Source organism: Salvia miltiorrhiza, chromosome 1, assembly GCF_028751815.1.
Source record: "Salvia miltiorrhiza cultivar Shanhuang (shh) chromosome 1, IMPLAD_Smil_shh, whole genome shotgun sequence".
NCBI classification, from domain to species: Eukaryota; Viridiplantae; Streptophyta; class Magnoliopsida; order Lamiales; family Lamiaceae; genus Salvia; species Salvia miltiorrhiza.
Window position 1 is genome coordinate 25,878,655 of NC_080387.1, and position 72,089 is coordinate 25,950,743.

The 72,089-nt window shown below is 39.5% G+C and overlaps 3 protein-coding genes across 7 annotated transcripts; 2 read left to right on the forward strand and 1 right to left on the reverse strand.

The window, feature by feature from the left end:
- Window positions 1-25,960: 25,960 nt before the first annotated feature.
- LOC131016840 (hydroxymethylglutaryl-CoA lyase, mitochondrial) lies at window positions 25,961-31,714 on the forward strand. 4 transcript variants are annotated; one of them, XM_057945620.1, is made up of 9 exons: window positions 25,961-26,365; window positions 27,545-27,737; window positions 28,220-28,406; window positions 28,882-29,061; window positions 29,182-29,262; window positions 29,349-29,512; window positions 29,820-29,956; window positions 30,883-30,998; window positions 31,278-31,714. In XM_057945620.1, exons 2-9 carry the CDS (start codon window positions 27,571-27,573, stop codon window positions 31,521-31,523), a joined length of 1,278 nt encoding a protein of 425 aa, XP_057801603.1. In that variant the 5' UTR covers window positions 25,961-26,365; window positions 27,545-27,570; the 3' UTR covers window positions 31,524-31,714. The 4 variants fall into 4 exon arrangements, with proteins under 4 accessions (XP_057801603.1, XP_057801608.1, XP_057801614.1 ...); XM_057945625.1 differs by having other exon boundaries at window positions 25,961-26,301; XM_057945631.1 differs by having other exon boundaries at window positions 25,961-26,280.
- Window positions 31,715-46,065: 14,351 nt separating this feature from the next.
- Window positions 46,066-50,037, forward strand: LOC131016858 (uncharacterized). 2 transcript variants are annotated; one of them, XM_057945644.1, is made up of 6 exons: window positions 46,066-46,288; window positions 46,920-46,970; window positions 47,050-47,092; window positions 49,174-49,214; window positions 49,549-49,608; window positions 49,727-50,037. In XM_057945644.1, exons 1-6 carry the CDS (start codon window positions 46,223-46,225, stop codon window positions 49,808-49,810), a joined length of 345 nt encoding a protein of 114 aa, XP_057801627.1. In that variant the 5' UTR covers window positions 46,066-46,222; the 3' UTR covers window positions 49,811-50,037. The 2 variants fall into 2 exon arrangements, with proteins under 2 accessions (XP_057801627.1, XP_057801623.1); XM_057945640.1 differs by having other exon boundaries at window positions 49,549-50,037.
- Window positions 50,038-50,941: 904 nt separating this feature from the next.
- LOC131016869 (isoleucine--tRNA ligase, cytoplasmic) lies at window positions 50,942-54,911 on the reverse strand. The gene is made up of 2 exons (XM_057945652.1): window positions 54,240-54,911; window positions 50,942-54,142 (listed from the first exon to the last, which is right to left on the reverse strand). Exons 1-2 carry the CDS (start codon window positions 54,771-54,773, stop codon window positions 51,143-51,145), a joined length of 3,534 nt encoding a protein of 1,177 aa, XP_057801635.1. The 5' UTR covers window positions 54,774-54,911; the 3' UTR covers window positions 50,942-51,142.
- Between the last annotated feature and the right edge of the window lie 17,178 nt (window positions 54,912-72,089).

The window sequence follows — 72,089 nt, forward strand, 5'->3', positions numbered from 1 at the left end:
CATCTTCATCTTCTGGTGGTAGACACAATCTTCTTCTTCTTCTTTCCACTTTTTGGTATCATCAAAGCTAATATAGACGGAGAGTAGATTTTGATCTTCTACAGAGGTAATCTTTGCTTCAGAGTCAATTACTCGCTCGAGTAATCCTCTTACCATGCCTTCTAAGCCAGCGATCTGCTTTGTTGAGTCTTCGTTTTCTTTGGAAAGCTTCTTGAACTTGTGAGCTGCATAGGTTCTTGCCTTGTTTACTTCTGTTTCCAGCGTCTCAGTAGTGACCAGCTTGTGATCTTCATCAAATGTCTTCAGAAGGCTGTATACTTCTCTAGGATGGCTGCATTGCACTTTCCTTGAAAAAAAATGAGAGAGGTATAGTTGCTCATTTTCGTAAGTTTCTCATCCATTTGAACATGTATCACTTATTTGTGTAGGTTCATGGCATTCATTAACATATCCTTGTGTTTTTCAAGATCATCTCTAACATGTCCTGCTATTTCTTAGGTGCGAGTATCAACTTCTGTTTGGATCTGGAAGTTTTGTTCCTTAAGGAGTTCTTTGGGTTTATCCAATTGTCGGGTTGTTTCTTCTTTAAAACTGCCAAGCTCTGCTTGTGTACTAGCTTGATGAGTCTTTTCTTGAAGAATAACAATTGTAAGCTCATCCATCTTATTTAGTATTTGCTCGATTTCCATCTTATTTAGTACTCCCTCCGTCCACGAAATGAGTACTCATATTTCCTTTTTCGTCCGTCCATGAAATGAGTACCCATTTCCCTTTTTGGCAAGTGTACCCCACACATTTCTTTAATTAATACACTAAAAAAGTGGGACCCTTAAACTATTCACACTACACTCCATACATTTCTTAAAACCCGTGCCGTCCACAAATGGGTACTCATTTCGTGGACGGGGGGAGTATTTGAGTTTACTAATTTTAATTATAGTTGTTAAGTGCCAATTATAATTTATTCACTCTCATATAATATATTTAATATATTTGATTAATTATTTGGTCAATATATTTGGAAGATGACTATCTACATGAATGAATGAACGAATGAAATTGAGGCTATAAAAGAAAAAATAGCATCCCTTGAAAGCACAAGAATACAAACTAAGGGCACGAAATTCGAAAGAAGATCGTTAAACAAAAAAAACTTAATCAAATGACTCTAACAAAAGCAAGACATCATAAAACATGCAATGCAACATATCAAATAACAGGATAATCGTCCATTTCCTCCGACCAGCGTCCATGGACAATATTATTCATAGCACGCAAGCTAGCATTTATGCTATGATCAACAACGAAGTCCCTCGACTTATAACTCATTTCCCCCGCATTTCGGAGGCGACTTTTGATGCTATCTTCCGGAGCCTGTGAAACACGTGAACACTCCATACCTTTCGGAGGACGGCCCTCACGCTTAGTCGGCGCTTGATCAATGAGCATTTGCATCCCCTGACTAACTTGTTCCTCTAACCTACTAATGCGACTAGCAATATCCACCGAAGCAGGAGTGGACAAATCCTTGCTACCTTCCCTCTCCATGTTCGACCGAGATGACTATCTACATACAATTTATAAATTTGTCTAAAAAAAAAAGTTTAAAAGTATACACCATTTATATGGTTATATATATATATATATATATATATATATATATAGGGAATAGCTAAAATAAGAGCATTTCTTAAGATATAAAATAAGAATTATTTTCAGCCCTTAGATCATCAAGATCTACGGTTGATTCTTAATCCTTTTGGATGAATTTATGGTCCTGAGTTCGAATCCCAAAGGTAACAAAAATTTATTTTTCACAATTCATACCTTTATATAGCGAATTCATACGTGTTCTACACAAAATTCATATATTAAATATTGCTCTTATTTCTTATTTTAAGATGTGCTCTCACGGTAGCCCACCCCTATATATACATATATATACATGTATATATATTCTTGTAAAGAAATCATATACTCCCTCCGTCCACAATTTAAAGCCCCACTTTGGTGTGGACACGGAGACTAAGAAAGCTTAAAAAGGTGATGTGGATGAAATATAAGAGCATCCGCAGCGCTGGGTGCGATGGCCGGATCGAACCCGGCCTATCGCACCCAGCGTCGTTGCCGCACCCGGGAGCGAAGGGAGGGGGCGTTCGAACGCACTCGTGCATAGTGGGAGCGAAGTAGGGGCGTGTTTTACACGCGCCCCATTTCCGAAATTAAAAAAAAAAATTAAACGGTCATTTGACCGTTGAAGGCAACGGTCTTTCGGCCGAATTTTTTTTTTCTTTTTTTTTTCCTTTTTCACCTATATATATCCCCTTCCCTCAATCACAAACACTACATCCACCAATTCTCTTCAACTCTTAAAAAAAATGTCTTCATCCACCAATTCTTCCAACAATAATTCTTCCTCAAATTCTTCATCCGACGAAGAAGTTCATGTTGATCCCGCACAACTTCCTCCTCTTCCCGATCCTACTCAAGCTCCCGATTTATTTTTTATGAGATGTGCTGTGAATTTTATGACATTGGCAAGTTCATATCGTTTCGATCCACATCCACCACGCCCGACGAAAAAGCGGGCAGTGATTCGTCGTGACCGTGAAGGTGGGGCCGAGCGCCTCCATCGCGATTATTTCGCCGTCGAGCCTGTTTATGGGCCACAATTCTTTCGCCGTCAATTTCGCATGAGCCGGGAGTTGTTTCTACGCATTGTCAATGCGCTAGAAGTCGATCCTTACTTCCAACAATGTTCGGATGCTGTTGGCCGCTTAAGCTTCTCCCCGATCCAGAAGTGCACTGCTGCTGTTCGACAATTGGCATACGGAACTTCTGCTGATTGTTGTGACGAATATCTCCGTATAGGAGAGTCGACGGCGTTGGAATGCTTGAAGAAATTTTGCAAGACCGTCGTTCGTATCTTTGGCGGCACGTATTTGAGGCGGCCAACAACTGCCGATGTGCAACGCATCACTGCAATGCATGAAGCCCGCCATGGGTTCCCGGGAATATTGGGGAGCCTAGACTGCATGCATTGGGGATGGAAGAATTGCCCCGTGGCTTGGCACGGCGCCTACACTCGAGGGGATCAAGGCGAGCCAACAATTATATTAGAGGCCGTTGCTTTACAAGATTTGTGGATCTGGCATGCATTTTTTGGAGTCGCATCAACGTGCTCCACCAGTCCACGCTATTCAAAGATGTTTTAGCGGGCATGAAGTGGCTGTGCACTTCCTCGCCAACAATTCTCACCACACTCGAGGATACTACTTAACAGACGGCATCTATCCGGACTGGCCGGTGTTCGTGAAGAGCTTCCAGTTTCCGAACGATGAGAAGAAACGGAGGTTCAAGGTGATGCAAGAAGCTGCAAGGAAGGATGTGGAACGAGCTTTCGGTGTTCTTCAGGCTCGGTGGGGTATAATTAAAGGACCGTCGCGTTTGTGGAAGGCGGAGCAAATGAGTTCGATCATGTTTGCATGCATCATATTGCACAACATGATCATTGAGGAAGAAGGTGGAAATGCAAGTAATTTTGACGGTGACGACGGCGAGGGACCAAGTTCTATTCCTCAAACACAATTCAATTCCGGAGCACCACCGGAGTTCGCCGCCTATTTGGCACGGAATGCAAGCTTGAAGGATGCACGATTGCATGCTCGCATCCGCGACGATTTGGTTGAGCATATATGGGCACGCTTTGGTCCGGTTGACCCGTAGTTCGACGGCTTTAAATGCAAGTAAATATTTGTTGTTTTTTTAATTTTATTTGTAATGTTTGGATTTTTAGTTGAATGAATTTTATGTTGTTAAAATTGAAGTTGTTTAATTTAAATTGAAAAAAGAATAAAAGTAAAGAGAAAATGAAATTAAAATCTATTGCACCCGGGTGGGTGCAATACCATTGTTGGAGTGGGTGCAATAGAAGTGGGACCCATTCTATTGCACCCACTATGGGTGCAAGCATTGTGGATGCTCTAAGGGTAATTAACTAAAGTGATAAAGTAGTTGACTTAAGTGATAAAAGTGTTGTGAGTGGGTCCACTAGTGATAAAGTGTAGTAAATATATAATGAGGAGTGATTTTTGGCCACCTAGGTGTCTAGAACCGGCGGTTTTGAAGGAATATTAAGAGAAGCCGGTTTTTTATGATTTTGGTGTTTTACATAATTATCCTCCATTAATTACTTAATTAGACTAGGCTTAATTGTCGTTTTTGTTGCCTTTTCAATAGGGGCCGGTTCTTCTTTCAATTAATTTTCAAAATTAATGGAGTATTTTTTTAAGATTAATTTTTTTTTCCGAAAATTATGTTTTAATATTTAAGTTTTTTCTGTTTCCTTATTTATCGTTTTTTTGTTGTCTTATTTTTCGGTTTTTTATTTCCTAAAATTATATAAATCATATATTTCGAAGTCTATATGATTTTTTATTACTGATTTTATTTATTTATTTATTTGTTTCAAAATATTATTATTGATTTGTTACCAATAATTTTGTGTTTCTTGTTAAAATAATTCTAGATTTATTTCCGGCAATTATTTTTTTGAAATTAATAGATGAGCTTCATCACTCCATGATGATTTATAGATGGCCGACTGCTCTTATTAAGGAGCTCGATGCGTGCTGCCGTAATTTCCTTTGGACTGGCAACATCAAGCAGACGCCGTCTTGTTCTGTGAGTTGGAAGAGGGTCTGCTCGATTAAGGAGGAGGGCGGTCTCGGGGTAAGGTCATTCGAAATGATGAATAAGAGCTATCTCATGAAAATGGCATGGAAGGTGGTTGGTGGGTATGAATTCGGATATGATTTGATTAGAGATAGATATCTCGATCGCTTTGGGCGTTGTAAATCTCTGGTGGCTGCTTCTACTATCTGGATGAGCTTACGTGAGGAAATTGATGGCTTGGTGGCGGATTCGTACTCGTATATTGGTGACGGCACTTCTACTTCGTTCTGGTATGACGACTGGCTTGGGTATAATCTTATGAATAAATGCGGTATTCCGCTTTTCATGCTTCCGTTTCTTACTCAATCGATGGCTGATTATTTCTACGATGGGGTCTGGCATTTCACGCAAGCCTTTGTTAATGCTTTTCCTGAGATAGTGTGTGATGTTTTACTCACTCCTCTTGGTTATGAGGGAGATGTGCGTTTCTGGAAACCCTCGTTGCAAGGGAATGTCACTACTGCGTTGGCCTTCAACAAGCATTGTCATCATTATCCGAAGGTGTCTTGGGGTTCTTGGTTTTGGGAATCTTTTATTCCGATTCGACGTTCTTTGATCTGTTGGCGTCTTCTTCATTATAGAATGCCGACTTATGATCGCCTTATCCGCTACGGTATGATCATGCCTAACGTCTGTTTGCTTTGCTTAAAAGGAAGTGAGTCTCAGGATCACCTTTTCTGGAATTGTGAGCGTGTGAAGAATATTTGGGCTACGTTACTTGGGTGGTTTAATTTCACGCAAGGGTTGCAAGAGAATGATATTCATAGTTTTTTGGTTGCAGCTTGGCAGTATAAACTTAGTCCCCTCACCGGTAATTTCTGGAAAGTGGGTATCATCACGGTCATCTGGGCCATCTGGATGCAGAGAAACAATTGTATCTTTGATAATCAAAAGTTCGAAGCAAGTCGTGTCATTCACACTGTGAAAGTTGCTTTCAAAGAGATTGATGATAACTTTTCTAAATTAGGCTACATGTGGAATTCTTGGTCGGATTATCTGATTCTCCGGGCAGTGGGTGTTACTACCAGGAGTGCTCCTCCTCCGGAGTTTGTCGAGGTGCATTGGTGGCCACCTGTGGCGCCGTGGATCAAAGTGAATACTGATGGATCGGCGACGGGAGCTCCGGGCACTATTGCTGCAGGTGGGGTGTTTAGAGATAACTGGAATGTGGTGCGTAGTTGTTTTCACTTCAAAGGTGGCTCGGGTTTTGCCTTCGAAGCGGAACTCCTGGCTGTTATCTCAGCGATTCAAATTGCTCACAATCGTGGATGGCACAAGCTTTGGATTGAAGCAGATTCCACCTACGTGATATCCATTCTTAATTCTCGTTCTTTAAATGTGCCTTGGCGTTTTAAGGCGGCGTGGAATAGGATTTTAAAGATGTTAGATGCTTTCTCGCTGCAGGTTTCTCACATCTTTAGAGAAGGAAACAAGGCGGCAGATTTAATGGCTAACCAACAACGTTCGGAAGGGTGGTGGCCGCACGAGATTGAGGAGATTAGGGCTGCGGTTCGCCTTGACATGGCTTCGCATAGCCATCTGCGTCAGAAACGGTAGTTGGGGCTGGTGGGTTGTTGTTTGGTTCGGCTTTTTCTTGGTTTTGTCGCCATCTGTTTGGGGAGATCTTGGTTTGGGTTTTTCTTCGATCAATTGGCAGACGTTTGGATTTGGGGTTGGAGGTTGTGGAGTGCTCACGGAGATGGCATATACCCGGATGTTTTGCTCTGCTTTTTCTTTGTTTGGGTTTGTTCTTCTTACGGCGACGGCGTCTAACCGGCCGTTTAGTTTTTTTCTTGGGGTGAGAGCCGGGATAGTTTGGGGACGATGGTTAGGCCGGAGTTCCGGAAACTTTCCCTTCCGCTCTTTCCTTCTATCGTTTTGTGTTTAGACGAGTACTCTTTTTCCTTTTCACGGTTTTTCCCACTGGGTTTTCCGTGAAAAGGTTTTAATGAGGTTCGGCCCTTAGTCTGCTCCTTCTGTGCTTTCAAGGGTTTTTTTTTGGGTTTTTTCTTTTCTTTTTTATATATAAAATCGTCATTTAATATAATTTTTTTGAAATTAATATTTTTTTAGAAGATTAATTTTTTTTTTGAAATTTATGTTTTATTTATTTGTTTCCATATATTTAGGGACTCTTTTAAAAATAATCATAGCTTTGTTTCCAAATATTCTTTTTTTATTGTTTCCGAAATAATATATTTTTTTTTCTGAAATTTTGTTTATTTATATTCAAAAATTATTTTTTTTTTGAATAATTTTATTTTAATTTTTTTTTTCAAAAATTATGTTGTTTCCACTAATTTAGAGATTCTCCTAAAATAATCCTAGATTTGTTTCCACAAATTTAGCTAATTTAACTTAAATTAATTAATAACTCATAATTTTACAACATCAATAGTTATATAGGCTTCGTTACGTACACTATAGCAGTTCATTGTCTTATTGGCATATAGCGTTGCGTTTAATACTTACACTAATAAATTATTTTTCATTCAACAATATGGTAAATAACTCATAAATTATTTTTCATTCAACAATATGTTAATACTTTACAATAATAAATTACTTTACAATATGTTAGGTAGATTTCGTTACGTACACTATAGCAGTTCATTGCCTTATTGGCATATCGTGTTGCATTGCGCTTTATTCTATTTATTTATATATTATATTCACTAATTTAACTTAAATTAATTAATAACTCATAATTTTTCAACATCAATAGTTATATAGACTTCATTACGTACACTATATATAGCAGTTCATTGTCTTATTGGCATATCGCGTTTAATTATTTACAATAAAGCCTTGTATTTTGCTCATTTTATATATTAAATAGTTTTATATATTTTTTTTTCAAATTAATTTATTAATTTCAATTAATTTATTAACTTTAGGTTATTGAGTATAATTATTTCGATTTCGTTAATCACACAATAGTACTTCATTAAGTTAATATCATATCGATTACAAAACTTTATTATAATATATTTAAAGTAATAAATTCAACTTGACTATAATTATTTCTTATTATTATATCACTTTAAAAACTATATTCTAATTCATTGTCTTCAACTATATGTTATAAAGTTTCCGAGCAAAATTTGATTGATACTTTGTCACCTTATTCGGTAGTGGCAACCGCATAAATCCTTGGTTATAATTCAAAATAAAATGATTATGTGATAGGACATCGATTGAAAAATATAAATAACATGTACATTATTTCAACTCTTGCAATAAATTTTTAATTGATTGAAGTAAAATAGTGAATATAATAACAAAAAAAAAAAATGTTTCGTACGATTGGATTTCGCTCGCAAGACTATTTAACATATATATTTTTGAATGAAAAACAATTTATTATTGTAAATTATTAAACGCGACGCGATATGCCAAAAAGATAATGAAGTGCTATAGTGTATGTAACAAAGTCGATATAATTATTCGTTACAAAAAAAATTATTAATTGATTGAAGTAAATTAGTAAATATAATAACAAAAAAAAGTAAAATGATTCGTACGATTGGATTTCGCTCGCAGGACTATTTAACATATTGTTGAATGAAAAATAATTTATTATTGTAAAGTATTAAACGCAACGCGATATGCGAATAAGACAATGAAGTGCTATAGTGTATGTAACGAATTCGATATAATCATTCGTTACAAAAAAAAATTTATTAATTGATTTAAGTAAATTAGTGAATATAATAACAAAAAAACGATAAATAAGGAAACAGAAAAACTTAAATATTAAAACATAATTTTCGAAAAAAAAAATTAATCTTAAAAAAAAATACTCCATTAATTTCGAGAATTAATTGAAAGAAGAACCGGCCCCTATTGAAAAGGTAACAAAACCGACAATTAAGCCTAGTCTAATTATAAGTAATTAATGGAGGATAATTATGTAAAACACCAAAATCATAAAAAATCGGCTCCTCTTAATATCCATGTTGGGAACCTTGTGGAATATCCTAACCCTTGTTTTGATGATACCAAAATTCATAGGACTTAATTGTAATAGACTAGAATTGCTTTTCAACTCAAGTGTTTGAGTTCGGTTCTAGTTTAACTTGCGGTGTCGAAGACTGAAGACTGAAGACTGAAGACTGAAGACTGAAGAACGAAGGACTGAAGACTGAAGACTGAAGACTGCAGATACCAACTGAAGTATCAGTTGAAGAATCAGTTGAAGACTGATTACTTAATGCGCGCAATGGACTGATACTAAAGTCAAGTATCAGTTGAAAATTCCTCCTAGGACTGATCTTCCAACGTTCAGAGGAAGCCACGTACTCACAAAGTACAACCGCATTAAATGCAGAGATCTCAGGATATCTTTATCTCTGCAGAGGTCATTCCTATCTGGTGGTTACTTTTCAGAGACGTCACATCTCCTGTCCATCAAGACAGCCGTTTCCACCCGGACAAGGAACCTCAAAGATTGAAGCCTCAGCCCAAATTCGAATTGCTCTCCAACGGAAGAAATCTTGATGACGTTCTATGCCAACTGATCTATTCAAGAGTTCTCCTACAAATAGCGCTCGAGGATCACTTCAACCTTCACCGATTCAACGACATAAACTGAAGCTCTGCCGAAATTGCTACTCAGCCTAAAGCTTAATCTCCCCAAAGCTTGAATTGAAGAAGAGAATTCCAAAGCCAAAATCAGTCACTGCTGATTACACACATTCTCTTATACCTTATGCAAACCTCTGTTTACCCAGAAGCCAAAGGTCAAACTTGCTTCAAAGAACTTGTTCATTGTAGTGAAGTTGGCACTCGTTCAAACCTCCCCCCCCCAAAAGAGTGTTTGAGTGATTCGGAGTTCAGGAAGGTACTCTAACTCTGAGTGAGAAGTCTTAGCACGGGTTGTGCTGAGCAGAGAAATCCGACGCGAATGAAGCATGGGTCCTGAAGAAGGGTTTTCTTCAGTGGTACGGTTGTGTGCACCCGACAAGCACATGGTTTGGTTTGCAGTGCACCTGTTAAGCACTTGCGGAGTGGATTGTTGGTCTGATCAACCGACCGTGGATGTAGGAAAGGGTTTTTCCGAACCACGTAAAAATCTCTGTGTTGTTTACAGCTTTCAGTTTTACATTCTTACTTGTGTTATTTCAATTGATAAACTGAACACTGATTAACTGCAAAGAGTAACCTAACAACCAACAACGTGCTCCACCAAGGCTATTGCAAAACTAAGTTTAATTTCCGCTGCGTATGATATCAGTCTGACTGATCTATCTTTTGATAGTCAGGAAGAGTGTTATCATCTCTGTCTTAGCAAACACGACTGAAGCCCTTACGTGCATCAGTTAAGTTCCAACAACTTAATGATAACATTTTACTGAAGAGCTTTCAGTATCAGTCGTCAACCCTGTTTGGTCAAAACTGTTTTCAGTAAAACAGGAGTCTGTGTTTGCATGCAAAGTTTCGTTTTGATCTCTGACTGAGATCCCTCTGATTGAGGATTTGAAAAATAGCCCATAGGTGTATTCCCCCCCCCCCCATACACCTATTCGAGACCCTCTGGACCTAACAATTGGTATCAGAGCAGGTTGTTCACAAGAACTATCTGTATCTAATTAGGTTCTAATTGAACTAGATCCTAATGAGGGAATTCTGATTTTGATCAAAATCTTTTCTCAAGACTCCTCTTGAGATTGCTTGCTCCGTGATTCCTTTCCTGTTTCCTGTGCTGTTTTCTCTTCAATGTACAGGAACATGAAAGACTCCTCCAGCGACTATATTCATACATACTTTCGAGGAATCAACGGACTTGAGATTGGGATACTGGATTCTGACAACGAAGACAGACTCATTTTTCCAGAGGAAAATCAAAGTCCAACCCACTCACAGTCAGAAGGAACGAGCAGATATGATCAAACACGATTAGAGTATCAACACCTAAGAACGAGATTTGAAAATCTCCTTAGGGTGCACAAACAGATCATTAGAGAAATTGATCTTGTGCAAGATGCTCGAAGGATCATCATGCGCCACTTCATTTCAGATGAAGATGAAGCTGACAAAAGAGACGTTCAAGAGCGCAGACTGATCAACAGACTGAAACTACTTCAGTCTCAGAAACAAGAACTTCTGCCACGTCTCGAGGAAACAGAGACAGAATTCAAAAGGGCGTCAGAAGTTTTTGAAAGAGTGATTCATGAAGAATCACTTCAGTACAGAAGAAAGATGAAACATGAAAGGAACGTGCAGCAACAGCCGACAGACTCGAAATCGAAGGAGAACCAGTCATAAACTCCAGGGGGAACTTGCACTTTAGACAACGACTAATTTTGTTATAGTCACTGTGTAAGCTTCTCTCAACAATCTTACTTGTACATATGACTGCTTCTCTTTATCCTTTTCGGCTGTAATGTGATAAGTCCGACGTGTCATTATTTTAACATTCTCATTTCTTTTTAATTGACACGTATAAACTTTGTTCAAAACGGATGACACACGATCACACGATCCCGCCCTTTTTACTAACAAACGGAGTGATCCACGTGCCACGTTTTCATTTGCACAGATTTCAAAAGTTTATTGAAACCGCCTCGTGCACGATCTTTCACATTCTCTTCAAAAATGTTTCATCTTCGACTAAAGATTTACTCAATCTCAGAGAGATCCTTTTGAGAAAAATTCCTTGAGTGTGTTTTCCCTGCAAGACTAACCGTGAAAATCCACAGTTCAACATCTGTGAGAACCAACTTTCAGATTTTTGCAGAAATCCTCAACACTCAAAATTCCACATGGGAAAATCAGCATCTCAACAAGTTGTGTGTTACGAATCTTTTGTAACAATGGAGGCACTCCAGAATCATGCTGATCTCAACAAGATAAATGAAATCTTGGAACGACATGGATGGATGAAGTTCATTCAATGCTCACCAGAGTTTCTTCTCGACGAGTCGATCATCTGAGAATTCTACGACAACATCAAGACTGATGAGTCAACTGGTGATCTCAAAACTGAAATCTCTGTGTTCACAAATGAAGATTTCTCTGACTCCGCAAAGATACTTATCAACATCTCCCAAGCTACAAGAGAAATGTTCAATCTCCCAACTGACGGACCAGCCCCATTCTTTGCCGATGACGAAGCCACAGATCTCATGAGAGAAGCGCTGATGAGTGATGCACCTGCCGACCACAACATCACAAATGTTCTGAGCCTTTCAAGACTACATCCTCATCTCAGACCCATCGCCAAAATGATCAAGAAATGCTGGTTTGGCACTCTTGGATCCCCTGGTCATCTCTCAAGACCACACAAATTGGTGCTGATCGCCCTGCTTCAGAGAGGCCCATTCAACTGGGAGAAGGCCTATCTTCAGATCCTTGCTGAAGAAAAGAAGGAATCCCATTCCACCAAGCATCTACGTCAAGGAACCAGAGTTTCTGCACTTATTCTCTACAGTGCAAAGGAGCCTCAATGCTTCTGGAATAACACCACTCGAGTGTCTTCCACCATCCATCTGTTAGGAGGACAGAAAAGTTCAGCCAAAGGGAATGTCAGTGTGTCAACTGAAATCCCTCTCCTCACTACAGAGCCACGCTACAAGACTCGAGGCTCGATCAAAAGAAAGTTTGACAGCTTGTCATCTCCAGTCAAGATCTCACTTGACACACCTCAAAGGTCACTCAATAAGGAACATGAAGAAGTTGCACAGAAAGATTCAGAAGAAGTGCTAATTCCAAGCACTGAAACGACTCCGCAACAATCTTCCACTGTTCCTCCACAAGATGAAGGAAATCAACAGCCAGAAGAGACACAAGCAACTGACACTAGAGAAACTGATTCAGAATAACTTCCTCTTAGAGGATTCTTTCATTTCTGTCTGGAAGGGTTCGACAAGAAGGCCAAGTTTGATGAACCTGCTGACATCAATGCTGCATCATCATCCTCAGCCAATGTCAATCAAACTGACCTTCTCAAAAACTTTGTGACACAACTGTCTGAACACTGTGTCACAACCCTCTTTCCCTCAATCCTTGCGACCCTGAATCCTGAAGAGTTCCAGGATCTCGTCAGCTACTTCTTCTTCATCTTCGTCAAAACCCTGCCCAAGTCTCAATACAAGGAAATTGATAAAGTCCTCACTGAGGAAGAAATGGAAGTCTTGGAGAACAACATCTTTGAGAAATTCAAAGTCACTAATCTTTGGGATGCTATCCACGACTGGGCACCCAACTTCAAACTGTACCTGATTTCCAGAGGTCTTCTCAAAGAAGATGATGCTGAAGACACTGAAGACCATCATGAGTCTCCACCGCGTCAGACTGCTCCAGCCGACGAAAAGGATAAAGAAGCACCAGCTGAAGAGCAAAAACCTGCAAGACCTCTCACTGATGAAGGATTTCAAATTCTGGACGAGAGGCTGCTCATTCAAGAAGAAGCAACTTATGAGCTGAAAGTCAAAATAGCTTTTCTTGAATCAACAGTCACGCATCTTCAACAGCAACTGGAAATACAGAACAAGTACATCGGTGTTCCTGAGTCTGATGACAAAGACAAACGGGAAGAAGACAAGAAGGGAAAAGGAAAGATGATTGAAGAAACAAAAGGAAGTCCTCCAAGGAAATCAAGCAAACAGCTCCGCATCAACTAAGGACTAAGGAAGATCAAGGAATGTCATATAATCAGAAACTCTTTATTTTGTAAATGATATTCTTAGATTGCCATAGTTCATACTTCCTTGTTTTGGTCTTCTGCACTCTTATGGAATTTTGTCTTTTACTGATTTCAAGCTGATTTACGTTTACTCTGTCATTGTTCTCTTTGCCTAATTTACTTGAGTTAATTATGGATTATCCAATTTAGGGGGGAACTCTGCTTAAGCTTTATCAGTACTTGACTGTTTTCCTGACTGATTGTTGGGAACTTGTTCTTTATTCACTTTTATCTTTGTCTATTAAAGAAAATAGGGCTTATGTGTCATCATGATTAACTGGCGACCTTGCGTTTTGAATTGATCTTTCAACTTCTGAACACCTCATTTTGGGCATATCATTTCAAATCATAGCATGCACTATACGCCGCCTATTTTCAGCAAGAGATCGTGCCAAATATTCCATATCAGTTTAAATCTCTTATTTTAAGGTATTCTTTTCTGACGGGTATTTATTTCGGACGTCAAAATTCATTAAACCTGACTTGGCGTGCAAATTTCAAACCGCCCACGTCTTTTCGATTGCCCTAGGAAACTGTTCATCCTCCACGATCACACTTTCTCCATTACAGCCACTCCTCCATCTTCCATTACTTTTGCATTCTCTCTAACTTCCAAAATCCACAGCACACTACTGTGAGATCACTCTTTGCAAATTTTTCTCCACAGATTTCAGATTCGAAATGGCCAAAACTAACATGAAGAAGAACGACAACAAGAAGGAGGCTCCCATCGAGAAAGAAGTCAGATATGAACAGTTTGTGCACAAGGAATCTTTCAAGAAGAAGCCTGAATATGCAAAGGTCTCGACAATTCTCCACCGACACGGATGGACCAAATTCATCACCAGCGAACCAAAATATCTACTCGATGATGCTGTTCGAGAATTCTACAAGAACCTTCGTTTCAACAACTCTGAAGAGCTCATTTCAAAAGTCAGTGTCATCACCTCGACAGGTTGTGTTGTAGAGACTCTCAACGTCTCCCGGATTCTCAGAAAATTGTTCGAACTCCCGAACAGTGGAACTTCCTTCTCCAGACTGACTGATGAGAAAGCGAACACGATTCTCAAGTCTGCTCTAAAGGATGAATCGGAATCGACAGAAAGTCAGGTTACTCTTTCCCATCTTCATCCAGAGTATGCCTTGCTGGGCAAGATTATCCAGAAATGCTGGATAGGTGCCACCGGAACTCCGGACAAAGCCTCTCAACCTCAGAAGAATGTTATGGCTGCTCTTCTGAAGAATGAGTCCTACAACTAGGAAGAAGCTTATCTGAAGCTTCTCTACAACGAAGCTCACAACACGAGGCCGGCGACAATGGTTCGATAAGGGAACAGGGTCTCCCAGATTATCATCAAATGAACTAAGGAGCACACATATGTGCGATGGTCAAAGATGATTGACTTCACAGACAGTCTTCGACTCTTCAAACCGGCAAGAAGAGAACCCAAACCTTCTCCGAAGACGAAGGTAATTGATATCTCATCTCCACAATCATCTGACTCTGATGCCCCTGATTCACCTCCATCAAATCCTCCTGCTCGTACGAATGTGCCCCGACGATTCCATTCCATCCTGCCTCAAAAACCCTCCAAAAGACCAAATGAGATGCCTTGGAAATCTTCTCCAAAATCCAAAGGCAAAGCAGTCATGGAAGCTGTCCCAGAACCAGCTCCCATCTTTCTTTCAAAAAGTACTCAGGAAATAGTTGAACTTCACTCTGAAGCTCAACGAAATGCTACAAGTCACCTCCGTCGTTTACTTGGTGATTTCAATACGTCATTAGAAATCTACCGGAACCTTCATAGACTTCTCACGTACACCTTCTTGAAGACGGCACCCTGCCCACAAATCAACAGTCTTCACAGCTCTGAAGCCGAAGACTCATTTGAGTTGGAAGAGGCATCCCTGATCAGCCTATTTCAAATTGAAAAAGTTTGGGATGTAATTCATAGCTTTGACAGTTTCGCCATGAATTATCTGTGTTCTTCCAAACAATTCAAACATCTTATCTCACTCAACAACGATGCTGGAACTTCGAAGGCATCTGAAGAGCCCTTCATCTCCGAACAAGTAACTTTTGTACTCAGCTCTCCAGTATGCGACACTGCTCCACCGACGGAATCCGTAGCTGATCCTGCCGCCTCTGAACAACCAATGACTAATCCAATCAGTCAGTTGAACTTGCCATCAACTCCTCCAACAATCTCTGCTGAAGTTGATCAGGCTAGTGTCACTGAAATTGATGCACTTTCGCCAGAAGCAGAACAGAAATCAGCTGACAATGCTGATCTCCCAGCCTCTAAAGGATGAGTCGAGGACATCGCCAAGTCTCCTCAGCCTTCATCATCACCCCTCTTGAATACTGATGAGCCTACTCCTCCTGAAGGTGTCACCATCAGTCAAGAGCAGTCAATTTCTCAGCCTTCTGCTGAAGAAAGAGCGGAATGCTCTGCTCCACCGAGCACAGCAGAGGCATCCACCTCAAAAGCTCCATCTGACGATGCCGATCAAGAAATACCAATAGAACAAGTTGAGCTTCCTCGCCCAACGGGACCAGTTCTGTTCGATTCAGATGCAGAAATTAACGAGCTTCTTACCATCTGGAAACACAATCGGCCGCACAAGAATCTTTTACGGATTTCTGACGATGTAGAAGATCCGATGGCTGTACTGCTTGAGCATATCTCCGATCAAACAGCTTGAAATCGACTCACTCCATCATGAGCTCGAACGACAGAATATTTATGGAGAAAAGTTTGTGAAGAAACTCAATGAAGTCGAGAAACAGGCAACGACAGACATGATTTATCATTCCGAGTTGATCCATAGCTTCAACAACAGTTGGGGGCAAAAAAAGTTGCTCTTCTCAAATTCAAGACGGAAATGCTTGATCTTGACAAAGGTATTCCCAAAATCAAGAAGGATCACAATAACTTGTGCAATCTTTTTCTTGAATCAGAGATTCAAACGAAGACGCAACTTTTTGAGCTCTCAGAGAAGATCAGGAAAATGCATCGTGAATTCCTGAAGACGTTCATGCCTGAAACTGCAGTCAGACACCTCGTTGCAGAAACAATGAAACCTATCCTGGAACGACTTGCGAAAGTGGAACTGCAAATCCAACAACCTCAAGAGTCCCCTGACTCTACCCTCCTTCAGAAGATGTTTAGCGATCTTCAAGCCTCCACTCAAAGGAGAACATTATTGGAGAACCATCAGATGGCGTCAAGACTCGGAGATCAATGTGCAACCTCGTCTTCGACATTAATTAAAATTGCATCAACGAAGATAAGATTTTCAGCTGTTTCTTATCATCTACAGAGCCCAAGGACGTTGAAGAAGATCTGAAGTCCACTCAATGGGTCATCGCAATGCAAGAAGAACTCAATGAATTCAACCAAAATTCAGTTTGGGAGCTTGTGGATCGACCAGCCGATGCAAAAGTGATTGGCTTGAAATGGATTTTCAAGAACAAGAAAGACGAAGAAGGAAACATTGTGAGAAACAAAGCAAGGCTTGTAGCTAAAGGATACAGTCAAGAAGAAGGAATCGACTACGACGAGACGTTCGCACCAGTTGCCAGATTGGAAGCAGATCAGACTCTTCTTAGCCTTCGCAGCTCACAAAGGTTTCAAGGTACACCAAATGGATGTCAAGTGTGCATTTCTCAATGGAGTGCTCACAGATGAAGTCTATGTAGAACAACCTCCAGGGTTTGAGGTTGCTGGACCAGAAAAGGTGTACAAGCTGAAGAAAGCGCTCTATGGATTGAAGCAAGCACCAAGAGCGTGCGTGGTATGATACTCTCTCGGAGTATCTTGTTGAACAAGGTTTCAAGAAAGGATCTGTGGACAGAACTCTGTTCACTCTCAAAGAAGGAGAAGATCTCTTGCTTGTTCAGATTTATGTCGATGACATAATTTTTGGATCCAAATCCGAACGCATGTGCAAGAAGTTTGCTGACATCATGACCAACAAGTTCTAAATGTCCATGATGGGAGAAATGAATTTCTTTCTCGGATTGCAAGTCAAGCAGACTGACGAAGGAATACTGATCAGTCAGTCCAAGTATGCCAATGAACTGATAGCCAAGTTCAGTATTCAGCACATGAAATCAGTCAAGATCCCAATGAACACAAACTGGAAAGTTGATCCAGGTTCAGAAGGAAAATCTGTCTCTTCGACGAAGTACAGAGAAATCATTGGATCTTTACTGTATTTGACTGCGAGCAGACCAGACATCGCATTTGCAGTCGGGGTATGTGCAAGATATCAATCAGATCCAAAGGAAGCTCATTTGGATGCAGCAAAGCGGATTCTAAGATATCTTAAAGGCACACCCAATTTAGGATTGTGGTATCCAGCAGACGACGACATCAAGCTCACCGGATATTCAGACTCAGACTTCGGTGGATGCAAGCTTGATCGCAAATCAACCTCCGGAACATGTCAATTCCTAGGCAACAAGCTCATTTCTTGGTTTTCAAAGAGCAGACTTCAGTCGCCACCTCTACAACTGAAGCTGAATATGTTGCTGCCGGAAGCTGCTGCTCACAAATCCTGTGGTTAGTCCATCAGTTGAAGGACTATGGGATCGACGAAAAGGAAGTTCCTATCTATTGCGACAGCTCCAGTGCTATTGCAATCTCCCAGAATCCAGTTCATCACACCAGAGTTAAGCATATTACTATTCGACATCACTTCATCCGTGATCATGTCGAAAAGAAGAATATCTCTGTAGAATGGATTCCCACTGCTGTTCAGAGAGCGGACCTGCTGTCCAAGGCTCTTCCAGAAGAGAGGTTCAATGATCTGTGTGGAAAGATCGGCCTCATCAACCCTGAAGAGTGATGCTGTGTTTGAAGACCTTCTCAAACAGTCATGATGACTGGTGGTCAACCAACTGCTGATTCTACGAACTCCGACGTGGAAAGCAATGAAGTCAGAATGCTCATCTGAAGAAAAAGTCATCCTGATGATTCAACCAGGATCTAGTGGTATCAACTGACTACAATGTTCAGTTGATCAATAAGTATTTTAAAAGCTTACTTTTAAAATCAGTTATTTCAGTTCAGAGTTTTGAGTTTCAGTTCAAAATCTTTCTCTAACTGATCAGTTTCTTTCAAAAACTTTAACTGATTGTTGGAAAATGGAATATCCGAGAAGGACAAATATTTTAAAAGGGAAAATCTTTTGTGATTGAACTTGTCCTGATCTTTTACCAAAAATCTTTCCAACCTTTTTGCCTCTGTGATAAAATTTCTTGAGAAGCTCATTGACATGACATAATGCAATGATAACTCTCAACTTTTTGAAGTCTCAGTCCCTCGCAGTGACGGCGGACGTAATTTTTTTTTTCAAATACATTTTAGGCACAGGTTTCGAAAAACTTTTCATCTTCTTACATGGTTCACTTCTTGTCTATTTAAACCATGTTGTCTTCACATTTTTCTGCATCAACTAACAACTCTCCACAGCCTTCACTGTGAGAAAAATTTTCAATCTTTCCAAAGTTGCAGAGAAAAATTGTTCCGACTAAAGGAGAAATCTATGACTGCAAAGTCATGGAGTGGAAGAATGACGCTCACATACCTGGTCTTCACCGGACCCTTCCACTGGATCTCAACGTCTCTCCGACGTCAAAGTTTGCTCTACCCTCACTTGTATCCAGCGAAGCGAGTGTCTTCCATTCTCATGCCTGGCGCCAAGAAGCTTCACAGCTTCTGGAGGAGATCTTCCTTATCGCATATATTGCACTCCTCCCTGGCTCGCAACAAACAATGAGACCTCTCTCGTTGTTGGCCGGCATCTTCAGCCGCACCAGGTCTATTCTTCAAAGACCCAGTGCCGGCAAATCGACGGTGTTAGTCTTCTCAGCTGCCACCGGTTCGATTCTTCCTTCTCACGCCCATCTTTCCTTCTCTCTTTCTTTCCAATTCACCAACCTCTCTTTTTCCTCATAAGGCAGCCCTCTTCTCTTTCCAAGGCAGCCTTCTTCTATCTCTCGTCTTCTACGTTTTCTTGCCCTCTTCCACTTCTCCGTCTCTCTCATATCCTCACCTCATCACTGGCGTTCTCCTCTTCTGCATTTCTGGACTCACCCTGTTCTCGAATCTTCTCACGAGATTCTGAGACTAGGAGTTGGGTACCGTCTGATCATTGCCTCCATCGTCAGCTCTCTTTTTGATGTTGCCAAAAAGGGGGAAAGTCAAAAGTCAGAGAGAAACCTTCCCTAAGGTTGCTCCTGTCCTTTCTTTCTTGATTGTAGATGAGATAGCAAGGATCACCAGAAGTTGTAAGGATGACGTTCCAGTAAAGACCTCAAATCAACGGAAAACAAGTGAGAGTGGAACAAGCTTAAGAACATGAAGACACGAAGACAGAAGAAGAAGATCAAGAAGTTCAAGGCGCAGCCAAGCAGACTGTTGGAGTCCATGGGTTTTCCATGTTGTTTTTGTTTTTCTTTTTACTCCAATGTAAGTCTTGCTCTGTACCTCGACTGACGACTTATCAGTCTTTTATTAATGAAAAGAACTTCTTTTTGATCTCAACCTGAAGACAATGACTCTTTGTCCAGGCTCTGATTATGTTTTTCTGTCTTCTCCTTGTTCTGTTTTAGAACTGTTTCGTTCTTAACTCCAAGTACAAGCTTTTTAGGTTCTATTGTTAAGTGGGAACTGTTTTCACCCCAGGTTTAGAACTTGTACTGTGAGTTCAGTCTTTTTGTTGTCTAGAACTGCTGTGTGGTTTTGGCATCATCAAAAAGGGGGAAATTGTTGGGAACCTTGTGGAATATCCTAGCCCTTGTTTTGATGATACCAAAATTCATAGGACTTAACTGTAATAGACTAGAATTGTTTTGAACTCAAGTGTTAGAGTTCGTTTCTAGTTTAGCTTGCGGTATCGAAGACTGAAGAACGAAGGACTGAAGACTGAAGACTACAGATACCAACTGAAGTATCAGTTGAAGAATCAGTTGAAGACTGATTACTTAATGCGCGCAATGGACTGATACTAAAGTCAAGTATCAGTTGAATATTCTTCCTCGGACTGATCTTCCAACGTTCAGAGGAAGCCACGTACTCACAAAGTACAGCCGCATAAAATGCAGAGATCTCAGGATCTTATCTCTGCAGAGGTCATTCCTATCTGGTGGTTATTTTTCAGAGACGTCACATCTCCTGTCCATCAAAGAGAGCCGTTTCCACCCAGACAAGGAACCTCGAAGATTGAAGCCTCAGCCCAAATTCGAATTGCTCTCCAACGGAAGAAATCTTGAGGACGATCTACGCCAACGGATCTATTCAAGAGTTCTCCTACAAATAGCGCTCGAGGATCACTTCAACCTTCACCGATTCAACGACATAAGCTGAAGCTCTGCCGAAATTGCTACTCAGCCTAAAGCCTAATCTCCCCAAAGCTTGAATCGAATAAGAGAATTCCAAAGCCAAAATCAGTCACTGCTGATTACACACATTCTCTTAGACCTTAGGCAAACCTCTGTTTACCCAGAAGCCAAAGGTCAAACTTGCTTCAAAGAACTTGTTCTTTGTAAGTATAGTTGGCACTCGTTCAAACCTCCCCCCCATAAGAGAGTTTGAGTGATTCAGAGTTCAGGAAGGTACTCTGACTCTGAGTGAGAAGTCTTAGCACGGGTTGTGTTGAGCAGAGAAATCCGGCGCGAGTGAAGCGTGGGTCCTGAAGAAGGGTTTTCTTCAGTGGTACGGTTGTGTGCACCCGGCAAGCACACGGTTCGATTTGCAGTGCACCTGTTAAGCACTTGCGGAGTGGATTGTTGGTCTGATCAACCAACCGTGGATGTAGGAAAGGGTTTTTCCGAACCACGTAAAAGTCTCTGTGTTGTTTACAGTTTTCAGCTTTACGTTCTTACTTGTGTTATTTCAATTGATAAACTGAATACTGATTAACTGCAAAGAGAAACCGAAAAACCAACAACGTGCTCCACCGAGGCTATTGCGAAACTAAGTTTAATTTCCGCTGCGTATGATATCAGTCTGACTGATCTATCTTCTGATAGTCAGGAAGAGTGTTATCATCTCTATTTTAGCAAACTCGACTGAAGCCCCTACTTGCATCAGTTAAGTTCCAGCAACTTAACGGATAACTCTTTACTGAAGAGCTTTCAGTATCAGTCGTCAACCCTGTTTGGTCAAAACTGATTTCAGTAAAACAGGCGTCTTTGTTTTGCATGTAAAGTTTCGTTTTGATCTCTGACTGAGATCCCTCTTATTGAGGATTTGTTAAAAATAGCCCATAGGTGTATTCTCTCCCCCCCCATACACCTATTCGAGACCCTCAGGACCTAACAGAGATTTCTTCTTCTTCTTCTTCTTTTTCTTCATAAATATTACCAATAACAATTATGAAATAGTTATCGAATGAAATGCCAATGAAAATTTTTGCTTAAAATGTATCCATGTGTTAATGGATTATTATTATTATTATTATTATTATTATTATTATTATTATTATTATTATTGTTATTATTATTGAGTTTTCTGTGTTATTTCCATAATTATTTATGTGAAAATGGATTATTTATTATATTAACACATTCTTAGATTAACTGTTTAATGAAAATGTAGCTAATCAAGTCGAGAAACAACAAATATAAGTGGTGCAAATATATGTCCCCTGCGCTTGACACCCTTGTACGTCTTGTTAAGATAAATTATTGCTTGCAAACTGTTTGATTAAAGTCCAAACCCGAATTCAAAAGTGAGGTGCAAAGTTTAATAAATTACACCACCTGTTCGACAGAAGTCCCAAAACAATTTTTGAATTGCAGCCAATGCTACTTCACGAAAAAAAACATATGACAAAAACTTAGTAAGCTTTATTTCAGAAGTAAGTGTTTATTGAAGGCCACAAGACAATGAAATTATATAGCCAGATGTGTGCTCGAGATAATATCGTGAAAACAAAAAAAGACACACAAGTGTTGAATGTGTGAGGAAGTCTAAATGCAAACCTCATTGAATAGCATATTTGAATAAATTGTTACACTGCTACTCTTGAACTATTTATAATTGAAATCAAGTAAATCCATTACACAACCTATGCAACTAATCTCATTCTACTTTACTCCAATTATGTGTGAGCAAACCACAACAAATGTGTGAGCAAGTCTTAATGCAATTGTGGCAAAAATCACAAAAAGAACTCGAAACACTTTATATTCCAATGATAATGTTGATACAACAAACATTATATAATGTATACATAATGGAAAATTTAATCAACATTAGCAAATTAATATCTCAATACAACCACAAAATCACTCGAAATAAAACAAAAGGTTCAACCGACGAACATAAATTTGGATTGGAAATGCAGAATCTGAGCAAATTACAGATGCACTTGTATAAAGCAATTACAAATCGGAACAACTCTATCTTGCCCACTTGGTCACTGGTCCATGTCTAAATCACCTGCATATTCGTTTAACTGTTACATATGAATTTCAAAGAACAAGTCAATTACTCATATACTAATTAAATGTTAAAATTTATTAATATGGAAAACATAACACATTTTTCAGCTCCAGTTTGGGATGAGACGTGCCCTCCACGACCCCAACTCCCTCGATGACCTGCAACCCCTCTTCGGCCTCCATGCCTATTTTGTCTTCCTTCATTCCTTCCTCTATATCTATTCGGGGTCTACCACCACTAGAGGCCACAACTGGATCACGAATCGATGTGTTGTTATTGACAGTATTATTCCCCAAATTTTCTCCATTGTTACTTTCTGGTTGTGTTTCATCGTTCCAGACCATAAGTTCATTCTTTATAGACTCCAAGCGGCTCTTCAAAACCTCATTTTTTGCTCCAGAACCCATAGCAAAATCGGTACATTCTTGAAAAATGTATTCCACTTTTCTGAATGTTTTGTATTCCTCAGTCATATGCGGATAGCCTCCACGAAAAAAATTCTAGTATGGGGCCGCTGCACATCTTTTCTCCACCTTCTAAAAATTTATATGTCATTCAAACTCATCACACCTTTAAGTGACAACACCTTGAGTATATGGCAACAAAGTAAGCCTTTGGATTCAAATTTCTTGCAAGTACAACTAAAATATTGTCCAACTTCCCTAAACTCAACCGTATATTCAAACTCTTTGAAGAAATCACTATGAGTCATATATTTCTTAAGTATCTTGTACTTCTCAACTCCATCTTGATTTTCTTCCATTTCTGCAATATCATATCAAGAAACAATATCACAATACATTAAGCGTGTGATTTCACCTTGAATCAATTTAAACATTGAATTCGTGAATGCAAGGTGAAATTGCCATAAGCAAAAGCGATGTATAGTATTAGGCAAGACTTCACCAACAATATTCTTTATACTTTCACATTGATCGGTTAGAATTGCAATTGGATGAATGTCTCCCATTGCTGAAATTCATGTCGAAAATACCCACTTAAACGAGCCAATATCCTCATACGAAATCAAAGCACAACATAGTAAAATGGATTGACCGTGGTGATTGACACCTACCATTGTAGCAAATGGCATTTTGTACTCATTCACTAAATAAGTAGTGTCAAAAGTCACCACATCCTGGAACATAAGCAGCTTTACTACGGGGATGAATCCATAATACATTTTTCAGCCTTCCATCATCATTTGTATCAATCAAATGAAAAAAATCTCTATCTTTTTTCTGCATGTTTGGAAACAAGTTGCGTATAGCCTCAGCGTCATCATCTCCTAGCCTTAACCTCCTCCTACTTTTAATAAAATTCTTACAATCTTTAGCCGAGCAACCTAAATTTTGAGGCCCACCATTTTGCACCTCAAGCAATCTTATATTTTTGCAAGGCCTTAAACCCGAAATATCATTATTTTCCAACTGCCTCTTCATTTCAGTAGTGAAATTTCTGTGGTTGGGCATTAATCTAGGTGCATCAGGATCAAGTTCATGATTGTGATTATCATTTTTAATAGAGATCGTATTTTAAAATCACACTTATTTTTGCTGGACAATTTATTCTTTTCGATGCTTTTCCGCCATCTGGTTTCCTCTCTCTATGACAACTTATCGTTTGATACTTGTAATAGTCACCATTTCCGTTATTTGCTGATTTTTTGGCTACGCTAAAACCCTTCAACTTTGCATATTCTTTAGGATTATTAGCCTGTAAATACACGAACTTTTTATATTTTCTGAAATTTAACATGACTTTTATTTTTAGCCCACAAATACACGAACTTAACATTTTTTATTTTTATTTTTGACATCTACAAGAAAAAATTCTAAAATACTATTAACGTGAAGGCCGGTATATCATGTCATTCACTCTCTAATCCAAATAATGAATCAAATTACTCTATTCAAGTGCATATTTCGTAGTTCACGTCATGTATTCCGGCCTCCATCTCCACAATAAATAGAGTTTTTTCATGTCGATGTCAAAAATCAGAAAAAATGTTAAGTTCGTGCATTTGTGGGCTAAAAATAAAAGTCATGTTAAATTTCAGAAAATATAAAAAGTTCGTGTATTTACATGCTAATAACCTTATTCTTTATAAATTCTTCCTCTCAATTTGACATAAAATAATTTTGATTCAATTTAATATTCTTTCCAACACAAATAATTTCCCAAAGGAAATAAAATACAAAACGTAGTTAGAGATGCAAGTTGTTTGACTTAGTTCCACATGAAGACAAAAACGGCGTAGTAGAACTAGAATTTGAAGAATTCGGTTGAGCGGTTATTATTCACCCAACTCTAGCTAGCATTTAATAGGTTGGTTTGGTGCCGCTACAGCCACAATTTTAGTCATATATTTGTGGCCTTAATTCTTACATTCTCATTTTATTATACTTTATGTTGTTTTATTATTATTATTTTGTGAGCCACTGATTTCCAAGGCCCATTTCATTAATTTGTATTTTTTGTCCTATGTAATCTACCGCCAAAAAAAAAATCTTCTAGAAGCTCCATATGTCTAGATATTTTTCATTTTAATTCCTTTTGTACATATTTAATCCCCTACTTTTTAAGATGCATTTTCTTTTTGTGCTGCTTTCTAATTGCTTGAGATACAAGACCCACTAGGCAGTAGGCACTAACTACTTCCAGTATTTTACTCACCTTTTTAGTTTCATCCAAAATAAGAAGAAAAATAAGAAAATAGAAAGATTTGGGTGACTTTGTAAGCTGAATTAGAAATTTTAATAGAGAGAAAGAGAGAAAACAAAAGAAACCCTTGAGAGTTATTAGTATAATTTACATGAAAAAAAATAATCTTCAAAATTATAGCATTGCAGTTAGATTCTTGTGTCTTTGATGGGCTATACATACAAATCGTGAAAAATAATATAACTATAACATTAAATTCTTTTGAGAAAGTAATGATCTTTCATTAAAAGGGGAAAAAAAGAGGGAGTAGAGGAAAATGGTAATTAAAATTATAATAAATAAAAAAGGTGTAGAAAATAATAAATTTATGGAGGTGTGGAAATTGACCAACTTCCAACTGAAAACTACCTACCACCCTTCCCACCATTCCTCTCTCTCTCTCTCTCTCTCTCTAGATTCCTACTGCTGGCCAGTCATTGCATTGAAGTCCCAATTACAAGAAATTCAAAATCCCCACACCTAGAAAACCCTAAATCGCAATCAACTCAACAAATTCACGCGCAGAATTCGAACAAGTGTAGTTGTTTTTTATTCTATATACAGAATTCTCCGTCACGTTTGTGCGGTGCCTTGTTCGCTATTCTGTCCCATACGCACCAACCACTACTTGTCCCATTTTCTTGCGTGTCTCGCTAGCAATCGCAAATTTTCGACTCTGCCAAAGCTTATTTAGGGAAGGTGGGGGCTGGGATTTTCAAGGTTTTTCTGAATTCTTCCTTTCCAATTTCAGAAGCCTGCAGGTTTTCCTTTTTGTTGATTCTAGGTATTGCTATCTTTCTCTCGAACTATCTGTTTTTCTGCTTGGACGTGTGTCGGTTCGGATGCGCTCCGTGTTTTGTAGATGACAAAATTTCTAGTTTGTTGCTCGGTTTTTGATATTGTCTTTTTTATCGAGAAAACTGGGAATACACACGTTTTCGGTGAAAGGGGAAGGGAAATCGAGGTTCATTTGACTTTGTTTGTTGTTTTTTTCGTGCTTGGGATTTACTGGAGAAGGATAGGAATATAAGAGATTTTGATTTGAATAAGGAAGGTGTTGGAGCTTCATTAGAGTATTTCCTTGGAGGAATGTTCAGGGCTATCGGCATGGTTATCTCAAATGAGAGTTAAAATTACCTCTTTTTTGTTAAGATTAAAGTGATGGCGTTTGTGGTTGGACCTATATGGAGTTAGTAGCTTTGTGATTTCTAGCATAGACTCAGAATTGCTGCAGAGTTTTGTTGCTTTGTTTGATTGGTAGTACATGGAAGTGACACGGCGTTATCTGGCTACATTAGTTCTTGCTAATTCACATCTGACATACTGGAGGATAACAGCAGTTGACTATGACATGGCATTATCAAATTCAAACATGGTCATTATTTGAAAAATACAAGTTATCTTGTGAAATTTATGTAGATCAAGCAGTATAAAGTACTTCATTTAAAACTTACGTACCCCTTAAAAGTGATTACAGAAAAACTTAGGACTGGTTGTGGGATGAAAAGAAGCAAGAGTAGTTGACAGATTTTCTGGTGCACTGTTCTTTGTATTCTCGACTCCTTATAACTATAAAGTTCCGCATCTGTAAAGAAGAAGTTCTTGAGTCTTGTTATTTTCAGCTTTTCAAATATTTTCAATCTACATGTGCTTATAACTCTCTAATCTCATGATCATTACAAATACAATAACTATTTTACTTTCTTGGTAACTTGTATATATAATTCATCTTGAAGTGAACTGAACGTAGAATGTTGGTCCTGATGTCATTACTCACTAATTTTCCATCGAATCTGGGTATTTAGATTCTTGGCTATAACAGTGTGGTTATGATTCTCCATGCATCGCTATTGACTGTTGTCAGTTTCTGTCTGTTTAGATTTAATGCTTCACTAATTGACTGTTGCCAGCTGATGGGCCTAGAATTATTCTCAAAGCAAGCTATTTCTTATTGTGGTTTCAGTTGCTGCTGCATTCACTTTCACAACAATGTCAAGTTTGGAGGAGCCTCTTGGTCTTGACAAGCTTCCAGCTTTGAGCAATATTGACCAAATTTATAGGTTCTCATCCAGTGCATGCAGGCCTATCCCAGAAGATATGGGAATGGGAAACTGCTGGATTGAAGGGAGAAATTGCAGCTCATCTAATAGCTGCAAGTAAGTGAACTTTCTTCTAGGAATGGTTTTCTGCTTCGACATGTGTCTTTGGTCATTGTTATTGGCCTTGTTTGTTTATCACTTTTTAACCTGTTCTTATGCATCATTGTTGCCTACTGATTTTAGCCAAGCTCTTTCAATACTTCTTATACATACTGAAGAGCATATCAGATTTTTTTTTGGGTTGTTTAACACATAAATTTAAAGAGCATGTGACAGTGGACTCGAACATGAAACCTTTGGCCTTAGGCATTGACCACTCTACCGCTAAGCCAACACATGCACACATCATATCAGAATTATTGCTTTTGGATTCAGTCATCAGCTAGTTGGGAAATTATAAATATTAAGGTTATTACTTCCTCGTATCAAACTCGAAAACATCATCTGCCTTTTCCACTTGACCAATTCTTCAAAACTGTGATAACCTCTTTTAAGATTTCAGGGTCTTTAACTTGTACACCAATTTCTCTTATTTTCAGCGAAGATTTTGAAGAGTACAAACAAGAGCATGTTACGCGGAGAAGACAAAAAAGAAACTCGTTCCAGAGGACTTCAAGTCTAGGTAGAGGTTCGGTGGCCTGTGGAAACATGAGTGAGTTTCACTATTTATCCAATCATCAGTGTCCATCCTGCTGTGACAATGACACCGGGGAATCAAAATATATGGTAATCCATTCAGTTCAGCTAAAAGTTTTGCCAAGTCCTCAAAGAACTTATCAGTTTTGACTTTTGAGTTCTGGATATTACGGTAATTAAAGAAAACATATTTGTAAATAGCATGTTAAATATGTTACTCATATAAAATCTTCTATCAAACAGCTTTTTTTTTTTTCGGAAATCCTTTCTTGTATCATCACCATATTTGCATTGCAAATAGCATGTTAAATATGTTGCTCATTTGATAAAATCTTCTCTATTGTTATCGAACAGCTTTTGGTGCTCCTTTCCTGTGTCTATCACCATGTTTGCACTATACCAGCAAGGATTTTTGTTTCAATATGTTGCTCTTTTGATAAAAAAAAAATTTGACTTCCTCCCCAAACAGGATTTTTTTGCAGTCCCTTACAGTATTTAATTTAACACCATATTTGTGTGGATATACTGCAATATCTTTTAAGCAACAAATATTTGCATACTGTAGCTTTTCAAGGGTGTACCAAAATATGTGAAGATTGTTGAAGTTGGCCCCAGGGACGGGCTGCAAAATGAGAAAACAGTTGTCCCAACATCCGTCAAAATCAAATTGATCCGCAAATTAGTTTCGTCTGGATTGGCAGTTGTTGAGGCTACAAGTTTTGTTTCGCCAAAGTGGGTACCTCAGGTACTAATTTATTTTGAAGCTGTTCTCACCTATTTGTTCTCATAATCTCATTTTTGTGGCCTTAAATACTAGATATTTTGGGTCTTTCATTTGTTTAATTCCCTATATTTGCTTAACTAGCTGGCAGATGCAAAGGATGTGATGGAAGCAATTAAGAATTTGGAAGGAGTTAGATTGCCTGTTCTGACTCCCAATCTTAAGGTGGGTATTATTAATTGTAATCAAATTTTGTCCAGCCATTTCTTTATGTTGGAATGAGAAGTGATATTTCATAACAATTTTGATAGGGCTTTGAAGCTGCTGTTGCAGCAGGTGCAAAAGAAGTAGCTGTATTTGCATCAGCTTCTGAGTCATTCTCAAAATCAAATATTAATTGCAGTATTGAAGAGAGCTTGGCTCGTTATCGTGCTGTAACTTCTGCTGCCAAAAAGCTTTCAATTCCTGTGCGTGGGTATGATTTGTTGTCTACCCCATAGTTATTCTCCCATCTCCAAAACTGAATTCTACTCAGAAAGAGAGAGAAAAGTTAACATTTCAAATTTCCTGACGAGATAACTTGAAAAACAAGTTTGTTGCATGGCCTTGACAACTATGATGCAATATTTTTTCATCCTTTGACAACTATGGAACTTCATGAAAGTTCTGTAAATTATAAATTCTTTTTTACAAATTACGGCTAACACTTTCTGGAGAAGACAATCATTCTTCATCATCATAGCTTGAGTTTGGTTGATGATATTCATGTAAACCTTCAACAGGTATGTGTCTTGTGTTGTTGGCTGCCCAGTGGAGGGATATATCTCTCCATCAAAAGTTGCATATGTGGCAAAGGAACTTCATAATATGGGCTGTTTTGAGATCTCTCTTGGAGATACAGTAGGAGTTGCTACACCAGGTAAAGGAGTTTCGTCTTCTTCTTCTTCTTCTTCTTCTTCTTCTTCTTGTTTCTTTTCTTGGTTTATTTTGATTTTGATACATAATCTTTCTTCCCCATGATGCAACTTGTGATATTATAAGTGAATTACTACAGTGTGGTTACAGAGGACACACTTGCCAGAACAGCCAATTTATCTTTATTGACCATAAAAGTTTTCATGGAGTTGGATATCATATTTTTTAGATTGTGTTAACATCTAAGGTTTATGTGAATACATTAGGGGAATACACTCCCCTGAGTAAATGTTGAGGGGTTTGTTTGCACCTTATCCCTCTGTTAGTTATTGCTTAAAGTATGCATATATGCACATATATATACCTCCGTATTTCTGTGTGTATGTGTAATTCATGAATATGTAAGCATGCCTGTATACACAAATACTCCCTCCGTCCCCCATAAATATGCATAGGTGCTTCTGGCACAGCTTTTAATGAAAAGTTGTTTAAAGTATTGATAGTGGAGAAAGGATCCCACATTAAGGGATTGTTAAGTAGATTGTGGGTAAATAGTGTAAGTTACAAGGGTAAAATTCTAAAAATTATGTGTGGCGTAGTGTCCAAAAATAGGGTGTACATAAATATGTGGTACGGAGGGAGTAATATATATACACATATTAACGTATAAATATTTGTATCTATGTTTGTACGTGTGTGTACTCACTTCAGAAATTATTTCAATATTATAGTTCAAACTTTTTCTTCTCATGTCATTGTTAGCTGTTTCGATGTTTACCATCATTGTAAACTTGGACTCATTTTGTTCTGGACAATCAAGAAGATGATCGTAATAGAAAAATTGCTTGACATTCTTGAATGTCTCTCTGTAATTTCAGTTTCCCTGATTTCTTGCTCTATTGGAGACATCTAAAGGTTATCTTGGCATAGGTACCGTACTTCCTATGCTCGAAGCTGTGATGGCTGTTGTCCCTGTAGAGAAACTTGCAGTTCATTTCCATGACACGTATGGACAGTCTCTACCTAATATTCTGTTATCCCTCCAAGTGAGTAACTTCTCTCTAACACTACCATGTATGCTGCAATCATGATCTAATTCATTTCCTACCACCATAACTGCATTGTACATAAAGGAACAAAAAACCTCTGAATATGTCATTCCATTAGATTTCAAACTGAGCAAGAGTGCAACGGCAACATATCCACATACAACCATTTATGTCCTTGTTTGTTTATTAGTAAACTCTCCAAGATAGAAAAGGTTGAATGAATGAGTGAGGAGCATGCATATTATGCGTGGTTGTTGACGAATTTGTCCTTGATAGATGGGAATTAGCACGGTGGATTCATCCGTTTCTGGTCTAGGAGGATGCCCCTATGCCAAGGGGGCTTCGGGAAATGTTGCGACTGAGGATGTGGTGTACATGCTTAATGGTCTTGGTGTGAAGACCAATGTTGACATGGGCAAGCTCTTGTCAGCAGGCGAGTATATCAGCCAGTTTTTGGGGCGTCCATCGGGCTCCAAGACGGCGATTGCAATCAGCCGCAGAGATTCGAGAGAGGGCTGCTGAATAATATATTTAGTAGGGTATAAAATCAAATGTATACTACCATTTATAAGACAAGCTATCCAATTGTTTGAGACACTACTCTAGTAGTATTCAAGATTTTGATAAGAAATGAATGGCATGTAATCGAGACCCATCTCATAAATGTAGTGTTATCATTAATATTTATCGAGATGCCAAAGTTATTCTGGTCTTGTCTTGTCCCTTGAGAAAAGAAAAAAGTTACTCTAGTCTGGTCTTGTGGAATGTTGTACTCCCTCCGTCCCATTATTTATGGGACAATGCTTTTCGGCACGGAGATTAAGGAGAAGCAAATTAGGTGAAAATGATGTAGGAGTATATATTTAAGTTTGTGTTTAAGGGATTGTTTAAATTTTTTGTTATTTCTTGCAAATATGCAGTAAATGTTTTCCAAAAATTGTTTTCATAACAAAACTAACAAAAATTATGAAACAAAATGCTGAAAATAATTGCAGAAATCTCTTGTTCTTGGAGAATGAGTTTATTAGTGAATTTATGAAACATAAAATTAGTTTCGCCAAATGCAAAGACCAAACAAAAATTATGTTAATGGGGAAACCAAACAAAAATTTTGTATTCCTCCTGATGCAGAAATCAAACAAAAATTATGAATATAAATTTAAAAATCTCTTGTTCTTCCAGAAAGCTTCGCATTCTTACTGAAACCACCAAAACCCCTATCCTCTAATTATCATTGCACAACTATATTAAAGAATCATGAAAATTAAAATTGAAATAAAAACCCACAAAAATTCAAGAGCGAAACGAAGATTTTTCCAAAAATTGTAGAAATTGCAGAAGATTTTAAACTGTAAATGAAGCAAAATTTTCCAGAAATTGCAGAATGGGAATGCTACGCCGGAGAGGGCGCCGCGGTGGTTGGCTGTCGTCACCGGGAATCGAGCGGGAACACACAGAGAGCAACCCAGAAACATCTCTAGATCCCCAAATCACCAAATCCACAAATCCATGAATCAAAAAATCAAATCTAATGTAGGATGAAGTCTGTGGAGCAGTCGCGCCGTTGGTACGAGCCCTAGGAGGCGGTGAAGTCGGTGTAGGCGGCGAACTCCGCCGCTCGCACTCCGCCACACCGCGACTATGGTTTCACTAGTGACAGCGTCGAATGATGGAGTGATCAGAGAGGGAGGCAGGGGCTTGGGCGCGGCGGAGGTTGGCTGTCGTCGCCGGGAAGCCGGCGGCGGCGCTCTTCAACGGGGAGAGAAAGGTGGAGGCGACGAGAGAAGACGAGAGGATTTGGGTTCACTGCGAGCTGGTAGGTGGGGGAAGGAGAGAGAGAAGAAGAAGTAGGAAATGAGTTTTAGGTGGATAATTAGTGATTAGGTGGATAATTAGCGAATATATTAATGTTTAAATGCCCCCTGATTTTTTCCAAAAAAGGAAATGTGTCATGTAGGTTGGGACAACCCAAAAAGGAATACGTGTCATGAATAATGGGACGGAGGGAGTAGTATTTTGCAATTTTGTGTCACTTTACTGCAAAACCTATTACATAATGCCTTATCGTTTAGAAAAAGCCAAAGAAGACTTGATCCCTTTGAAGTAGGTCGCCTCTTTTGAAGTTGTTGCACTTCATTCTGTATAATTTGTTTCATATGAATAATAAAAGTTTTTGTTGGGTAGTGGTAATGTAATTAATATGGCCAAAAGTATGAGTTCAATCTACCGTTAATCATTAAAATTATTTGTTCGCTTGATAATAGTAATAATAACAATGGATTGGATTTTAATATCTACAAATTAAATTTATAAATAAAAAGAATAATGATAAAAATTGGGTGAAATGAAGAATCTAGGCGAGGAGGAATATTAAACAATTCACATCAAATCAAATAATAATAATAATAATAATAATAATAATAATAATAATAATAATAATAATAATAATAATAATAATAATAATAATAATAATAGTGATTTTAGAGGAATAAGAATAACAAAAATGGTAAAAATTAAAATAATATTTCATCCGTCCATGAAAATTATACCACAATTTTCTTTTTTCGTCCGTCCACAAAAAATATGCCACGTTCATTATTAGTAGTAGGGTCCACACAACTCATTTAAATTTTATCCTTCCTACACCACTTATTTACACCATTTGCCATTACAAACCCACACAAATTATTTTAACCAATCTCATTAAGTTAATTAACTTGAACTAATTGACACTAACCCTAATTCAACTAACACACCCTCATTTACTCATTTATTATGCAATTCTAGAATTATCTCACTTTCTCTTTGTCTTTGAACCCTAGCACCTTTCTCATCTTGAAGATGATTTCTTCAGATGAATGGTCCCCTCAATCTCACGACTCTTTGTCTTGTGGTGCTTGAAACCCCTTTTGATTCTGTTGACGACAGCGAGTATGAATCCTTGCTCGTTGGAGAAATCGACAGAGAATGGCCCCTATATGATGTTGTGGTGCCTGATTCAGAATTTGATAAAGATTCCTTGGTTGATTCTGAGGTTTCCATTATCATTGAAGTCGCGAGGCTCCATATTGAGTTTGGTGCCTCCAATCCCCTTTGAGTGGACCATTCAAAGGAAAATTCGGTATCTTGAACTGTATTTGCTGCCCTAGTGCGTTGTCTCTTTTATGATCATGTGATTTTGTTCCCTAATTCACTGTCCCTCTCGAAATCTTTAGCTATGCATGCTCACTATCTCGATTTGGTTTTGAATGATTTGGCGCCCTCTATGAGGAATTTACATTCCTACTGCAATGTGATAGCAATCGCTAGGATTTACATTCCTAGTTTGTGGAAGGCTTCACTTTGACAGTCCCTATTTGTCAGTGATGTTAATTAAACCAAAAAATTGAGATTTTCCCTAATGAACATTGTTTCTAATTAACATTATCCCTAATTAGTAACCACTAGGAATAAGTTTCGAAAGGGGGTGTAAAAAATGGAATTCATATAAAAACACATAAATTATACTCCCGGTGTCCACCAATTTGTGTCCTAGGGGAAGGTGACACAAGTTTTAAGAAAAAATGTATTGTTTATTTGTTGAGTGGAGAAAGGGGGCACGACTTTTAAGAAAAAATAATTTATTTGTTAAGAAAATAGTTACTAAAAATAAGTAGGACACAAATTGGTGGATGGATCAAAATGACAAATTATAATGTATTAACTAGTAACTACCAACCTTCAACTATTTCACCATAGTTCTCGAATAGCACACTTTCATTGGTATCATAAGAGAGTCCTGCAGGAAGCCGAACACTTTTCTTTAATTAAATTTAAGACGAGTAACCATCTGAGAAAACTAATGTATGGTCGCTCAATTTAGAATATAACAATCAAATGGTAATTATCTACCTAGTCCTTTGAGCAAATTAATCATTTTTTTTTTGCCAGAAGTGAAAATTGTTAGGGATTAATCAGTTCTAATAAAAGCGCCAAAGTGGATTGCCCCTTGTAAACAGTGAACTAATCATTTTCAACCATGAAAACAACTTAACGAGTATATACCATGCTTCCTAGTTCTAACTTGCATTTTAAACTTTATGTTTTCAAATACTAAACGTTCTTCATTCATTGGGTCATTTTATCGAACAGGAAATAGAACCACAATTAGGATGGAAAAAGCAAGTCCAATAACGTTTTTTTTAATAGTTTAAACCCGAAATCGGGTTACACGTATTTCGTGTAAACTCGCCCTATAATGCGTTACACGTTCAACATGTTACACGAGTAACGCGGAACGTGTAACGCTTTGATGATGCTCTTAAGGACACATTGCGCACAAATATGCGAAGGAAGGAGAGAGAGAGAGACCTCCGACGAATAGTTGCATGTGACACCGTGTACAGAGCGGAGATGTAAGGGCGAGACGAATCTTTTGCAAAACAACGCATCCTCCGCGAGGATTCAACATTGCGCATCAAATGATGACGAACAATCTTTACAGTACCAACCAGAAAGAAACGGAAAATTTAGTTACAACCTCTATCAGCCCAACTATATAATCAGCCTTGCCTAAAAAAAACAACCTCCATCAGCCTAAAACTACGCAGCAACTTTTTTTTAGGTGACGTCGCTGCCTTGGGCAGCGACTGCGGCGGCAAGAGCTCCGGATTGATGTTTTGAAGCACACCACCCTCAGGAATGATCACACCTTGCAACAGTTTCCCGAGCTCCTCGTCCTTCCTCACAGCCAACAAAATGTGCCTCGGAATGATTTTTTTCTTATTCCGACACTTAGCCGCATATCCAGCCAACTCCAGCACCTGAAATCCAATAAATTTTCAATAAATCAACAATCATAATCAGACAACAATGGCGCAATCTCAGATCCATAACACAATTCAATGCTACTGGACTAATAAATCATCAAATATTCATGAAGCTTAAATCATTATCATCCCCATCTTCATCCCTATCTCCATCATATTCATCTTCTTCATACTCATCAATCAATCTAAGGTCCCCACCTATATGATCATATAATCCAAATGTTAAAGTTCTTCAAGAATATTATCAAACTTTTTTGTTTAATAATATAAGTACCTCTAGTTTGTTTCATCATCCTTTGTCCACTTGAGCTTCCCGCTTGAATTGTTAGCGTCGATTCATCTTCCTCACTTTGGCTTAGATTGGTTACTCACTCATCATCAAAAGCCGAATCTTCAACAACCAAGTGATCAACATCATCCCTTCATTGTTGTATCATCAAATACTTGTACTTCAATTTCCTATTATACATGATGTACACTAAATCGTTCAACCTCGTCGTGGTTAGACAATTTCTTTTCTTTGTGTGCACATGATTGAATATACTCCAATTATGTTCACATGTGGATGGTGATCAAGTAAGTCCAAAGACCCTCACTATAAATCTTTTTAGCTCCGGAACATCATCTCCAAAATTGTCCCACCATGTAACCAATATAGAAGAAAACTTTGTATTAAATATTTATGATTGAAAATGAAATTAAATGACTAAATCATTAAATAATACCTAGTGGACGTGTCATGTACGATCCTAAAGATGACCAAATGCCAAACAATCCTTTCTTGTAATTGTAATCATCGAGTTTATTATCGATCTTGAAGTAAGTATTCTGATCTAGAACGAGCCGGTCCAAGCACTTATACAAACCACTCTTGATCTCCAAATGCGTGGAAACATTTGGCCTCCACTCGCATCTAGGATTAAGATAGTATCCAGTTGCATGCAAGTCTCTGTGCAACTGAGTATCCCACTTCTCGTTAATAATATCTCAAATTTCCTTCTATAAAGACACTTTTCCCTCGAAGTACATGGCTATATTTTCCTTTGCATCATCCACAGACCCATAAATAAACCTCATAGTCGACGTCTTCTAGCCATCAACCATCCTCAAAACATCTACAAATGGATTAGTGGTTTTAATAGAGTAAACCACATTAGGCCAAAATTTGTTATCGTTCATAACAATCTTCTTCACTTCTTTTTCATCATATTCTTTGCCCAAAAACATCTCTATCATGCTCTCGATACAAACATCGTTTGCAATGGTTGCTTCAATGCAAGCATGTTTTCTAGTGTCAAGTAGGCAGTGGCAAATTGTGTCGTTGCGGGCCGAAGCAAATCTTTTCTTGCTGTCTCTCTAAAAAGAGCTAACACCCACTGATGATTATATACAAAGTTTCTCACCTTCTGCGCCTTTAAGTAATGTATTTTTATGTTGTGGCAATTCACCAATCTTCTCTAGCATCAAGTCGATGCAATGTGCTGCACATAGAGCCCAATACAAACGTGTTCGCTTCTCCATCAATTTCTTTCTAGCACAAGTTGGATAACATGTTTTTCATCAACTTCCTCCACAAAAACATCTAGCAATTCATATAGTTTTTAGCATCTTTCACACAATCTGATGTGTCAACTATTTTTAAGAAAGTTGTTCGCCAATAAAGTTGATTAGACTTCTATTTCTCATATCCAACCAACCATCGGATAATATTGAAACACCAGTCTTCTTCCATGTTTCTTTAATCTCATCCACTGTCTTATCGATTGTTGGTGGAAGCCCGTCGTTGTAGACTTTTGTGCAAATAAATTTATAGTTTCTTATGCCCACAACTAGGTTCCGCTAGCGATAAGTATAAGGTCGATCCCACGAGGAGCATGTGTATCATTCTCTCTTGTCACGGTTACAATCAAACACTTTGAGGTATCGCTTTAGTCAGAGCGCAGGGAACAAAAGACTTTGCCTAGGAATGTGAAACTTAAATAAAACAAAGAAAAAACATAAAAATAGAGATAACCTAGTCTGGGCACAATCTCGTTAGGTTTGGGCAAAGTCATCGTTCATAGGTTCAAGGATATTCAATGTGTCTTTATATCATTGTTTATAGGTTGTTTGCTCAGTGAGTCGTGCTCTCATTGTCACGGTGTTACGTGCACAAGTTCATCCAGCCCTTATCTGCGCCTTTCGTATTGAGTGAAAGTATCTCCCTTCGTCCCTCTGTCCTGGTATATTTCCCGCATCACAACTTGAGTTGTGCAGGTATGCCCAAAATGCATTACCGAACATCAGATCCAAATGGTCACAGGCATGCCCAAAGGCATATTACCATCGCTTGCATCAACCACACTATACAGAGTAGGATTTCTCCAAACTTTTGCAGACGTACTGTTTGTAACTTAACTTTGCCCATAACGTTATCGGTAAAATAATATTCTGAGTTTGCCCAAGTTGTTTGGATTCAGGCCTAATGCTTCAGAAACACACATGCACAACTATTATGCCCTCATAAGACCTCACAATTTCACATGCTCATATTTAACTCGATTTTGCCCAATCCAGGAAAAAAACTTAACTAGACATGATAAAGTAAATAAAGATAAATAAAATAAAAGAAAATATCATACTTGGATTTAACGTTGAAGGTCAAAACGAAAAGCGATCTCTGCCGAAAACCAAATTTGGGCAGAGCAAATAAAAAAAGATAAATACAAAATAAACTAAGTCATGGTAGCAGCCATGGCTATCCAAACTACTCAAATGATTATATTGTGATTTATTTAAGCTCTCCAAAAAAAAGATGAAAAGTGATGTGTAAGATCTTATTCTGGCTGCAGAGGGTGTGCATCCATATTTAAAGGGTGAAGTGGGCCTTGGGCCAGGTCCATGCAGACTAGGGTTCCTGGGTGCAACAACTAGGGTTTCTGGGTCGAAGTCGGATGATTCTGATGTGTCTTTGGAAGAATCAGCGTCGTCTGCAACCATCGCTTTCTTCTTTGAGAAGCTGCGATCTTTCTTGGCTTTCAGCTCTTTGCGCTCAGATTGAGTCAGTTCAGGGCATTCATTTCGAAAGTGCCCTTTCTTTCTGCATCCAAAGCATTCCATGTCTTTGATGTCGTAAGCGGCTGACTTTCTTTCTCCGCTTCGATCAGTGGAATGTCTGGAGTTGCTTTCTCTTTCCTTTCCTTTGTAGTGCTGCTTGTGGAACCTTCTGTACTTCCGGAACTTGGACTCCATTTTGTTGAATCTTTCAGTTAACAAAGCATATTGACTGAAGAAGTCCTCAGGGTTGAGTTCCGTTGGTTCCTTGATTTGCTTCTTGCCTTCTCTTGCTGAAGCTTTCAGTGCTGCTCCTCTTGAGGTTGATGGACCATCTTCGTCTGATCCTCCAGCCTTCTTGATTCCAAGATTTCTCTGAAGGTCGAATTCATTTGCCATGAGGTCAGAGAAAAGCTTGTTTGTCGGGAGCTGACTGAATCCAGGCTTATGCTGATGAGCAACTGAGTAGATCTGCCATTCTCCTTGTGGCAGTGCTCGAAGAATCTTCAGATTGATTTCTCGTTGAGTGTATTTGTCTTTAGAAATGGATTGAACTTCATTCAGGATTTGATTGAATCTGAGTTCCATTTCTTCGACAGATTCATTCTTGAGCATGAGGAAGGAGTCGAACTTCTGGCAAGCTATGGATAGCTTATTCTTCTTGATTTCCTCGAAACCTACGCACATTCTTTTAAGAATATCCCACATCTCCATTGCAGTTCCGCACTTGATGATCTTCATGACATGCTTGTCGGGAACGGTGCCGGAGATGATGCTTTTGGCGAGGTTGTCTAGCTCATCTTGCTTCCTTTCTTCGATGGTGAAGTCTGCCTTTTGCTTTGGCTGGACCTCATCGTAGGGATCCTGTTGTGGGTCAACAGGAATCCGTTTGACGGTTTCGGTGATGATGATTGGTCCTTTGGTGATGACTTCCCACATTCGGCAATGTTGGGCGGTGAGGAAGCTTTCAAGCCGAAACTTCCATATGTCGTATTTTTCAATATTAAACATAGGTAGAGAAGATAATCTGCTGTGGTTAGTCTCCGTCAAAAAAGAGATAACAGATAACAACAGATAGAATAAACAGCAAGCACAAACTGAAAGAGAAAACTTTGTCGAGACCTTTGAGAAAAAGGATCTAGTTCAGTTAGAACCTAATCAGATACAGAGTGTTCTTGCGAACAACCTGCTCTGATACCAATTGTTAGGTCCCGGAGGGTCTCGAATAGGTGTATGGGGGGGAAGGGAATACACCTATGGGCTATTTTTATTTTCCTCAAAGTGAGGGATCTCCGGATAGAGATCTAAACGAAACTTTACACGCAAACAGTGACGCCTGTTGACTGAAAACAGTTTTGACCAAACAGGGTTGACGACTGATACTGAAAACTCTTCAGTAAGGAGTTATCAGTTAAGTTGCTGGAACTTAACTGATGCACTTATGGGCTTCAGTCGAGTTTGCTAAAACAGAGATGATAACACTCTTCCTGACTATCAAAAGCCTGACTATCAAAAGATAGATCAGTCAGACTGATATCATACGCAGCGGAAATTAAACTTAGTTTCGCAATAGCCTCGGTTGAGCACGTTGTTGGTCTTAGGTTTCTCTTTGCAGTTATTCAGTATTCAGTTTATCAATTGAAACAACACAAGTAGGAAAGTAAAACTGAAAGCTGTAAATAACACAGAGACTTTTACGTGGTTCGGAAAACACCCTTTCCTACATCCACGGTCGGTTGATCAGACCAACAATCCACTCCGCAAGTGCTTAACAGGTGCACTGCAAACCAAACAGTGTGTTTGCCGGGTGCACACAACCGTACCACTGAAGAAAACCCTTCTTCAGTACCCACACTTCACTCGTGTCGAATTTCTCTTGCTTAGCACAACCCGCGCTAAGACTCTCAGAGTCAGAGTACCTTCCTGAACTCCGAATCACTCAAACACTCAAATCTTTCTTCTGAAAGGAGGTTTGAACGGGTGACAACTATACTGCAAATAACAAGTTCTTTGGAGAAAGTTTGACCTTGGCTTCTGGGTAAACAGAGGTTTGCCTAAAGTCTAAGAGAATGTATGTAATCAGCAGTGACTGATTTTGGCTTTGGAATTCTCTTATTCGATTCAAGCTTTGGGAAGATTAAGCTTTAGGCTGAGTAGCGATTTTGGCAGAGCTTCAGCTTATGTCGTTGAATTGGTGAAGGTTGAAGTGATCCTCGAGCGCTATTTGTAGGAGAACTCTTGAATAGATCCGTTGGCGTAGAACGTCCTCAAGATTTCTTCCGTTGGAGAGCAATTCGAATTTGGGCTGAGGCTTCAATCTTCGAGGTTCTTTGTCTGGTGGAAACGGCTCTCTTGAGGGACAGGAGATGTGACGTCTCTGATAAAGTAACCACCAAATAGGAATGACCTCTGCAGAGATAAGATCCTGAGATCTCTGCATTTAATGCGGTTGTACTTTTGTGAGTACGTGGCTTCCTTTGAACGTTGGAAGATCAGTCCGAGGAAGAATGTTCAACTGATACTTGACTTTAGTATCAGTCCACGGCACGCATTAAGTAATCAGTTCCGAACTGATTCTTCAACTGATACTTCAGTTGGTATCTTCAGTCTTCAGTCTTCAGTCTTCAGATCCGCATACTAAACTAGAAACGAACTCTAACACTTGAGTTCAAAACTGTTCTAGTCTATTACAATTAAGACCTATGAATTTTGGTATCATCAAAACAAGGATTAGGATATTCCACAAGGTTCCCAACACCTACTACTAGTATATAAATAGGGAACACAGACATAGCCGGGAGAAGAGTAAAGACCCCAACTTTATTATTATTATTTTCGCATAGGAGATCGCTTTGTAAGTTTTCTTCGTTTTGGGATAAAAGCATATAGGTTTCGTCAAAATATTTCAAAGAAAAGTTAAGGTGAGGGATTATATGTTTTTGGTTATATTCATGTATGTTTTTATATGCTTTTATTTTCATATTTGATTATACTTGCTCAGCCATGTAGAAATACATGTTCAGAATATCAGCCATGTTGAAATACATGCTCAGCCATGTAGAAATACATGTTCAGAAAATCAGCCATGTAGAAATACATGTTCAGAAATTCAGCCATGTTGAAATACATGTTCAGGGGCTCCAAGTTCACCCATCAGATTTTCAGTTTATGTGTATGATAATGTGAATTATTTTGCATGTTTAAGCGTATGTGAATATTTGCATGGATCCTCACTGAGTATATTTTTAATATGCTCACCCCCTTATCTTTTCAGTTTTGCAGTTCCAGAGTCGAAGTGGCCATGGAAGTGGAGAATGACTAGAGATTAAGTATTTCCATAGAAATTCAAGTTGAACTTGTTACTTTTCAATTTATCGGTTTTTTTTATTTCATGTTACTTTATTAGTGTTTGGGGAAATTGATTTTAATTAGTTTAAATTTTGTTAGTCAAGAAATTTTATTTTAACTATTAGTTCCTTAAAATTTTATATTGCAAAGTTTATGAAAATTGAGGTGTTACATATCTTGTGGGTAGAGCATTCCTCTGACTTCAGCGATTCCTCTGACCGAGCCCATTCCTCTGACCCGAACGATATCTCTGTCCAAATCCATTCCTCTGCTCTGCATATATTACTCCTCATCAACGTTGGACAGATATTACCTACTCCCTAAAGAAACAGACCCGTATAGAGCAACAAAGTTTAAACGTTTCATCACAAAAGTGATGTTTATGTGTTCTGTCCGTAGGCCACAATTTTCAGCAGATGGGCAGGAGTTATTCGATGGAAAGATTGGAATCTTTCCATTTACTACAGTCGAGCCAACCAAGAGAAAATCGAAAAACAGAGCAAAGGGTGTCTAGAAGTGAAGCCAATTTAGTCAATAACTAAAGAGGTCATCAAAGAATGCATAATTAAATAGGCAATGCTCATATAACATCATTTTATTTCAACTATCAGACCATAAACATGTTTATCATATAGTTAGACCACATTATTTCAGGTTATACCAGCAATAAAAGAGAAATTGCCAAAATCATATCAGATTAAGCATATCATCATTCAACAAGATAATGCAAAACCACATTTCAACAAAGATGATCCAGATTTTATAGCTACTGCCAACGGTGATGGATTCAAGATTGATCTAGTTTGCCAACCAGCCAACTCGCCTAACCTAAATGTGAATGACTTAGGTTTTTTTAGGGCTATACAATCATTGCAAAATGACAAGATGACAACAACTGTTGAAGACCTAGTGCAGAATGTGTTGACATCTTTCCAAGAGCTTTCATCAGTTGCACTAAACAATGTCTTCTTGACATTGCAAGGGTGTTTAACTGAGATTATGCAAGTTAAAGGAAGCAATGACTACAAGATTCCACACATAAACAAATCAAGACTCTTGAGGATGGGAATGCTGCCAGAATGCATAGAAGTTAATGAAGGACTTATCAAAGACAGCCTAACTCACGTGATGCAGTTTGAAGTTGATGTGGGCCCCAAGTTATGACATTGGGGGACCTTATGCATCATTTTGGATTTGGCTAAGGGTTAGTATTGTTTTTTTTTTTTTTTGTTCAGTTTTTGTGTGTGTTTACAGTAGAAACAACTCAATAGGGTTATTTATCATGTAAACATATGGCTTTAGTCTCAGCCTTTATTTTGTAAAACATGAAGCATCATAGACTGTGTATAAAACCTCCAACTACTAGGGATTTACTCACCTAATGGTGGCTTTACTTACATTTCATCACACGTCATAGAATATAGATCACATTATCAAAGAAAACCTCCAATAACTAGGGAATGAAGCTCTAGTGGTGGCTTTCATCTAAACCCTCAGTAAAAACACATCATATGGCTACTATTTAATCACACATAACAGATCGAGTAACATAGACAGAGAGAAAACCTCCAACAACTAGGAAATGAAGCCCTAGTGGTGGCTTTCATCTAAACCATCAGTAAAAACACATCATATGGCTACTGTTTAATCACACATAACAGATCGAGTAACACAGACAGAGAGAAAACCTCCAACAACTAGGAAATGAAGCCCTAGTGGTGGCTTTCATCTAAACCCTCAGTAAAAACACATCATAGGGTTACTGTCTAATCACACATAACAGATCGAGCAACACAGACAGTCACAAATCACAGATTGAGCAACGATACCATCAGAAATCATAGATCGAGCAACAATACCATGAGAAATCAAAGATTGAGAAAAAAATATCAGCATAAATCACAGAACGAGCAACGATACCATCAGAAATCACAGATCAAGCAACAATACCATGTGAAATCACAGATCGAGCAACAAATCATATGAAATCACATTTGGGCATCAAAGAGTTAAGATCTGATTAGGGGACATTGCACAAGCCCGGGAAGTAAATCAACATGATTTTGATCAAGGCTGGAGACAGCCTATACTTCCAAGACCGTGACTCGACGAAGGGAGGAGTCTCTACTCCGTCAACAGCGAGTCCACCAGTGCTCGATTCAACCTCAGATCGTGGCTGGACTACTCTCGCACTCGATTCGTCATCGACGAGAACAACCAACGTCTCTTCCTCGTCAACGGCAAGATCTTCCGTCTCTACTCCATCATCGCCGAGAACAGCTGCCCTTGATTCGTCAGCTTCAAGTTCTTGCATGTTTGTTTCAGGTACAAACTCGCTGAAATCAGAGAAAGGTTCATAAATCTCCAAGAACTCAAAGGGAGTATCGAAAGAAAGTGGGTAAACAGGGGGCGTCGAGTGGATAGAGGGGAAGTCGAGAGTGAAATCGACACTGGCCAAGATGAAGAAGGAGGCGACTAGGGTTTGGAAGAAGTAAGAACGAAGAACACCAAGAATGGGGCGGCTAGGGTTTGATAGACCAATTCAGATTTTATGATAGTGTAAAGTTATTTTTAATGGTGGGTGGATTTAATTAGTGTATGATTTAATGGTAGGTAGGATTTAAATAGTTTAATTAAATTGTTTTATTAAAAGTGTATTTGACTTTTGTGATTAAAATATGAATAAAAAACTTATTAAAAATAAATAGGACATGAATTGGTGGACGAATCAAAAAGACAAATAGGCCTTAAATTAGTGGACGGATAGAGTATCAAGAATATGTTGGTTGATTAATCTATTTCTAATCAATCCTCCAAAAAAATGCAATTAAAAAGAATCCACAATTCGCTCATATTAGTATTCAATATAATTCATTATTTTTCTTAAAAATTCGTATAAAAAACAATGTGATATAAATTTCGTGAGCGAAAGAATTAAGAATAAAAGTATTTTAGAGGAATAAGAATAATAGTCCCCAAGGGGACACCCAGTGGTGCGACCTCTTGTGTGCAAACTCCACTGCTCCTCCTCCCCAACTCCCCGGAGTAAAAAAAAAAAAAGGGGGGGGGGGGGGGAGGGGGGAATAAGAATAATAAAAAGTTAATTGGCCTAAACTCTAAATACACGATTTTGATTAGGGGTGAGCAAAAACCGAACCGAAATGCAAAATTGAACCGAACCGAACCATTTTGGTGCGGTTCGGTCCCGAATCTATTGGTTCGGTTTTCGGTTCGGTTCCGAAAATTAAAAATCGATAAGTTTAGGTTCGGTTTCGGTTTTCAGTTATTGGTTCGGTTTTAAACCGAACCGAACCGAACCGATAAATATTAATATTTTATTATATATTTATATTTTATAATATATACTCATTCCGTCCGCCAAGATTATGTCACAATTATTATATGGGGCGTCCGCCAAGATTATGTCACTTTTGTTTTATAGCAATGGTCCCACCATCCTCTTTAATATTTTATCCTTAGTAACACTCTTTATTTACAAAAAAACCACTCATCTCATAAAGTGGTGGGACACTTTTTCCACTACATCAAAATCATCACCAATTTTATTAAATCTCGTGCCTAAGCAAATTGCCATAATCTTGGCGGACGGAGGGAGTATTCAATTTTCTAATTTTTAATTGGTTTATATATTTATATTTTATATATTTTATAATATATTAATTGGCTTTTTCATAAATTATATATTTATATTTTTACATTATTTTACAGGTTTTTAATTGTTTTTTTTTTTTTTTTGCATTGGTTCGGTTTGCCGAACCGAAACCGAATTCGATTTCGGTTCGGTTTGGCACCTCTAATTGGTGCGATTCGGTTCTAATTTTAACCATCAGTTCGATTTTCGATTTTGAATATTTGGTTCGATTTTGCACCGAACCAAACCGATGCTCACCCCTAATTTTGATCTGATCTTGGTCTTGAACATGAGTTTCAAATATTAGTTGAAAACACACGAATTTAAGTTGATTTGGGGTAAAATTAGTATTGTGGTGTGGAGCGGGCAGGGCAATTCCGATGAACGAGAATGAATTCCGGCAGCTCCTCGACCTCTTCCCCATCGTCCGATCTACCGATTATTGCGTACCTCTCTCTCTCTCTCTCTCTCTCTCACACACACACACTCTGAGCCTTGCGCGTCTATGTATACTTGTAGTTGAAAATATTTTGATTCTCATCTGAATAACACCTGCTCTCGAATTCCTTTTCTTCTTTCTTTCTTTTCTTTTCCCCCTAAACTGGACGTTTTCTACTTTTCTTATGCCTCTTTGTTGAATGCTTTATCATATACTATTTCTCTGTTTATTTTGGGTCCAAGGTCGATGCTCATATAATGTGTAGATAGCTATAAATAAAACCCATTGCTAAGGGGTGATGTTCATTTCTTACATAATTATTTCTGTGATTTAGGCTGACCAGCACCGGAAGTAAATTCCGGAGTTTCTGCTCAACCCTTTGGTTTTTTTTTTTTTAGGGCAGTTGTGCAAATCATTTTCCACTAGCTTAATTCAGTATGTTGTTATGAGTAGCCACTGATAAATATGATCTTTTCGAAACATTTTCAATAATTAAAATCAAAGGTTCCATGAACTGTAGATATCCACTGTAATTTAAGGTACATTGTGCCTGTATGGGCTGCAAGGGTAATCTGAATCTTCTATATATCCTTTTCAATATTTGGACTTGTGGGTGAATAGCCAAGTTTTGTTTTCAGGCTGTTTCGGAATTTTCAAGGCAATTATCTGGGCCTGCTACAAGTCAGGAGGTACTGAATAGTTTTTTTTTTGGCACATGCTGTTTAGCTTGCTTCATCACTGTTATCTAACATCAGGATATGTTTTCAGGTGAAGGAATGGCAAGATGCATGGAGTACTGAGGATAATAATGGTAGGGCAATCTGATCTATTGGTATATCTTCTTGTTGGTTTTTTAATTTTACTAGGTCTAACTAAAGAATCTGATTATATAGTAGAATGATTAATTTAACCATCAAGCTAATTGAAATAGTTGTTAATATCTCTCTAATATTTAATTAAGTCCAAATCTCTGGATCAACTAATTTTTTCAAATGCGTACTTTGAAGTTTATGAATGATTTGTCAAGTTGATGGCCAAGCTACTTGTGGCTTGCAACTTTTCAGAAACTATTATGCCCTGTATTCAGTGAGCCGATTTACCAATTCACCTAGAATTAAGTCCTTAATGCTATAACTATAAAGCAAAAATTGTGAGATTCAATACTTAATTTGTAGCCTGGTTACCTTGTCTTATGTGAAAGTCAAAGAAGAGCCTAATTGGAATATACTATCAAATAGCTCAGGTATTTCTGTCATATAGTCTCTTTATCAAGTCTAGAGTGTTGATCATTTGTCTCCACGCACATGTACTCTTATCAAATTAAGTTATGTATAAAGATAGACAGTGTAGGATATGGACAAGGCTAACACTGTACCTCAAGGAGGCTGATATTGTCTTTGTAACATGGAGATTTTGTTTCGATTGGCAATACTCCAAATAGATCTCGTTTAGTCTAGTGTAATTTACTTGTTCTCAAAGACTCAAACTATCACCCACATACATACACTTGCAGCCTATGTTGAACCTATGAGATCTGATAGTTTCATAGTATCAGTAAGCACAGATGTCTGACTTTTCAGCTTGAAACTAATTCTAGATTTGAATAATAGAGATTAGATCCCTTAACTACTCTCTGATGCACAAATCCTGTAGCTAATTTTAGGAACTTATTAAGAAGTAGAGTGCTGAACAGATTGTGATGGATTGGATATCTTTAATCAATGAATATGTTCCAAAAAAAAAAAAAAAAGAATTTGTTTTTGTGAGAGGGAAAGAACAGTCAATGGGGTTGGGTTTGGCTCGCATGCGCGCACACTACTTTACATTCTAATGGTGAATTATCTATGTACTATTATATTAGAAGAAAGGATAGATAAAAGCATGTGAATGCTCCTCGTTTATCTGTTTGTTCAATATTGAGAAGGAATATATGGAAATCAGATACTGTGTTATATATGTATCTGTATCTAATACCTATACATATTTTGAAGCTGCAATCAGGTGCGTGAGATATGTCTTTTTCTCTATTCCTTAATCCCTTTAAGCATGAAATTGCTTCGCTATATAAGGTGTAGTTTTGGTAACCCTAGTCTGACCTCCATCTTTCCGGTCTTTCACTAGAAAGGCATTATTTGAAATTCGTTTAGAAAGATCGTATCCTGTTCTAGCATTTTCTAATATGAACTTTGTTCTAAGAGATTAAAATTAAATACTTGAACTCTCTTGTACAAGCTAGCATTAAAGTTTTGTGTGAGAGTTGACTGGCTGCTAGCTAACTGATCTCAATTGATGCTAGTTCCCACGAAGTAGACTATTTCTATATCTGTGAGTGTATTTTATGCAAGTGAAAGCCGATAGGGGTGTTTTATGGCAATGAACTTCCTAGATAATAATATGTAGTTTGCCTAGCTTGATTGTACCCATGAATATCAACAAATGTGATTGTGTATTTATATTATGTTATATATAATTTTAAAAACCATTTACTACATCCCTAAAGGATATTGAACCCAACAATGGTAGTAGAACTTGCACGATATAGGCCTCTTACAGCACTGCATGCTTAGTGATTCCAATAGCAGATGGGCAAGGTACACATGCATTTTTCCCTCATTTTCAGAATTTTTAGGTGGCATGAGTTTTTCAAAGGGAAACAATGTGGCGCATTGGGCAGGGATCTCCTTTGAATTCTTCCATTCCAAACCATTTTCGGATCTTGCACCAAACAAATATCATTTAGACCTATCCCTATAAAATATTTCAATGTGGAAAACTGTATGAAATGCAATTGGCATTATTAGCACCGTATTTAGATGTTGACCCAGAGTGTTGCTGTTAAAGAATTGTTAAAGAATAGTGACTGATCATCTTTGTGTTGATTTGCATCCACAGAAGCATTTTGGAGAAAACTAAAGGCGGCTGCTGAGCAGAAGGTATATGTTGTGTTTTAACTGTCTTGTGAATGATACCAAACTTTGAGTTCTTTTAAGTACTTCTTCATAGACTACTTTCGAATCAGCACTTAAATTCAAGTTATAATGTTGCATTACATGAGATGGACCTAGTTTTTTTTTCTGGAAAACTTGCTGACCAGCCTTATAGTGTATTTGTTATATAAAAGTGGTGCTTGATATATCTATAAATGATGGAAATTTTGAAGTCGTCTTGCCTTACCATTTTTATCTTCTAAGAGAATGAAGATTAGTCATATGACAACAGACGTTCGAAAGAATGGATTTTATATATTATAGGATGTCCATTTCTTAGGTGGGTGCAGCTGATGCAGAAAGATTTTGCAAGGCGTTTCAACAAGTTTATAAGAAGCTAGTAAGTACAGTAAATTTTTCGTTCTTTGGTTTTGCTACCTTGAAATGCCCCAAAAGATTGAAGTGTCGGATTCATTACAGTTGTTCACTGAACATTCTTTCATTCTACAATCCTTCAGGTTTATGAAGAATTAACAACGGATGCTGCTAGGATAATAATGAATTCAAGGAGTTCCCGAGGAAGAAAAGAAGGAGAAGAATAAGGAAATTGATGTTTCATACGGCCGTATGTCATGCAGTAGTAGCACGCATTTAAGTAGGCTTTGGACCTGCCTTGGATCCAAATTGATTCTGCATCAATTGCCATATCTATTTTGTTTGTTCATGGATAGTGTCATATTTATTGTTTTAGTATATACTGTCATCGATCTTCTGAATTTGAACCTATCTGTTTTATTCATGTATAATATATGCAGATATATTTAGGAAATCGTTAGGTCGGATTTCATTTGGTCTACTCAGGTAATAGTCAACATGATTCTACTTGTAGGGATCTCAAAGATGGATAGGCTTTTATAGCTGCTAAATGAGCCTTTACCTTTCAGGATTAGTTTAAATAGATAAAAATAATATTGGCTAATCAAAATGATTCTACTTTGGCTGATGTTGTCTTTTGTTAGAACAACTATGTTCCCATACTATTTGGACTCTGGAGGGATCTCAAAGATCGAGAGGCTTTATGGTTGTTAAAGGGGCATTTACTTTTGATGATTTAACTTAAATGGGTAGTATTGGCTAATTTCTTGTTTATATGATGGATGAGAACTTTTGATATTCATATCCGAAGGTCTTTGATAATTTCGACCATTTGAGTTAAATTTGCTTTATTTATATTTTATTAAAAAGATGAGTAGAGAAAAAATTAAGCGCTCCTTAAGAGTACATGCTATGCAACCGTAGTTTGTGCAAAAGGCGAGTGAAAGAGAATTAACAAAAACTTGGGTGGGATATGCAGCTCTTGATTAATGATAATCATGGGGTAGCAATGGGATTGAATTAGAGTTAAGTAGTAATTGAGATGAATTGATACATTATGATCTAATTAAATCCATAAGTAGAACTTACTTAAATAAGCTATGTTATCTTTTAGATGTGATGTGTGTCTGTCGAGAGGAGTTCAAAAACCATTGGAACAATAATAACTGAAAGATAGTTGGGAAAAAATGCCAAGTAGAAATCGAATATAGAAATGAATATTTTGGGGGGAAATAAGATTATGAAAAACATGTTTCGAGCATATAGCTTTATAAAAATTTAAGAGAAGGAATTTGATATACATAAACATGTGAGCCATCATGTAAATAGGAACAAGGGAAATGAAGAAGACACGGGTATGAAAAATACAAAGGACTTTCAATTTCCTTACTTGAAAAGTAGAAGAAAAAGCAAATTAACCAAACTATTGTTTTTGTATTCTATCATTATATTCTTCTGGCAAGAAAACAATAGTGGCGAAAAGAAAATAAAGCTGAGAATCCCAGATAATGGCAAAGAAGAAGCAACAATAATGATCCAGAAATATGAAACTCTCAAAATCAGAAGCTCCCCTTCTTGCTTGAGATATAGTCACCAACTGTCAAGAACACATGTTCACCCAACACCAGAGTCACCGAAGGCAGACCTTCGATGCAATCGACCTTCGTCTTGCCCTTCCCACATTGGAACTCCGCCTTCAAATTATGGTGATCCCTCGCCAACAAGTAGGCCTGCAATCCTTGCACGAACTTGGTGTTTCCACCATACAATGCAGCAATGCCATCCGAGTTGAATACGAGCGCTGGCCTTGCTAGAATGATCGCAAAGGAGAGGTTTGATATCCCATGGTAACTCTCTTCAGCAAGGACCACAGCATGGGGAGGAAGCAAAGAATGTGGCAGCAATGGTGACCCAAGCACGCCTTTGATGTATGCTTCTTGCGACTCTAGAATTTCTCGAGAAGTTGTTTCATCCTTATCCAATGATTTGAAGAAGACCTCTACCATGTCAGTGGGTTCGAGTGCAGCTTTCTTCCGCAGTTTCTGGATCCGGTTCACAATCTCACGAGCAACTCCGGCTTCATACAAAGACTCGTCACCACGCAAGTCCAACACCACCAAGACATCACCATCTCCTTTTGCATCCATATCTTCAGCCTTTGCATTACCAGGAGGCTTGAACTCCCTAGTTATCTTGATGTCACTGAGCTTCAAAACATGAGTTTTGATAGTGATCTCTCCCGCTTTTTCAAAAGCCAAGATATCTTCTGTTGACATCGCCTTCACTGCCTTTGCGACCTCCCCCATTGATTTGCCAAGCCTTTTCCCCAGCACGCTGAAATCGGGCTCTGCACGCAGCGTGGCATACTTGAGAGTGTCGTTGCATGGAACCAAAGACTTCACATTAAGCTCCTCAAGCACATACTCCCTCAACTTATTGGCAATATCGTCCAAGAAATCTGCATCAGGGTGTACTATCACCATCTCCTTTAGTGGTGTCTTGAGAGGTTTGTTATGGCGCTCGCGGATGTTTCGTGCAAGATCAATGATTGTCATCATCCGGTTCACACTTTCTTCGATCCGTTCTCCTCTCTTTCCTTCTACTGCAGGGAAACTGCAATAGTGAATGCTTTCTTCAGATCCACCACTTGCTTTCCTCAGATTCTTATAAAGAACCTCTGTGAAAAATGGTGTGAACGGAGCCATGGATTTGCATGCTGTGAGAAGAACATAATAAAGAGTTGAAAGAGCAATTCTGCAATCTTCTTCCCCAGTACGACCTTTCAGCCTCTTCCGATTGAACCGAACATAGATATTTGTCAGGTTGTCCAAAAACTTCAAGAGATAAGGAACCACTGTGTAGAGTCTATAAGCATCCATTTCTTGCCGTACAAAATGGACTAAACTCTGCGTAGCTGAATTAATCCATTGGTCAAGGACATTCGAGGACTTCTGAAGGATGGATTGATCAACCGGTGTGAATGGCGCGAGTCCCTCGACTTCAAGTCTTTTAGCATTTTGCACGAGGAACCTATAGGCATTATACCATGGTAGGAAGACATCTTTTACCACACCATAGACCCCCTCCTTCTTAAAACGCAATGGCTCAGCACGAACAACAGGAGAGTTTATAATGTAGAGACGCAACGCATCAGCTCCATAATCATTTATCACTTCAGATGGTGGAGGATAATTTTTCAATCTCTTACTCATCTTCTTCCCATCCTCAGCCAGCACAAGCCCATTACAAATGAGGTTTCTGAAAGCGGGTTTTCCAAAAAGTGCAGTGGAGAGAACCATGAGAGTATAGAACCATCCACGAGTTTGATCCAGACCCTCGGCCACAAAATGTCCTGGGAAATTGTTCTCAAATAGCTCCACATTCTCAAATGGATAGTGGATATAAGCATAAGGCATGGATCCACTCTCAAACCAACAATCGAACACATCCTCCACCCGGCGAAGAACACCAAATTCCGGACCACGACTTGAAGGAATAGTAATATGATCAATTTTATGACGGTGCAAGTCAGTTACCTTCTCACCAGAAAGTTTTTCCAGTTTTTCAATGGAATCCATGACAACAATCTCTTCACCGTCTTCACTGATCCACAAAGGAAGAGGCGTGCCCCAAAATCTGCTTCGACTGACTGCCCAATCTCTAGCATTCTCAAGCCAGTTATGGAAACGTTTTTCCTTCACAAAGTCCGGCACCCAGTACGTCTGTTTGTTATTCTCCAGCAACTGATCCTTAATCTTTTCCACGGCTACAAACCAGCTGGGTACAGCTCTGTAGATCAGGGGAGTATCAGACCTCCAACAAAAAGGATAGTTATGTGTAAAGTTTCCAGTTTTTACGAGCCTGCCCTTCTCTTTCACAGCATGAATGATGTCTTTATCTGCCTCCTTCACATAGCGGCCACGAAATTCAACAATTCTCTCAGTGAAACATCCATCATCGTCTACTGCTACGACCAGGTTTTCCCCTTTGCTGATTATGCCATTTCCAAGACAGACACGATAATCGTCTTCACCAAATGCAGGAGCGCAGTGAACAATTCCAGTACCGCTGTCATCGGTTACATAATTATCCGATACAACTTTAAACGCCACATCAGAGTAGTCCTTGAAGTAATCGAATAAAGGGACATACTTCTTTCCCACGAGAGAAGCACCACTCAGCTTATCCAAGATTTCATATGTTTCCACATTCTTAGCTTTGCCACCAGACGACTTCGGCTTTGAATTCGAATTCTCGGCACCATCGGCTTTCTTAGCCTTTTCAACAGGAAGCTCTGATAATCTAGATTCAGCAACCACAAAGACTTTCCCATTGAACTTGTTCCGGACCTTAACATAGGCAAAACCAGCATTGACGCATAGCGCAAGATTACTTGGCAGTGTCCATGGCGTCGTTGTCCATGCAACGAATGACGCACCATCAGCATCATCAACCACCGGAAAAGCCACCATTATTTCTGGGTCAGGAACCTCCTTATAATTGGAATTGGCTTCAAAATTTGATAACGGAGTTTTACAACCAGTACTATACGGCATGACCTGCATAAATAACATCCGATCGAAACAGATAAGCACAACAAGAGCAATAACGAACTCAACGGTTAACGTTATCTGTAAATATGAAAGCTGTTAATACCTTGAATCCTCTGTAAACAAGACCCTTCTGAAACAACTGCGCAAATACCCACCATACACTCTCCATGAAATTCAAATCCATAGTTTTATAATCGTTTCTAAAATCGATCCACCTTCCCATTCTCACCACAGTCTTCTCCCACTCGCCGACATACCTCTGCACAATCCCCCGGCACTCTTCATTGTAATTCGCGATTCCCATCTTGAACACATCTTCTCTGCTCTTAATCCCCAATTTCTGATCGATTTCATGCTCCACGGGCAGGCCGTGGCAATCCCAGCCGAATCTTCGGGTGACGTGATGCCCCGTCATCGACTGATAGCGAGTAACAATGTCCTTGATAGTTCCGGCGAGAATGTGACCGTAGTGGGGGAGGCCGGTGGCGAAGGGCGGGCCGTCATAGAAGATGTACTCCGGGAAATGCTTGGTGCGGTCGAGTTGGGTTTTGAAGGCGTCGATTTCGTCCCACCATGAGAGGATCTTCTCTTCCTGGGAGGGGAACGAGAAGTCCTTTCCCTCGCAGACGTCCTCCATTGATGATTGATCGCCGCCGCTGCGCCGCCGGGTAACAGTGTCTAGGGTTTTGGAGTGGCGAGGATTTTGTGTTTTGCGTTGAAATGGCGTTACTTTGGCAGCGCCCTTTCTCTAAAATGGTCGGCCGCCACGTAGGTAAATAATACCAAAAAAAAATGATAAAATCTTTTACCTCAAATTGCAAATAGACCGCCCATCCCAAGTTCCCAACCTTGCCGTTTTGTTTGTCTTTTTTGTTCATTTTTCCGTTATTTTTAATTGTTTTGTTATTTTTCAACTTTTGCCTGTTTTTTGTTTTTCTTTATTCACTTCATTTGTTTGAAGTATAGGTTGTGTATTTTTTATTTTGTATTACGATTATTGTAGTAATTTTTATTGGGTTGGAATTAAATCTACCCACATCAATAAAATATCTTACAAAATTACCCACTTTGAAAGTCAAAACCGAAAAGTACACTTGATGGTGATGGCTTGCTTGGTTTTTTGTAAAAGTTCTTACACTTTTCTTACACAAGTACAATTGTGTAAGAAAATGTGTAAGATAGGTAGTTAAAAATGCACAAAACCAGATAAATGTGCAATTATTGTAAGATGATTGACGTATAATGCCCTAAGTTTGAAAATAATGAAGGTAAGTTTGTGTATAATAAAACAGTAATACGAGGATGTAAAAAATTGTACTTTAAGTATATTTGGAAACAAAAAAAAATTCTGAACCTAATGTATACATTATCCGCCAGTAAAAAATAGCCGCTCGCAATAGCCGCCGGGTTTTTATCCCGGCGGCTTTCTCTAAGCTGATGTTTATATCTTCTCTAAGCTGAGATTTCTTGCACGCAGCGCGACATCATATTTGATTCTGACGCCAAATTCACGTAACAACTCCGCCATAATAGATTTCGGCTTAATGACCTCTCCGTCATCGCGTATTCTTTTTTCCACATAAGCTGCAACCACATTCGAGTGTGCCTTTATTCGTTTCAAAATGCCCAATTCCCCTTGGCAAGAGTGCTCTTTAAACTTATGCACTCCCCACATCCCTCCGCCGTGACAAGATGCACGCACATCGAACTTGCACTTGTAATAGAGGCGTCCCTGATCTGAGCGTACAACTTTTGCCTCAGCCCCTTGCTTCATATTCCAGAAGCCAACAGCAAGGACCAATTCTTCTTTACTGTTGTAAAAAGAGTTCTTCCCCAAATCAGCAACTCTGGACAGCTCACTCTCGCGAGCAACGAGCGAAGTCGTGGCGTCCACTGGAATCAACGGAACTATCCAATTAGATAGATCACCGGTCGAGTCCGTCGGATTTCCGTGACGAGTTCTACTTTGTCGGATCCAACCTGCTCGCTCGGTCGCCGTGAACTCTATCAGATCATCGTCTAATAAATCCTCAGAGGCGGCAGAATCTGTGCCCGACTCGTTCGTTGGATCGTATTCTTCGTCTTCTTCATCAGAATCGTCATCAGGTTCTTCGGCTTCGTCTTCAGGTTGTACGGCTTCATCCGTCCGCACCTGGTTGAATCTCCCGCACATTTCATTCAGATTTCATGCGAATTCGTCCAACGGTTGCCCATCCCATGAAAAGTACTGTGTTGGAGGCGCGCTCTCGCGAGCATGATACGACGTCTCATACTGACTAGGTTGTGCTTCATCATCTCCGTATCCCGAAGCCTGGGCAAAATCAAAAGTTGGGATGTACGCTTCTTCGACCGGGTCGTTGTTGTGCTCAACGTACACCATGGGATATTCTGCAGTTTCCAACAAGCCTTGCACATCATCGTCGTCACTTATTACGCATTTCGTCTCCCTTCCAAATCGATTGGTCGCCAAATAATACAATTGATAGTTCGGGCTCAACGAATGCGTTGTCAGCACATTGTTGATGTTGTATATCAGGCTCGCAACTGTTTCATTTAAGAGGGGAAGGACCTCCGTAGCCCCGCCAACATAGTGTATACCATCGACGACTCCGTTGTATCTCACATATATGTATCTCACGAATTCCATCTATAAAACCACATAAAGTATAGTATTAAAATACGCTTAAAAAGTTTAAAACATCACAATAAGCTCGAAAAATGAAGTATCCGCCAGAATATTGTTATCCGTCACCAGTAGCCGCTGACCTTGTGGGGTCGGCGGCTATTGTCGGCGGCTAATGAAATTCTGGCGGATACTTTATTTTTTTTGTTCAAAACATTCAATTATATTAGAAACAGGTTTAATATTTCCCTAACATGCTTTTAAAGTTCAGATAATAAAGAAATTCATTAAAATAACGTAAAACATGCTCTCAACGTTAAAAACAACATACGATTAAATATGCAAACTATAATTTATACAAACAATACAGGAGAATCACCTTTTCGGGCTGAAATTCAACACAAATTGCCTGCTCTCGCACAAAACCACTCAAATCTTTAGGGTATGCCTGAATTTCTGAAATTCAAGGTGAGTATTTCAATTTGTGTTTTGGTCATTCACAAATGCAGCCTTATAAGGACTAAACTTGATTCCTTACAAAAAGTTCACGTGAAGTGTAGTGTTCATTCAATACGGCTTCAATCTATTATTGCATGTCACCTCACACATGCATAAAATTAGCATTAATGCCCCACTACAACCAAAATTTTTGCAGAGTCACCTTCTCAGTATGTACTTTTAATATTTTACTAAAAAATTAACAAAAAAAAACAACAAATACAAAAGAGGAATGCGTATGTTATATTTAAACATTCATAACAAGCTGAAAAATTAAAAATTATACATATTTTGAGACAAAATAATATTTTCTGCCTCAAAGACCCAGTATCCGCCAGAAAATCGTACAAAGGACCCAGTAGCCGCCCTACCTTTTTTGTTAGCGGCTACTGATAAAGAAAATAATTTTATGGCGGATACTGTAGTTTTTGGCTATAGAATATTATTTCATTTCCGAATATATGAATTTCCAAATAATTGGTATATAATTTCTTATTATTTTATGTGCAAGTCTATTATTTTATGTGTAGTCAAATCATGCATAAAGTGAGTGTTATTACCCTCACTATAATCCAAATTTTGGCAGATTCACTATCTCTCATATTTCCCATCCATGTGTACTTCTTGTACTGTAAATATTTCACTATCTCTCATATTTCCCCTTGTAAAATTAAATAAAAATCTAAAAATAACGGTGCATATGTAACAATAAAAAATCACGAAGGATAAAAATTCACAATCATGTTAATTATGAACAAATTTTTTTTTTTAAGCGAATAACACAAGTATCCGCCAATAATTAGTAGCCGCTGAATAGTAGCCGCCGGTCACAAACTTCAGCGGCTACTGCGGCCAGCTACGAATTACTGGCGGATACATGGTTCACTGGTTTCAAAAAAAAAATTCTTAAGAATTGACATATTCGTGATTTTTTTGGCCTTCGTATTAATGTTTGTAACACACAAACGTCCCCTAATTTATTCAAAATTTGCAAATCTATTTAATCTTATAATGCATGAAAGTGACGTGAGTTCACATTTTCTCACATTTTGTACCAATTTTAACTGTTTTCTTACACAACTCTTACACAGTTTCCATCATCATCAACTTTTACACAAAAAACTAAGCAACCCATCACCATCAAACTTGCTTTTCGGTCTTTGACTTTGAAAGTGGGTAGTTTTGCAAGACATTTTATCAATGTGGGTAGATTCCCCTATTAACACATTTTTATTTTTAGTTTGTATGTTTTAATTTTTATTATTTTATCGTTTTTTGAATTTTTGTAATTTTTTGTTATTTTAACTTTTTATATTATTATTACTAGATTTGTATGGTATATCAAATTTATAGATAATGCTATATGTAAAAACTTTATTATTATCTTAGATTTATTTTATTATTTTTTCCTTTTTTTAGTTTTTATAATTTTAATTTATGTGTAACATAATAAAAAATATTATAATTAAAATAATAAGAAAATAATTGTATAAAATGTTGTGGTTGGAGTGGTCACTGATAAACCATAAAATATAGGTGTGGTTGCATTTGATAGAATATTGATAATGTTGAAAAGAGAGAAAAATTAATTAAATATTGAAAATATTGGATGGTTGGACCGGTCACTACTTGAGATAGCCTTACTTGGATCTCTTCTATTATTGCCCACAAGCCTATGTTTTTTGTACTTTTTTTTAACAGGATAATAAGCCAAAAGGTTTAATACAAAGTTAAAATTACAAAAATAGCCACAAGCCTATTTTATTTCTCCAACTTTCAATTTTTATTTTTTGTTAAAAATATTCAATTTTCAGCATTTTCATAAAATTTCTCCAACTTTAGTAGTTTCCAAAAAATATTCTCAACTGGTATGTTCTATTAAGACCCCCAATATTCAGTATTTCAATATATATATATATATATATATATATATATATATATATATCATATTATAAAATTTGATAATGTAATGATGAGTCACCCAATAAAGCGTTGTCATTACATCAAAGCATTTGACGAGATGACTCATCATTTTCATCATCAAATTTTGTACAGCAAAATATTTTTGGAATACGCTAAAAGTTAGAGGTTTTTAATACTAATAAAATCAAACTTAAGAACATTTTATGAAAACCGTTAAAATTAGGGACACAAAACACGATAAACACTTTAATAGACGCGTCTTAATCTCGTATTTAAGATTGCAGATATTCATTAATTAAATAAAGCTACCGACTAACTTATACTCCATCCGTCCATAAAAAATAGTCCTACACTACTAGAAAAACCTTCATAGATGACGCTTAAAAAGCGTCATCTATGTGCATCCACAAGTGTCAAGAATAGACATGTCATCTCTACCCTCTGAATAAGATGAATCTATGCGCTCATAGATGATGCTTTTATAGTATAGATGACACTTAAAAAGCGTCATCTATGAGCGTATAAATGACAAAAGTGTCATATATATGATAAATACATGACACTTGTTGTTTTGATAGATGACGTTTTATAAGTTTCATCTATAACAACTATACATGACGCTTATTAACCATCATGTATTCGTATAATAGATGACGCTCATTGAGCGTCATCTAAGATATGAATAGATGACGCTTTTTTATGTTTTAGATGACAGTTTTTCACTGTCATCTATTATTTTCGAAATTTAATTTAATTCATTTTTTGAATTTCCTGTTTTGAATTTTGAAATACAGTAAATTGTAACATTTCAACACATAATTTAAATTCTGAATAACATATCCATACATTAATTATCCAAGATTAGCAATCTTACATCCATATTATAGTACAATATCCTACAAGCTTGGGTTAATATTTGAATCCACCCTAAACTAATACAATTTAAAAAGCTCGAAATAGTAGCCATTGGAACATCATATCCAAAACTAACGAAGGTCTTCATAAACCAATATTGTCCTTTCACTTGTCAATCTACAAAGCAAAGTAGTTTAAAGAGTTATATGCATTATTTAGATATTATAATAGTGAGATATAAATTTTATGGATTATTTGACAAACCTCATGGATCACACAAGAATCCCAATCCTCACAAACCTCGTCAATCTCACATTGAGAATACTCATATTTATGAAACTGGAACAACATAAGTGCATAACATTGTATTTAGTAATTATAATAAACGTTAGCAACAAATAAAATGCATTTTCGTTACCAGTTTAGTCACAGAAATGGAGTCATCACTTTCATACGCCTTTACTATCTCCTTCATAAACCTCATCACTTGAAATGATTATTTTATTATGAGTGGAAAAAGGGTCACACTTAAAAGTAGTGTTTATAATGATAATTAATTGTATTGTGAGTGGAGAATAGGGTCCACCATATGATAGATAGTTTCCAAAAATGGAAAGGGACTATTTTTTGTGGACATCCCAAAATGGCAAAAAATGACTATTTTTTGTGGATGGGGGGGAGTATTAATTAATCTCTTATCTATTCATCGAGTAGTATCATTCATCATTATTACTTGTGCTTGAACTTAATCAACATGTAGGGTTTAGCACAATAATCATAATCCTCGGGTGATATCATCACCCTAAATGGATACGGTATCAAGATACAACCTACCAAGAATAATACACGCACTGTTTTCAACCAATATACTTAGAATTTGAGTCTAAACTAACTCTCACCCATAGTAAGCAAAGTGACACACAATATACATACATTCTTGTAGCCTTATCAAGAATAAGGTTAATCGACAATTACTGAGATATCTTGTTCTTCTTCTTGGGTCAGTTAAGAAGAACTCATCTTATCAGGGTATGTTCTACCTGGAGTTGCTAGGGTTATGTATACTGAAAAACATACTTTAGCTGCTAGTATACTTATACTAACCTTATTTCCTTGTTAATGAGAATAAACATTTTTGCCACATAGTTTGCATTATATTTATTTATTATTTGTGCAATGTTTGCATTATATTTAATTGTCACATAGTTTGCATTATATTTTCTCGCGATTGAGAATAAACCCAATCACAAGAAGATATAACATGTCAAGATAGTAAGCTACCTCAACATCTAAAGAGTAAATCAATTACTGGATTGACAGCTCACCTTCAACAGAAAATCAAGGATGATTCTGCTGTTATGCTTAAGTTATTATATACGTGTTCCTTTTCTATTGTTTCCGTACACTTTTGGCATATTCCTTGTTTTCATATCATTAGGGTTAGCTGAGATCTAGTTGCTATAAAGAGTGATAGTTTCCTTCTTTGTAGATGATCCAATGAAACAGTTAAATCATTAATGAATGAAAGAATGATTTCTCCTATGTTTGAATCTATCATCTATCCAAGTTTTCTATCATGGTATTAGAGCGGGTAATTCCTACTTGTCTCTAGTTACCTCTCTTCTTCCTTTTACAAAAATAGCAGATTCCCCAAATGGATCTACAACAAGTGGATCTAGTTCATCCTTCCCAAACCCTATTATTTTTTACTTCAAAATAATCCTATCACTATACCAAACTCAAAGAAACCAACAACTTGGTTTGACAACAACAAATCCTTGCTACTGCAAGGGGATATGGATTAGAAGGATATATAACTGGTTTGGTTCGGCCTTATACGATGTGGACTCATGAGAAGGAATGCACAAAAACACAGAGGTCTATCAACCCAGATTACACTACATGGGAAAGATAGGACCAACTTCTCTCAGTTTGGATCTAATCATCTCTTACTGAGAACATTACGGTTCTCATTGTTGGGCTCACTACCTCTTTTCGATCTGGCTCGCTTTGGAGAGAAACTTTGCAAATGAGTCTCGTGCTAAGGTAATGCAGTATAAACTTCAACTTCAAATCTTAGAGAAGGATAATTTGACCATGAGTGAGAGTATTTATCAAAGGTGAAAACGTGATGTGATTTGTTAATCTCTATTAGTCATACTGTGTCAGATGAAGATCAGATTATGCATATTTTACATGGTTTAGGACCCTATTATGGTCATTGTGATGGCTAGAGTTGAGTATTGGTCTGCTATGTGATGAGGAGTAATATGTGTAGAGCAGAAGGAACGGTCTTGGTAAGAGGAACGGTCTTCACCAGAGAAGTGGCTTCCGCCAGAGAAGTCACCCCCGCCAGAGGAATGGCTCTCGCCAGAGGAATGACCTTTGTCAGAGAAATGGCCTTCGCCAGAGAGATCACCAAAAAAGCGGAGAAATCTCCCGCTTAGGGGCAAATTTACTATTTTGCCCTCGACCACGCGAGGCGCATGTTTTAACAATGAATTTACTATTTTGCCCCCAGCGTGTAATCTATAAATAGTCATACACATGCACTTTGTAAACTACGCTATCACTACTTTGCAATACTACATCAATCTTATTTTCGTGCTCTCAACAAATTAGCATTTCTCTCTCGCTTTTCCGATCAGCCACTAGGTATAACTCACAATTCAACAATAATTCACCGATAAAATGACTATTCGTTCATTCATGCTTTACCAGCTGGCGCCGTCTGTGGGAAACTCTGAGTTAAGGCGTGAGTTTCGACCACCTGCGCATGTAGATCTGCAATTATGATCGGATTTGCGTGTGTAGGCTACAATTAAGCCGATGTTCCGAATACCCAAGCGAATCTGGACCGATAATCATGTTTTCGTGTTGATCTGTTTATAAGTCCTTGAGATCTGTGATTTTTACGCTTTTCCTTGCATGTGTATGTTGGGAAGGCGGCTGAAACTGAGGATCGGGTGTTAATTCGTGGTTATTTTACGCGCGATCATAATAATTGGGTGTGGTTATAATGTTTCCTTGCATAATTTATGTTTTTCTTACGAATCTAACGTATTTTGCTAACGATCTGTTGATTGGTGCTCTATTTTTGGTGCTTTTTGGGTTTTCATGGTTATTTCATCGGATGATACGTTCTCTCTTTCGAGTTTGGCCACGAATCTATGGGAAAATCTCCATCGTTCTCTCTATTTACGTTTAAATCTGTGTCCTGGGTTTATTTCATAGTGCACGGGGGTATTTCTCATGGGATCTTTTAATGGCTTTCGGGCCAGCGTGCAGGACATTCTATATTTTGGTTTCCTCCGACAACGGATGGTCTGATCTGTTTTTTTTACTTGAAATACTTTCTCACATTTTTCATGTGTAGGTACTATGGATTCTTCTGAAGCTCGTCGTACTCTTGAGAAGGAGTTCGGCAACGCTGGACTTAGCTCTGCTGCCCACACTACTGAGATTCCTACTTCGCTGTTCAACGGTCTGCAAGCCAGCACCGTCTTCACCACTCCGCCGGGTTTCCACAACGTTTCCGCCACCCCGCTAATGGGTCAGAATGCCACCAACCAGAGAACTGCTCTGGTGACCCCTGGGTCGGAACTGCAAAGCTTGGTGCCCACATCTGGTGGTGGACCGTTGAACTTTGTATTGGCAGAGCAGATGATGACTCTGCTCAACTATGCAGCTGTACGCCAGGCGCTAGGGACCTCGTTGCTATCTAATGTCCCTACTACAACTCCCCTGGTGGGGGTGCTCAACCAACAAGGCACTGAAGTCCCGCCTCCCGCTGTTCTGGAGGTAAACAATCAACTTGCTGACACACAGGCCGTGCCGCCTAAAGAAACACAGAGGTTCCCTATTGAGAGGGAATTGGAGAGAAGGCCAGAGGGGAGCCGCGTCAGGCTGGGAAGTATCGTCAGGAGGGAGGGGGTCGATGAATCGGACAGCCATTCTATCACTCCCATGTTCGAAAAGGAGAGACCAAGGGAAAATGCAAAACTCAAAAATCAAGTGTCATAACTGAAAAATCAGCTCAGGGACCTGGAGGATACTCTGAGGGAAAAGTCTCAAAGGGGCGAAAGGGTGCAGAGGTCAGAAAGATCTCACAGGTCAGAGAAGTCGCACCGGTCAGAGAAATCACATCAGACCAGGAGGTCAGAGGGACGGGAACAGGAGTACTCTTCTGGGAGGCAAGAACACAGGGTCCACAAGCGTCATCATGCCCATGACGCGCCAAAAGAAAGAAGGGAACACGGGAGATACAAGGACGACAAAAGGGCCAGGACGTCAAGATTCTACCCCACTAACAGCAGGAGTCCTTTCTCTGCTGACATTTTGTCGGATACTCTGCCGAGGAGCTATAAGCCCATTTCGCTGGACTATGATGGTACCACTGACCCGGAAGTACACCTCAACCGGTTTGAGGGGCTGGTCACACTTCATATGTACACTGAGGGCATCAAGTGCTGCATCTTCTCCACCACTTTAACTGGACCTGCCCAGTTGTGGTTCGGGACGCTTGCCCCAAATTCTATTCACTCTTTCGAAGATTTACAAGCACGTTTTTTGAGACAGTTCGCGAGTTCGCGAAGGGTTGAAAAATCAGCTCTTTCTCTGATAGATATCAAGCAAGATCAAAATGAAACACTACGGGAGTACACTGCCCGGTTCAACCTCGCTGCTCTGGAGGTGCCAGAGGCGGAGTCACAGATAAAGAATTGTGCCTATGTCAGAGGGTTAAAGTCGGGACTCTTCTTCAATGAGCTACAAATCAGACCGGCCAGGGATTTCGATGATATCATGTCTAGATTGCCAGGGTATTTGCAATTGGAGGATGCCAGGATGGCACGAAAGGCTGAAAATGACAAGCACAAGGCTAAGAGGGCCGAAGAAGCACCAGAGCGAAACAACAGACACCAAGACCGGGCTCCCTTAAGAGGATTGCCCCCGAGGGTGCCCCCTCCCCAAGCAGAGGTACCACCTCGCCAGCACCGCACTGTAAACGAAGTAAATCGTTTTGATGAATACACCCCACTGAACAAACCTCAGGAAGAAATCTTTCACTTGATCAAAAATCAGCCGTTCTTCAGGGCGCCAGGGACTTACAGGGATGGGCAGCCGCAACAGGGGCCGAACAACAAATTGTGTAAGTATCACAATTCGTATGGACACTACACCAAGCACTGTGGGCATCTTAAGCATCAGCTGGAGTTTTTGGTGCGTCAGGATAATCAGGATCGGTTTATTGCCAGAGGGAATGAAGGCCAAGATCAGAGGCCAGAACAGAAAAATGACCAGAGGCAAGATCAGGGGCACAATAGGGAACGCAGGCCGGAGGATAACCGGGATAACCGCAGAGAAGCGGCAGAGAGACAGGCACCTCATCCCCCGTACAGAAGGGAGGTACATATGATTTTCGGGGAGAATGGGACACCAACGTCTAATAGGGCCAAGAAACAAGTTGTGCGGGCAGTGAAATCAGGATATTACCCCAAACAGGTAATGGGGATCACAGACACGGCAGAGGAGCCGGTCATCACTTTCGGATCAGAGGATATGAGAACGCTCATGTACCCACACGATGATGCGTTAGTAATCACAACAGACATAGCCAGTTGCGTAGTACATCGCGTGTTTGTGGATTCGGGTAGCGCGGTGAACATTTTATATCTGGAATGTCTCCAGAACATGGGGATCGGGGCCAACATTGAACCCACGAATGCTCTTTTATTTGGGTTTGGGGGAGAAATGGTTATGCCAGTAGGGTTTGTGGAGCTGCCAATAACTTTGGGCAGGTCGGATGCATGCAAAACCAGGGTGATCCGATTCTTGGTGGTAGATATGCCAAAGCCATCCTATAATGTGATATTGGGACGTCCAGTTCTGACCACATTCAGAGCAGTCATCTCAATGTTCCACCTCAAGATGAAATTCCCCATCGGAGGAGGAAGAGTGGGAGAAGAATGGGGTGATCAGACAATGTCCAAAGAATGTCATGTGCGGATGCTCACGCATTCATCAGGGCAGAAGAGAGAAAGGTCAGTGGAGGGATCAGACACCCGCAAGAAAGGAAAGGTGGGCGATGTCGCTGCTCTAGCAGAGGACCGGCGAAAAGTGACAGAGTTACTGAATGATCGGGACAGTACGGAGAAATCCGCCTTAATATCCACCAATGATGTGTGCCACATGATTGAGTTATTTCTCGGGCGAGAGGGTTTCCAGACCAAGATTGGGTCTTCCATGAATGACCAAACCAAAGAGGAGCTAATCAGTTGCCTTCGGAAAAATGCGGACGTATTTGCCTTTAGCACGGCCGACTTAAAGGGAATAGACAGAAGGTTGGCAGAGCACTGCCTCAATGTAGACCCTATGGTCAAACCGGTAAAGTAAAGAACAAGGCATTTTGGTGCCGAGAAAGATGCTGCGATTAGGGAACAAGTCCAGGGGCTGCTGGACGCGGGCCATATCGAAGAAGTACAATACCCAGAGTGGATATCGAACACCGTGATGGTAGCAAAGAAAACAAACACTTGGCATATGTGCGTGGACTACAGGGAACTAAATGCCGCCTACCCCAAAGACCACTATCCTATGCCGAGGATTGACCAGTTAGTGGATTCTACCTCTGGTTGCGCGCTACTATCTATGATGGATGCATACCAGGGATATCATCAGGTGAAGATGAACAGAGGGGACATTGCTAAAACGGCTTTCGCCGTCTGCTGTGGGGTTTACGGCTGGTGGAGTATGTTGTTTGGGTTGAAGAACGCGGGGGCTACATACCAAAGGATGATGGAAAAAAATTTCAAAGAACAACTTTCAGAAAACATATCAGTCTATGTTGACGATATGCTCGTGCGTAGTGTTAGAGCAGAGGATCATGTCTCTGACTTGGAAGAGGTCTTCACAGTCGTTAGAAAGCATCGGCTCATGCTTAATCCGACGAAATGCACCTTTGGTGTCACCACGGGAAAATTCCTGGGATATAAAGTTACGCCTGCGGGAATTGAAGTCAACACGGACAAGGTCAAAGCCATTATGGATATGACACCACCCAGAGGGATCAAGGAGGTACAGACCTTGAATGGGCGTATCACTGCTCTGATACGCCCTGAGTAGATTCATCTCACGATCAGCAAAACGAAGTCTGCCATTCTTCAAAATTCTGAGGAAAGGGACCAAGTTTCAGTGGACAGCGGAATGCCGGACAGCGTTTGATAATCTTAAAGCATATTTGGCGGAGCTCCCAACTCTGACCAAACCGGTACCAGGAGAGGTCCTGTATTTGTACATAGCAGTGGGAGAGGAATCAGTCAACTCCGTGCTTATCAGAGAAGAGGGGTGTCATCAGAGGCCAATCTACTTTGTCAACAGGATCATTCAGGGCCCCAAACTGAATTATTCAGAGATTGAAAAGGCTGCTCTGGCAGTCATGGTCACAGCTCGGAAGCTGAGGCCCTACTTCTTATCACATCGGGTAGTGGTACGAATTGCTTTACCTTTCAAGCAGGTGCTGGGGCGACCGAATTTGTCAGGAATGATGGTAAAGTGGGCTGTGGAGTTGGGGGAATACGACGTCGAATATGAACCAAGAATGGCAATCAAAGCACAAGCCCTCGTGGACTTTATTCAAGAAACTACTCGCCGCCCTGTGCAAGAGTTCTGGATAGCCTTTGTGGATGGGTCAGTCACAAAAGAAGGTTGCGGAATTGGAGTGTACATCGTCTCTCCAAGCTCGGGGGTGTCAGTTCGCCATCAAATTTACTTGTAGAATGTCTAACAACGAGGCTGAATACGAAGCAGTGGTCAGAGCAGCGCACATTCTGTCAAAGTTACGGGCTGAATGTGTCATCATTAGAACCGATTCACAATTGGTGGCTCAACAATTCTCGGGAGAATATCACATTAAGGAGGATTGGATGCGGGCATATCATAATAAGATCAACGAAATGAAGACAAGGTTCATGGAATTCAAAATCGAACAGATTTCCCGGGATGAGAATACTAAGGCAGATTTACTGGCGCGAGTTGCCAGTGCAGTGGAACAGACATGGAGCGATGAGATTACGTTGCTATGCGATACCAGAGAAATGGGGACTTCACAGGTCTTTTCAGTAGAAATTCGGGACGATTGGCGGGCCCCAATTATACATTTTCTCAAGACATGGGAGCGGTTGAATAAAGAGTCCAATCAGAGAGCTCGATATGAGAATTACTGCTTGATCAATGATCAACTCTACAAGCGATCTTTTACCCACCCCTTATTAAAATGCTTATCTCCCGATGAAGCTAACTTTGCTCTAAAAGAAATTCATGCAGGTTGCTGTGGTGGGCACACGGGATTCAGGGACCTTGTACGAAAAATCATTCGGGCAGGGTTTTATTGGCCTAACATCAACAAGGATGCTAGGGAATTCGTCCGCAAATGCGAGGCTTATCAAAGACATGCTGGGAGAATTCATGTCCCAGGAGAAACCATGGGAGTCATGTATGCTACATGCCCATTTGACAAGTGGGGCATAGACATCGTCGAAAAACTGCCCACGGCACCAGGGGGAAGTGCTTTCTCATTGTGGCGGTGTATTACTTCTCCAAGTGGGTCGAAGTCGAAGCGGTGGCAAAGATCGACGAAGTGACAGTGGAGCGGTTCATCTAGTGAAACATATGTTGCCGATATGGAGTCCCCAGAATCATCGTGTCAAACAATGGAACTCAATTCACAGGGCAGAGGATTGCTGATTTCTGTGATCGAATGGACATAACGCAACGTTTTATGTCAGTGGCTCACCCACAAGCAAATGGGCAAGTGGAGTTGGCAAACAGATCAATCTGCGAGGGAATCAAGAAACGGCTGAACCAGAGCAGAGGGAAGTGGGTCAAGGAGCTGGACACTGTACTTTGGGCCTACCGAACTAGCCCAAAGACAGTAACCGGAGAGGCGCCTTTTACCCTGGTATATGGATCCAACGCAGTAATACCAGCATAGGCCATATTGGAGTCATATTGGATTACAACTTACGACACAAAGCAAAATTCTGAACTTCGCAGAGCAGAGCTGGATCTCGTGGAAGCACAGAGGGATGAGGCTCAAGTCAGAGCAGCGAAATACAAAAGCATCATCAAAGCAGGATACGACAAAAGAGTCAAAACACGGAAGCTATCCAAAGGCGACCTAGTCCTCAAGCGAGCAAACGCATTGAAGCCAGTGGGCAAGTTTGAACCAAATTGGGAGGGGCCCTTCATCATCACCGAGGTCCTGGGCGGCGGAGCGTACACCTTGTTGGATCCAAACGGCAGAGCTCTCCCCAGACCGTGGAATATCAATACTCTGAAAAAGTTCTATGTGTAATATTATTCAACAATATAACAAATTGTAGACCGAATACTCTTTTCCCCACAAGGGTTTTAACGAGGTTCGGGGCCATGATATCAATAAAATTGGATACGTGGTTCTAGGGAATCTCCTGGAGTGGACTCATTTATTTTATTTTATTGCTTTCCAAGTTGCATATTTTATTTAACATGTTCATGCAGAGCATTGCACATGTCACCAGAGGGGGGAGTAGGGTATATACCCACAATTCACAAATTCAATACCAATTGCTGCTTAGCAAGCCAAAGGAAAAAAGAGAAAAACAAATTCAAATTGCTACTTAGCAAGTCAAGGGAAAAGCAAACATCAAGGGCGGATCAGAGAAATCACTTTAATCGTAAGCCGCAAAAATTGGTTGCACCCCCCGGGGTCTTCCATGCTCCGCGCAGAGGGTTACTGTTGAATCGTAAGCCGCGAAAGTTGGTTGCACCCCCCGGGTCTTCCATGCTCCGCGCAGAGGGTTACTATTGAATCGTAAGCCGCGAAAGTTGGTTCCACCCCCCGGGTCTTCCATGCTCCGCGCAGAGGGTTACTATTGAATCGTAAGCCGCGAAAGTTGGTTGCACCCCCCGGGTCTTCCATGCTCCGCGCAGAAGGTTACTGTTCAATCGTAAGCCGCGAAAGTTGGTTGCACCCCCCGGGTCTTCCATGCTCCGCGTAGAGGGTTACTGTTCAATCGTAAGCCGCGAAAGTTGGTTGCACCCCCCTGGGTCTTCCATGCTCCGCGCAGAGGGTTACTGTTGAATCGTAAGCCGCGAAAGTTGGTTTCACCCCCCGGGTCTTCCATGCTCCGCGCAGAGGGTTACTGTTCAATCGTAAGCCGCGAAAGTTGGTTGCACCCCCCGGGTCTTCCATGCTCCGCGCAGAGTGTTCCAACTTCAAAGGGAAGCAGCAATGGGATGGCTCAAAGGGAAGCGGCAAAGGAATGGCTAGAAGAGAAGAATCTGAGAAATCCCAGAATGAGGAGTCAGAGAAATCCCAGAAGAGGAGTTAGAGAAATCCCAGAAGAGGAGTAAGAGAAATCCCAGAGGGAGGAGTCAGAGAAATCCCATAAGAGGAGTCAGAGAAATCCCAGAAGGTGGAGTCAGAGAAATCACAGAAGAGGAGTCAGAGAAATCCCCAGAAGGAGGAGTCAGAGTAATCCCAGGAGGACGAGTCAGAGAAACCCCCAGAAGGTGGAGTCAGAGAAATCACTTAGAGGGACCATCCAGAAGAATCACTCCGAGGAATCAAACAAGAAGAATAACCAGAGAAGCCGCTCAGAGGGAAGCCGACCAGAGGAACCGCAAACACTTCAACAAAAAATAAAAAATAAAAATCCTACTCTACGCAGAAGAAACAACGGCCGCATCTCGAAGTTTCAAAGTACAAGGCCACACCAACAACAACAATAACAATAAAACAACAAAACAAAGGATGAATGGACGCAGAGCCAGATCAGATATTAAAAGAGAAGAGAAGTTACAAAGCAAATTTATTAATTACTCCAAGGCGATGAAATTGTACATCACATAGCAACAAAAAGTGTTTACAAAATTCAAGATTACAAGAAATTTTTGATAAAGGGGAGGAAAAAAACAAAGGCGATTAAGAGGGAGGAGCAGGAGCAGCAAAATCGGGAGGAGCAGGGGCTGAGAAGAGTGGAGCCAACGGACCAGCAGGAGCAGCAGCTTCTGAAGCCTCACCAGAGGGACCCCCTTCTTCGAACACCGGCAAAGTGCTCGAATCCCTCACCGCAGGGAGACGAGCCTCCACGTCTAACAACTTTAATGCCTCTTGGGTATATATTGTTTCATCTTTATACAGGGCATAAAGTTGATCAACGGATGCAGAGGAGGACGCAGGGTCTTCGAAGTCGGAGGCCTTAAAGCCAGAGGGCAGATGGGGCTCCATGCTGAACTGCGAGAACCCCAGAGAACCAGCACCAGCCTGGCCCCTCAGTTGGTTTACAAATTGCACCAGGGAAGCACAGAAAGAAAGCCGGTACACAGGGGCAGTGGGCGCCGGCTCAGAGCAGACCCCAAAGGTAAATTGGGGAAGGGCCTTCTCCAAGACCGGGTACCACCACTCTGGCTTCTCAGGGGAATCCGCGGCGATGCCCAGCAGGCTGTTAAGATCCTCATCCTTGATGTTGTTCATCAAGGCCTCCATATCTAGGGCAGCGACCTGTTCCGCTGTTGCACCCACCATCTCCGCCGTCTTCAGCGCTGTCTGTTTTATCACGTGGACGAAGATTTGGGCGAACCCCTCTAGATAATCGAGGGTCTTCTGGAAGGCTGCCAGGGTGCCTTCTAGCATCATGCCCAGGAACTGTTGGCCCTGGGGTGACAGGAAAAATTCCAGGCGCTGGTCCCGGGCTCCCATCACGTAGCCCCGGTTCTGGGCACCCTCGCAAGCCGTCTTCCAGTTGCGCCTGGATTCCCTGTTCTCCTCCAAATATCTCATCCGGAATCGGACGATGTTGTCATAACCCTCCTTTTTAGCCCTCTCCAGCTCAGAGGCTAGAGAGGCCTTCTCCACCTCAGCTTGGGCAAGCTGGGCTTGCAGCGCAGCCACGTCTGCCTCGGCCTTACTATACCGTTCCACCATGCCCGCGACCTCCTCGTCGCGGCTCGCCGTCCGCTCCCTCTCTTTCTCCAGGTTCTTCTTCAATGCATCGTAGTCATCGATACATTGGA

Excerpts from the sequence above, each read along its gene's own strand:
- LOC131016840 (XM_057945612.1), top strand. The coding sequence starts at position 26,743 with ATGGCGTTTGTGGTTGGACCTATATGGA. Across the intron at positions 29,062-29,181 it reads CGCCAAAGTGGGTACCTCAG|CTGGCAGATGCAAAGGATGT; the intron begins GTACTAATTTAT and ends TTGCTTAACTAG. Across the intron at positions 29,263-29,348 it reads TTCTGACTCCCAATCTTAAG|GGCTTTGAAGCTGCTGTTGC; the intron begins GTGGGTATTATT and ends CAATTTTGATAG.
- LOC131016858 (XM_057945640.1), top strand. The coding sequence starts at position 46,223 with ATGAACGAGAATGAATTCCGGCAGCTCCTCGACCTCTTCCCCATCGTC. Across the intron at positions 47,093-49,173 it reads GAGTACTGAGGATAATAATG|AAGCATTTTGGAGAAAACTA; the intron begins GTAGGGCAATCT and ends TTGCATCCACAG. Across the intron at positions 49,215-49,548 it reads AGGCGGCTGCTGAGCAGAAG|GTGGGTGCAGCTGATGCAGA; the intron begins GTATATGTTGTG and ends TCCATTTCTTAG.
- LOC131016869 (XM_057945652.1), bottom strand. The coding sequence starts at position 54,773 with ATGGAGGACGTCTGCGAGGGAAAGGACTTCTCGTTCCCCTCCCAGGAA. Across the intron at positions 54,143-54,239 it reads TTGTTTACAGAGGATTCAAG|GTCATGCCGTATAGTACTGG; the intron begins GTATTAACAGCT and ends TTATTTATGCAG.